Source organism: Gossypium arboreum, chromosome 8, assembly GCF_025698485.1.
Source record: "Gossypium arboreum isolate Shixiya-1 chromosome 8, ASM2569848v2, whole genome shotgun sequence".
NCBI classification, from domain to species: domain Eukaryota; kingdom Viridiplantae; phylum Streptophyta; class Magnoliopsida; order Malvales; family Malvaceae; genus Gossypium; species Gossypium arboreum.
In genome coordinates this window covers 23,805,867-23,877,955 of record NC_069077.1, presented here as the reverse complement: position 1 = coordinate 23,877,955, position 72,089 = coordinate 23,805,867, and the positions used below count along the sequence as shown (strand labels likewise).

At 32.4% G+C, this 72,089-nt stretch overlaps 4 protein-coding genes across 5 annotated transcripts; 1 reads left to right on the top strand and 3 right to left on the bottom strand.

Annotated features, from left to right (window-relative positions):
* Positions 1-16,717: 16,717 nt before the first annotated feature.
* LOC108476789 (AT-hook motif nuclear-localized protein 22-like) lies at positions 16,718-19,573 on the bottom strand. 2 transcript variants are annotated; one of them, XM_053018232.1, is made up of 2 exons: positions 17,692-19,573; positions 16,718-17,010 (listed from the first exon to the last, which is right to left on the bottom strand). In XM_053018232.1, exons 1-2 carry the CDS (start codon positions 18,593-18,595, stop codon positions 16,961-16,963), a joined length of 954 nt encoding a protein of 317 aa, XP_052874192.1. In that variant the 5' UTR covers positions 18,596-19,573; the 3' UTR covers positions 16,718-16,960. The 2 variants fall into 2 exon arrangements, with proteins under 2 accessions (XP_052874192.1, XP_017634611.1); XM_017779122.2 differs by lacking the exon at positions 16,718-17,010 and having other exon boundaries at positions 17,462-19,573.
* A 6,561-nt stretch (positions 19,574-26,134) lies between these two features.
* On the bottom strand, positions 26,135-28,025 carry LOC108477492 (probable calcium-binding protein CML23). Its single transcript, XM_017780037.2, has 2 exons — positions 26,709-28,025; positions 26,135-26,307 (listed from the first exon to the last, which is right to left on the bottom strand). Exon 1 carries the CDS (start codon positions 27,380-27,382, stop codon positions 26,768-26,770), a length of 615 nt encoding a protein of 204 aa, XP_017635526.1. The 5' UTR covers positions 27,383-28,025; the 3' UTR covers positions 26,135-26,307; positions 26,709-26,767.
* Positions 28,026-28,096: 71 nt separating this feature from the next.
* On the bottom strand, positions 28,097-37,491 carry LOC108479290 (brefeldin A-inhibited guanine nucleotide-exchange protein 2-like). Its single transcript, XM_017781794.2, has 11 exons — positions 35,697-37,491; positions 34,618-34,935; positions 34,181-34,526; positions 33,668-34,090; positions 33,285-33,577; positions 32,640-32,913; positions 31,592-32,097; positions 30,582-30,903; positions 30,116-30,494; positions 29,301-29,986; positions 28,097-28,952 (listed from the first exon to the last, which is right to left on the bottom strand). Exons 1-11 carry the CDS (start codon positions 36,875-36,877, stop codon positions 28,341-28,343), a joined length of 5,340 nt encoding a protein of 1,779 aa, XP_017637283.1. The 5' UTR covers positions 36,878-37,491; the 3' UTR covers positions 28,097-28,340.
* Positions 37,492-64,990: 27,499 nt separating this feature from the next.
* On the top strand, positions 64,991-65,649 carry LOC108477908 (uncharacterized). The gene is made up of 2 exons (XM_017780378.1): positions 64,991-65,042; positions 65,117-65,649. Exons 1-2 carry the CDS (start codon positions 64,991-64,993, stop codon positions 65,647-65,649), a joined length of 585 nt encoding a protein of 194 aa, XP_017635867.1.
* The last annotated feature ends 6,440 nt before the right edge of the window (positions 65,650-72,089 follow it).

Genomic DNA, 72,089 nt, shown 5'->3' with positions numbered 1-72,089 from the left:
GATAGAAAAATTTTACCGATTTAGTGGTTAGTTAGAAAAAGAAATTATTGAAGAAATGAGGTAAAATAAGGTATCAGGACTTATATCTCATAAAATCGAGTTGAAAATAATTTTATAAATATTTATGAAATGTTAGTAATGTGGTATTAAAATTTCGTTAGGAAATTTTAATGTTTGGGTAGTCAATTAAATGAAAAGGACTAAATTGTAATATGTGTAAAAGTTGCTAGAATGATTAAATAACTTAAGAGTCTAATGAGAAAGGATTTAAAAGACAATTAGACCCAAAATTTATTTGGTCTGGATGACAAGGGCATGAAATCAGGAAAATTGATAAATTAAGGGCAAAATTGGAATATTGCAAAATTAACTAAATAAAACTAGGACTAAATAGGAAATATCTAGATTTCTCTTTATTTCTCTTCAATTCCAGCAGCTAAAAACGCCATAGGAGGGTTCTCTAAGCTGGTATTTCATAATTTTTTCACCAAGTGAGTTAATCCTTACCTTTTCCTTGTAATTTTTGTGTATCTAAGACTTTTACAACTAGGTCCTACTATTAAATTCATTAGTTTTTGATTTCATGGATGAAATTGAAAGTCACCATGGTTGAGTGCTGTAAGTTTATGATGAAATAGAATGAAATTAAAGCTTTAATTTGTTTATGAGATGATTTTATTAGGTAATTTCAATAGAAATTGATTTTTAGGACCTAATTGTGAAAATGCTTGGAATTAAAGTCTATTGCTGAAATTCTGATCCCTAAAGGTTGTAAACTAGTTTAAGGTGATAGAATAAAATGTTAATTGAGAAAAATCAGCTCAATTGAGAGGCTAATTGAGTAGGGACGAAATTATCATTTATTAAAAGCTTAGGGGAAAAATGGTAAATAAACAGCTTGCACAAAAACAGTTTGGATAGCAGCAGTAGACTAACTTTGAAAAATCACCATAAATTGTAGAAATCGAATTAGAAGATGAAAAAAATATGGAATTAAAGGTTATTGAGTCTAGTTTCTCATAGAAGAAATAGTGTAAGAAATGGATTTGTAAATTTTGAGATATAATGAATTTTGTGAGACAAGGTCAGAATGAATTCGGGTTCCCCTGTTATGACTTTGAAAAATCATAAAAAATTGAATAAAAATAATTATGGGCTTAAATTTATATTTATAGAATTCTGAATGAGTCTATTTTCAATAGAAACAAACGGAAACATTATCCGAATTCTGTATGAAGAGATAATTGATTTTTAGTGAAGAAAGGTCAGAACTGTTGGACAGCAGAACAGGGTTGAATTTAAAGAATAAACTGTACTTATTGGCTAAACCAAAAATTCTGAAAATTTTATGGTAAGAATATATATGAGTCTAGTTTCAGGAAAAGTTAATGGATCTTAATTTGGAATTCTGTAGTTCGAGTTATAAATAATTTAGTGACTATGACTAAAATATACAACTTTGAATAAACTATAAATAATAATAGTTGAATTATAGAAAATGTTGCATATGAACATGAAATGTATTAAATTGATAATTAAATTTATTTATTTAGATCTAGAAGATTCAAATACGAAGCTAGATCGAGGAAAGAAAAAAGTTCAGGATTAGTAGATTTTTGTACACGAACAAGTATCAAGGTAAGTTCGTGTAACTTGAATTATATTCTTAAATGCTTGAGAATGCATATTTTTTATATGAATATGATTTGAATGTTCATTATATGAAAATTGATGAAACATTGATATATTTGATAAAATGGGAAGAAATCTCGGTTGAATGAAAGGAGAATTCGATGGATCTCTGAAAAGGAATTGACGGTAAAAGGATCTAGCAGGACGGGTGATCCTATCTGATATAGCCCTCCGAAGAATATGTGTAAAATGGATTTAGCTCGGAAGGGTAATCCGAATTAGGGTCGAATTTAGCTCGACTGGTAATTGGATCCAAGCTCATTAGAGTAATTGTCGTTCTGAGGATTTAGCTCGGTGGTAATCCCGACAATACTCTATGAGTTTATATTGTAGGATTTAGCTCGGATTGGTAATCCCATGACAAGGTTGAGGTTCGCGAGTGTGCTCTCGAAATGGAAATGTGCGCACATGAATATGAATTGACGGACCCGGAATTGTACACTAAAAGTGTACCTCTGAAAAATCCATCGAAATTCCGATAAATTCAACGGGATAAATATGGAAAAATAACAAGGAAATGGAAATCATGGTATTGATGAACACATCAATCATGGTATATATTATAGGTACATGGAAATTATTGTACTAACTTGAATGTTGAGTTTGTAAATGTTAAGGTAATAATGCAATGAATGGATATATGAATGTTTATTGTATTTTATTGAAAATATTAGGTAAGTATAATTCTTTTTACATGAGCTTACTGAGCACAAAGTGCTTACCCCGTTTCCTTTTTCCTTGTTTTGTAGTGTTAAGAGCTCGGAGGTCGGATTTGGTCGGAGACACATCACACTATCAACCTCAGGACTTCGGTATATAAAGAAACTTTATTTTGGAAATCAATGGCATGTATAAGCTAATAAAGTAAATGATTCGTGAAATGAATGTAGAGTTAGCCATTGGTATGGTTAACAAACACGGTTTTGGGTATGTGATGACGTTATTTTATAAATATGCATGAATTTATCTTGAAAATATGTTGAATTGGATTGGTTGATGTGGATTGTTTTTGGTTTAAAATTTCAGGGAAGGTTAGATATCTATAAAGGGTTATATTGAGTTAAAAAAATTAATTAAATAAACTCCGATAATACTTCGTACCCTATTCCGGCAATGAATACGGGTAGGGGTATTACAGAAATTCTAATAAGACCTTAATATAATCCCGAAGACATTAAAATAATAATAAAATAATAACTCACTCGTCGAAATTATGGTCCCGAAACCACTGTTTTCGACATCACTGAAAAATGGTTGTTACATGGTTTGTTTGGGACACATGTATATTAATATATTGGATAAACTTTGATATGAAACATACTTGAATTGGTCTAAGAAAGAAACAAATCATCAAAGTCCTATTATTTAAATTTCACACTATATTGAGTAAGTTATAGGAATACCATTTGAAATTAATACTCACCGAATGGTCTTGTTTTCATATGTAGGCTAGGTTTATTTTGAGACTTTGAACTCAAAGTCATTAGCATCGAACTGACAAATCCTAAACTCAACAAAGTTCGTATATTTTGTTTTGTTTCAAATTGGCATGTACTTGGTTTTTAGTAAAGTCACTTGGCTATAAATATGTATTTGTGACATAAAAAAATTTAACTTTTAGTTGTCATAATTATAATATTATTAGTTAATTAAATGGTTTTAATGTGATATGCTTAGTTTACGGTATCTTTCAGAATATCAAAGTGTTGGAATTTGATTTGAGAGATGATTTAAATATGGATAAATATTGTGAAATCTAAATTTTGCAGGTTTTTTTACGTAAAATAACAAGAAATGATGCCAATTTTTTTTTTAAATACTTTTATCACTACACTACAATTTCAATAAAATCAAATAGTAAAATAGGTTATTTTGACATTTGAATGTGACATTATATATTCAGATCCTATAATTGGATTGGATATAAGGTCTCACAAGTGGTCAAATTTCTCTATATGGTAGGACACAATGAACAAACTTGCCTAATTTATTTATGGTTTCATAGATCTCATGAGACCATAAGCCGACAATTTCATGTTGTGTTCAGAGCTATTGTTTGTGTAACAGCCCGTTTTAAGTGAAATTGAAACAGTGGTTTCGAGACCACAAATCTGAGTCCAGAAGGAAAATTTATTTTAATAATATTACATGGTATGTATTATGATAAGAATGTCGTATAAAAAATTCATTAAGAAAATTTTACCAATTTCATGTTTAATTGAGTAAATGACCAATTTGCATAAAATGAAAAATTTGAATTCTAGTAGTTAAAAAGATCAAATAGCTATGGAATTCAAAATTTGAGGTCTTTATATGGCAAATAGACCATTAAAAGGAGTTAGTAGATAAGTTTGATTATTCATCTATTAAAAAATAAATAAAGAAAAGGATGAAATTGGAAAGTAAAATAATAAAATATGATAAATGGTAAAATAATGAAAATATCATCATTTTATATCATCTTTCCCAAATAAAAAAATGGAAACCCTAGTTTAGAAGAGCTTGAAGATAGCAAGTTATTTTGGTTCAATTAGATCCGAATAGATCAAATACAGAGCTAGATCGAAGTAAAGAAAAAGTAACGGATTAGTAGCATACAAGTTCACTAACATTGTCGAGGTAAGTTTGTGTAACTAAATTGTGTATATTTATATACTTGAATTGAATATTGTATATTGTATATGTGAATGTATTGTTGCTATCAATATGAAATTAATATTATATCCATCAATACCTGACAAACATCAAGTCTCAATTGAATAAATGAAATTTGATAGATACAGGATTTCCTGAATTGGTAGTGATTTTGCATATGTTGCGGACACATCACAACACGAAAGAGCGTTCCGTTATTAACCCTCTCGAGTTTCCCATTATATGGTTCTTGCAACCTTCCTGTTAATAGCTCTTTGGAGCATCCCGATCGATCTTAATCCTGCATGTGTTGTGGGCACATTGCAACTCTTATGAGTGTCATGTTATATGGCTCTTCATGAGCTTCTCGATTAAAGGCTCTTTGTGAGCTTCCCGATATGGCTCACTTGAGCTTCTCGATATATGGCTATCTGGATTCCCAATTAATGGCTCTTTGGAGCTACCCGTTATTGGCTCGCATGAGCTTCTCGATTATGGCTCTTATAAGCTTCCTGTTATACAGCCCGAATAAGCTTCCCATTACATGGCTCACATGAGCTTCCTGTTATATGGCTCAAAAGAGGGCTTCCTGTTTATGTACTCGTATGAGCATTCCTGAATATGAATTTACGAAGTATAGACTTATACATTTTATGTGTATTACCCGTGTATCCATCGATATTTTAAATGATTCAACGGGTAAAACCCTAATACGAGAAAATAAATGAATTTAAAGTGAATTTTTACTTGTATATACATGAAATAAATGGAAATTTGGTATTGATGAGCTCATACACAATTCTTGAAATTTATGTGAAGTAAATGACTAACATGTTTGATGAAATTCATGTTTGATGAAATTGTGTGTTTTAGGCTATTAACCAAAATTCTTGGATGTATCTTATATGTTTATTTTAATGAAAATGAATGGTAAGTTAATTTCCTGTTATACAAACTTACTAAGCATTAAACGCTTACTCTGTTTTATTTCCTCTGTTTTATAGCACTTCAGAAGCTCGTTGGGTTGAAAGCTTGGTGAAGATATTTCACACTATCCATCAGCTCGTTTCGGTATAAATAGTAAATTAAATCGCAAGTTATAATGACATGTATAAGCTAAAAGTGGTCAAGAATGGCATGTATATGTTTGGTTGAATTTAGCCATTAGGATGGCTTGTGATGAATATGTTTTGATGTGTAAATATATATGGCTATATCATGTTTGGTGTCAGATTGATATGGTTGGTTTGTTAGTAATCTTATAAGTTTTGTTTATATGCAATTTTAGTCAAATAGGTAAGTTTGGATATATGGATTTATGAAATGATATATTATATATAAGACTTGATTTTTGGTTGGATTTGAATGTCTTGGATTGGCTTGTGAATGTGTTAAAGTGATAATGCAGGTGCAAGGCAAGTTTGGGTGAGAAACGTGGCCTTGCAAATTGCCTATTTTCATCCACACGGGCATGTGTCTCAGCCGTGTGTCCTAGCATATAGGCATGTGTTTTGGCCGTGTGTCCCTTGCATCTTTAAAATTCAAAACAAAATGCTCAGAATTTTTCACACGGCCTGGCACACGGGGCTGTATCTTGGCCGTGTGACCCCTGCACCTACACACGGGCATGTGACTTAGCCGTGTGACCCAAGTCAGAGAGTTACACGGGTAGGACACAGGCTGGGACATGGCCGTGTGCCCTATTTTGAATGTCCACACGGCTTGGGACACAGGCGTATCATATGGCCGTGTGAGCCACACGGCCTGACCACACGGATGTGTGTCCACTGCACCTTGGAAAAAATTTGAGATTTTGCGAAAAATTCTCTAAGTACCCGATTCAGTCCTGGACTATTTCTAATGTATGTTTTGGGCCTCGAGGGCTCATATATGGGACTTTATGAATATCTTCTGGCATTAATGTTAAATAATATAAAATGTCTATATTTGTTCTGTATATTTCGGTAATGCTCTGTAACCCTGTTTCGGCGACGGATATGGGTTAGGGGTGTTACATTTATTAGTATCAGAGTTGAGCTTAGCTGATTTTCAGACTAACGAGCATGTACGAGTCTAGCTATAAATGCCTTTATATATAATCTGTGATAGTGTGATATTTCTTGACCATTTTAAACATGTTTTTCATATAATAATGTCATCCAACTGAGCTAAATCCGAAGAAGCTGAGAGCAATGCTCAAGCTTCAGTTTAAAGAGTGGCTTCAAGTAGTAGAAGGCCCGTATCTGAAGGCCGAGGAGGAGAGGCTAAAGAAGCCTTCTTCCAAATGATGAATGAATTGTTTACCGAATATATAAGAACAAATCCGACTGTGCAACAATATCCACCCTCTCCTATTTCTCAATCGATTTTCGATATGCCACAAGGTACAAAACTTGTTAGAGTCGATAACATCCTATTGATAAAATTCGTAAATATGGGGCAGAAGAATTCAGAGCTACTGGTGAAGATGATCATGAAAAGGCCAAATTCTGGTTTGAAAAAATACTATCAGGGTTTTGGACGAATTATCTTGCACATCGGCCAAATGTTTGAAATGTGTTGTATCTCTGTTAAAAGATTCGGCTTATGAATGGTTGAATACATTGATTTCTGTTGTACCAAATGAGATGGTTACTTGGGAATTTTTCCAAACTGAATACAAAAATAAATATATCAGTCAAAGATTTCTAAATAAAAAACGGAAGGAATTTTTAGAGCTTAAACAGGGGAATATGACAGTATCTGAATACAAACGAGAATTTGTCAAACTGAGTAAATATGTCAGGGAGTGTATCATGACTGAAATCACCATGTGTAAGCGGTTTGAAGAGGGTTTAAATGAAGATATCAAATTGTTGGTTGGGATTCTAGAATTAAAAGAATTTGTGGTACTGGTTGATCGAGCTCATAAAGCTGAAGAATTGAGTAAAGAAAAAAGACAATCTGAGATAGAAGCCAAAACTTCAAGTAAAAAATTTACCAAAAAATTATACCTGTCAACCTCGAAGAAAACAAAGAAATATCATAACCATTCAACCACTTTTGTGGGGTATTCTAGGAGAGACAGAAGTATCCAACGCTCTAATCCCAAAATCTCAGGCTACATCTGTAGCGAGTGCAAGCAATTTCAGAAACACCAAACCTAGATGCAAACACTGTAATAAATTCTATTTTGGTGAGTGCCAAAGTCGAGAAAAGCCTGAGAAAGATATTGTACAGACTTCAAAGCTGAGCAACTCTGCTACAAGAGGTAGACCACCCTGTAACCCCAACAATGTCAGTGGTAGTTGAGGTACGATAAATGATTCAATTGTCAAATATGAAGCACGAGCATCGGCAATGACATATGATATTCGTGCACATGAGGATGCCTTTACACCCGATGTTATTACTAGTACTTTTTCTCTTCTTGATACTGATATAACTGCTTTAATTTATCTCGGTTCAACTCATTCATACATTTGCACAAATTTAGTGTCTATTAAAAATTTACCTACCGAGTCCACTGAATTTATGACTAAAGTATCAAACCCCCTAGGCCAGTATGTGCCGATGGATAAAATTTACAAGAATTGTCTATTAATGATACGGGGTTACTATTTTTCGGTTAGTTTGATGTTATTACTGTTTGATGAATTTGATGTAATTCTGGGTATAAACTGGTTAACTCAACATGATACCGTGGCAAATTGTAAATAGAAGCATATTATATTGAAATGTCAGAACGGTGAATTAATCTGTATTGAATCTGATAAATTGGATGGTTTGTTTAATATGATATCAGCCATTTCGATACAGAAATATGTCAGAAAAGGGTATGATGCTTACCTTGCTTATGTATTAGATACTAAAGTGTCTAAATCAAAAATTGAATTAATGACAATTATCTGTGAATATCCTGATGTGTTTCCAGAAGAATTACCTGGATTACTGTCGGTCAGAAAAGTTGAATTTTCTATAGATCTTATTCCAGGGACAACACCGATATCTATAGCACCATACAGAATGGCCCCTACAGAATTAAAAGAGTTGAAAACACAGTTCCAAGAACTGACTGACAGAAGTTTTGCTCAACCTAGTTCTTCAACTTGGGGTGCGTCGGTTCTGTTTGTTAAAAAGAAAGATGGATCTTTGAGATTGTGTATTGATTATTGGCAACTTAATAAAGTTACAATCAAGAACAAGTATCCACTACCTCGCATTGAAACTTGTTTGACTAGTTAAAAAGTGTTACAGTGTTTTCAAAGATTGATCTTCGTTCTAGTTACTATCAGTTACGAGTGAAAGACTCAGATGTACCAAAAACAGCCTTCAAAACTACGTACGGACATGAATTTCTGGTAATGCCATTTGGATTAACTAATGCACCTACAGTATTTATGGATTTAATGAATAGAATTTTTAGACCGTATCTAAATATATTTGTGGTGGTGTTTTTTGATGATATTCTTATTTATTTCTGAGATGAAATCGAGCATACTGATCATTTGAGAATTGTTCTGCAAACACTGCGTGAGAAGCAATTGTATGCTAAATTCAGTAAATGTAAATTCTTCCTTTGAGAAGTTGGTTTTCTTGGGCATATAGTATCTGCTGAAGGTTTCAGAGTTGATCCAAATAAAATTTCAGCAATTGTTAACTGGAAACCACCGAAAAATATGTTTAAAATTAGAAGTTTTCTGGGATTAGCTGGTTATTATCGGAGGTTTGTACAAGGGTTTTTGATGATAGCTTTGCCAATGACACGATTATTACAGAAATATTTGAAATTTGAATGGATTGACAAATATCAGTAAAGCTTTGATCGGTTGAAAGCCTTGTTGATTGAAGCACTAGTTTTGGTTCAGTCTGAATCGGGTAAGGAATTTGTGTTCTACAGTGATGCATCATTGAATGGTTTAGGCTGTGTCTTGATTCAATAAGGTAAAGTAATAACATGTGCTTCTAGACAGTTAAAACCACATGAAAAGAATTATCTGATACATGATCTAGAACTAGCAGCTATTGCCTTTGCATTGAAAATCTAGCGACATTATCTGTTTGGTGAAAAATGTCATATATTCACTGACCACAAAAGCTTAAAGTATTTAATGTAGCAAAAAGATTTAAATTTAAGACAACGGAGGTAGGTGGCTTAAATTGTTAAAATATTATGATTTGGTAATTGATTATTATCCGGAAAAAGTAAATGTAGTTGCAGATACTCTAAATAGAAAGTCTCTGTTTGCTTTGCAAGCAATGAACACTCGATTATCATTGTCTGATGACGGCTCAATCTCAGCTGAGTTAAAAGCTAAGTTGACATTTCTACAGCAGATCTGCGAAGCTTAGAAAAGTGATAATGTGTTACAAGCTAAACATGTACAGTGTGAATCAACTTCTAATTCAGAATTTCAGATTGGTTCTGATGATTATTTGTTATTTCGAAGTAGAGTCCGTGTACCGAAAAATTCAGAGCTTGTACAAAAAAGTTTATATGAAGCTCATAATGGTACTATAACTGTTCATCAGGGGAATAATAAAATGTATAATGATTTGAAAAAAATATATTGGTGGCCGGGAATGAAACGTGATATTTCTGAATTTGTATCTATATGTTTGATATGTCAGCAAGTTAAAGTTGAACATTAGATACCTTCGGGATTATTACAGCCAGTCACGATACCGGAATGAAAATGAGAAAGAGTTACTATGGACTTTGTGTCAGGGTTACCCTTATCTCCGAAAAAGAAAGATGACATTTGGGTAATCATCAATCGTTTGATGAAGTCTGCACACTTTATTCTGGTACGTATGGATTACTCTCTGGATAGATTGGCAAAATTATATGTTTCTAAGATTGTTAGACTATATGGTGTGCCAATTTTTATTATTCGAATTGAAATCCACGGTTCACTTCCCGATTTTGGAACAAGTTACAAGAGGCCCTGGTTACGCAATTACATTTCAGTACCACATTTCATCCTCAGACAGATGGTCAATCCAAACGTATGATTCAGATTCTTGAAGATATGCTTCGGTGTTGTATTTTGGAATTCGAAGGTAATTGGGAAAAATATCTACCATTAGTCAAATTTGCATATAATAACAATTATCAGTCAAGTATAAATATGGCACCATATAAAGCTCTATATGGTCGTAAATGTAGAACTCCATTGTATTGGATTGAGCTCAGTGAGAAAAAGATACACGGAGTTGATTTAATTCACAAAACCGAAGAAAAAGTAAAAAAGATCAGAGATAATTTAAAAGCAGCTTCTGATCGTCAGAAATCCTATGTGGATCTTAAACGAAAAGAAATAGAATTCCAAGTTGGCAACAAGGTATTCTTGAAAGTTTCGCCTTGGAAGAAAGTTTTTCGGTTTGGCTGCAAAGGAAAATTAAGTCCGCAATTTATCGGGTCATATGAAATTATTGAAAGAATCAGACCTATTGCATACCAATTGGCTTTACCACCGGAACTAGAAAAGATTCACAATGTCTTTCACGTGTCTCTGTTCCGATGATATCAGTCAAATCCTTTACATGTTATCTCCTCGATAGAGGTTGAGATTCAGCCTGACATGACTTATAGTAAGGAACCGATCAGAATTCTGGCACATGAGACAGAAGAACTGAGAAATAAAAATATAGCTTTAGTAAAGGTTCTATGGCAATGACATAGCATAGAAGAAACTACCTCGGAACCTGAGGAAACAATGAGACAGCAGTATTCGAACCTCTTTACTGGTAAAATTTTCGGGGACAAAAATTCTTTAAGGGGGAGAGTTGTAATAGCCAGTTTTTAGTGAAATTGAAATAGTGATTTCGGGACCACAAATCCGAGTCCGGAAGGAAAATTTATTTTAATAATATTGCATGGTCTGCATTATGATAGGAATGTCGTATAAAAATTTTGTTAAGAAAATTTTACCCATTTCATGTTTAATTGAGTAAAGGACCAATTTGCATAAAATGCAAAAGTTGAATTCTAGTAGCTAAAAAGATCAAATAGCTATGGAATTCAAAATTTGAGGTCCTTAGATGGAAAATAAACTATTAAGAGGAGTTCGTAAATAAGTTTGATGATTCATCCATGGAAAAATTAAATAAAGAAAAGGATAAAATTGGAAAGTAAAATAATAAAATATGATAAATGATAAAATAATAAAAATATCATCATTTTATATCACCTTTCCCAAATAAAAAAAAATAGAAACCTTAGTTTAGAAGAGCTTGAAGATAGCAAGTTATTTTGGTTCAATTAGATCCGAATAGATCAAATACAGAGCTAGATCGAAGTAAAGAAAAAGTAACAAATTAGTAGCATACAAGTTCACGAACATTGTCGAGGTAAGTTCGTATAACTAAATTGTGTTTATTTATATACTTGAATTGAATATTGTGTATGTGAATGTACTGTTGCTATGAATATGAAATTAATATTATATTTGACAATGCTTGACAAACATCAAGTCTCGATTGAATAAATGGAATTCAATGGATACAGGATTTCTCGAATTGGTAGTGATTTTGCATATGTTGCAGACACACCAACTCGAAAGAGTGTCCCATTATTAGCCCTCTCGAGCTTCCCGTTAATAAGTCTTCGGAGCATCTCGGTCGGTCGTGATTCTGCATTTGTTGTGGGCACACCGCAGCTCTTATGAGCGTCTTGTTATATGGCTCTTTGTGAGCTTCCCGATTAAAGGCTCTTTGTGAGCTTCTCGATATGGCTCACTTGAACTTCCCGATATATGGCTATCCGGAGCATCCCGATTAATGTATCTTGGGAGCAACCTGTTATTGGCTCGTATGAGCTTTCCGATTATGGCTTTTATGAGGTTTTCGTTATATAACCCGCATAAGCTTCCCGTTACATGGCTCACATGAGCTTCCTGTTATATGGCTCGAAAGAGGGCTTCCCATTTATGTGCTCGTGTGATCATTCCTGAATATGAATTTAAGAAGTACAGACTTGTACACTTTATGTGTACTACCCGAGTGTCCATCGATATTTTAAATGATTCAATGGGTAAAACCCTGATACGAGAAAATAAATGAATTCAAAGTGAATTGTTACTTGTATATACATGAAATACATGGAAATTTGGTATTGATGAGCTCATACACAATTCTTGAAATTTATGTAAAGTAAATGACTAACATGTTTGATGAAATTGTGTGTTTTAGGCTATTAGCCAAATTGCTTGGATGTATCTTATATGTTTATTTTAATGAAAATGAATCGTAAGTTAATTTCCTGTTATACAAACTTACTAAGCATTAAACGCTTACTCGGTTTTATTTCCTCTGTTTTATAGCACTTCGGAAGCTCATTGGGTTGGAAGCTTGGTGGAGATATTTCACACTATCCATCAGCTCATGTATAAAAATTAAATTAAATCTTAGGTTATAATGGCATGTATAGGCTAAAAGTGGTCAAGAATGGCATGTATGTGTTTGGTTGAATTTAGCCATTGGGATGGCTTGTGATGAATATGGTTTGATGTGTAAATATATATGGCTATATCATGTTTGGTGTCAGAATGATATGGTTGGTTTGTTAGTAATCTTATAAGTTTTGTTTATATGCAATTTTAGTCAAATAGGTAAGTTTGGATATACGGATTTATGAAGTGATATATTATATATAAGACTTGGTTTTTGGTTGGATTTGAATGTCTTGGATTGGCTTGTGAATGTGTTAAAGTGATAATATAGGTGCAAGGCAAGTTTGGTGAGAAATGTGGCCTTGGAAATGGCCTATTTTCGTCTACACGGTTAGAGACATGGGCATGCGTCTCAGACGTGTGTGAGATACGACCTAGCACATGGACATGGGTTAAAGGTGTTACAATTAGCTTAGAAAATAATTTCTTGAAACAACCAAATGGTTCTGAAATCGCACATGAAATACTCAATAGCAACAAATTTTACTCATATTTAAGGTAAATTATATTTCAAATTTTGTAATTTTTAAGTAAGCAATCACTATAAATAAAATTCATTGATGACTTTATAATTTCAGGATTGTGTTGGTACGATTGATGGTAAACATATTCGCGTTAAACCTCCTTCAAAAGATGCTCCAAGGTATTGAGGGAGAAAAGAATATCTAACACAAAATGTATTAACTGCATGTGGATTTGACATGAAATTCACATATGTTTTAGCTGGAAAGGATGGAACAACATCAAATTCAAGAGTCATTAAAGACGCTTTAATTAGGAAAGATAAAACTTATCATTCCTAAGGTAAAATTAATTTCAAATAAAGTATTTAAATTTATTATTTAAATTTTATAGTAAGCTAATTTTTTTTTTGGATAGGTAAATATTATGTTGTGGATGTAAGTTTTATGTTAAGAAGTGGACTTATTGCACCATTTAGAGGTACACGATACCATTTAAAGGAGTTTTTTGCTCACGGTCCTGAAAATGTTGAAGAACTATTCAACCATCTTCATTCTTCATTAAGAAATGTGGTTGAAAGAATATTTAAAGTATTAAAAGAAATATTTTATCATAATACAGGAATGATAGAACCATTTTATCTAATCGATACAATGAAAGACATAATTCTAGCATGTTATATATTGCATAATTATTTAGTGGGTGTTGATCCTGATTATGAGTTAATTGAAAGAGTTGATTATAGGAACTGAACAAATTTATGAGACTAGTGCTAGTAACAACAGTGGTGATAAAAGATGCTATAGGTTAGGAGTCACTATAAAAAACAATATTACTACCACAATGTGGCAAATTTATGTTTCAGAAAGAGGGTGACTTTATTATATGAATTTGACTTATTTATAGTACTGTTTCAATTATGTTTGCATGGTGAGAATTTGTATTGAACAATTTTTTATTGATAAAAATAATATTAAAAAGTTATTTGGATACATTTTCATATTTTATGAATCAAGCTTAATTTAATTAATTAATTTATTTATTTATATGCATAGACATGGAAAATATTGAGGGCATTTTAACTTGAAAATTTATATTGTTGTCATTAGTTTTTATGTGTTTTATTTAGGTAATTTTCTCAGCTAAAATGTTTCTTTTAAAAAAATAATTTTAATTTGATTTGTTAGATCGAATTGAATGAAAATATTATTTTATGTTTATATAATATTATAGTTATTTTTAAAATATTAAAATAAAATTTGTATAGAAACTATTATTAAAATGAATAAAAGGAAACACTCTTGTAAGAATAAGATAGTAAATTTAACTTAACTGAGGAAAAAGATTTTCCAATGGCTTCTAAATCGTATGTGGGTAATAAAACTCAACAAATTACCCAAAACGACCAAAATCCCTACCTAAAGGAGTCGAATTAAGCCTGACGTCAAGCTCTCATTTTTCCGAGTATTCTTTTAAAAGGAAAAAAATAAAAAAATATTATATTAGATGTGACAATATGTGATTCATTTTCAATTCTAATTTATTCTACCAAGGTGTTAAAATGAATAAGAAATTAGATGTTTTATAAATCCAATCTATTAACTTTTTTTTTTATTTAGATACATTGATTTAAATATACAAGATTACTTGATTAGATATAAAATGAAGTGGAGTATGCTGTTTCATTTTCATGAAAGGCAAAAACAATGGAATCTCATATGTAATGATTGAATTGTAGTTAATATGGATGTTAATGATGAAGAAGCAAGCAGAATGGCATTGTCTCAAATACATTAGACATAGATATGGTCCACCTCCAGCTTGTTCGAAAGCTTTAGGGTTGACATCTTCTTCATTTTTATATTACACCTTGTACCCACTCCAATTTTTCTAATAAAATTCTCACCCCGGATCCAAAATTCATGTTATATTCGATTTTGAGCAAACACTCTGAATGCGGATATATGACACTAACCAAAAATGTCCTATACTTATTAAAAACAAAAGATATTTTATGTTACGCACAACATTTGTTTATCTACGATACAATAATCTTGTCAATAAATTTTTTCTTAGAGTATTTAGTACATTTTTAGTGGAATTTTTAAATTTTACAAACATAAACAGAGTGTTGACAAATATTTTATAAAAATATAATAAAATATTAAAAGATAAATATTTAAAAAATAGTTACAGTAATTATTTTAAATTCCGCTTATCAAATTAAAAATAAAGTACTATTAAATAAAACCATAAAATAATGTTAGTAATTGGTCCCTATAATCATACTAGAGATAATATTTAAACAGATTTTGGATTCAATGTCTTCCCTATTTCTAAGTTGTGATTTTATTTTCATTAAAAATAGAACTAAAAAATTTACATTGAGAGAGAGGTATATTAAAACACAAATCGAAAAAATTTAAAATGTAAAATTGACTTTCAAATTATATCATTTTTTTCACTTAGTTACTTAAAGTATTTTCAGGTCAAAAGTAGTATCTAAACTATCAGTTTTGTCTCAAATTATCACAAACATGATATCAATCACATTCTTATTGGACATCGTACATTTTTTGAGTTAAATGAGATAAAATTGATAGTTTAAATATCACTTTAATGTAAAAAATATTTATTTAAATGGAAAAAGTATAATTTAAAGACTAATTTTATAGTTAAGCAAAAAAGTACAAAATATGCACATACAAGGACTGTTAAGGAAGAGGAAAGGAATTAAAATCTTTAAAAAAAGGAAAGGAAATAAAATTAGGAAAAGCTAATGATATAAATCAAATATACATGTAACTGTAGATGGCCTAGAAGAAAAACTGTGATCATTAATTAGAAGAAATGGGAACTAAAATATATGCATATGTATTACAAATAGGGATTTGGGATCACAAAATTCTAACTATTTGATAAATTCTAAATTAATCCACTTTGAATTAAGAGATTTTTGTTTTTTGAAAAAGTAAATGTAGATGTAAGCGGATTGAATGAATTTCTTCTTTTGAATAGTGGTTATAGAGAAGTTATAACAATTGCTTACCTTACTTAGTCCTACTTCATATATGAAATTATTATTTTATCTTTGTCTATATAAATTATTAAAAAAGTAAAATGTAATAACAAAATATCATATATTGTATGTTAAATATTTTATTTGAAAATTTTATTTAAATATTTAGTTAAGATAATTAGAAAAATTTAAATTGAAGTGGGACATGCTGAGATGAGAATGTATGTATCCATATAATAATGATTTTTAAAATTATCCTTCATAATAAAGTGGATTAGCGCCAAGAGTAGACTATGCCACTTTTACAGTGAAGATAAATTTAATAATATTTAACACAAACACCTTAATAAATATTATTTATGTATAATATTGGTTGATAACTTTAACTTATCTTCCGTTCTCACTGGTTCACATCACACACAAAACTCTTTTTACTTGTATACGGAGGGCAGTGAATGACAGTTATTTTTCAGAAAAGAAGAGAGAGAAATAGATAAGGCAAAAAATCAAAATAAAAAACTTTAACGCTTGAGATCAGTTTGTCTATGGTAATGGTTGCCTCGAAAATGAGTTTTTTTTTGTATTAGTAAGAGCTGTGCACTTATAGCACAGTATCCGATGTTCATCTTAGATTCTATAGTGAACCCTAGCAGGTTAGGGAGAAATAAATAAATCATAGTGGAATGGCATGGCAGCAAACCCTAAGCCCATAACCTCCCAATCACCTTGCTTTCTTCGTATCATGATTTGACATCTTTTCCCTGGACCAACCTTCAAACAGTCACTAGATTAGATGAACCATACATATATTCATAAAATATACTAATTTATGTTCATATTTAAAGACCCTTAATAAAAATATAGTGGTAGTAGTAGTTTAGTTTGTGTTTAGGGTGGAAGAAGGTAAACAAGAAAAAAAAAAAAAACCCTACTGTTTTATTATGTCTGTGAACTACAAACTAATAAAACTAGAAAAATTTGATGCTTTTAAATTTGAAGGATTGGATCATTAACAGAATCTGAGACTTCAAAAAGTATTATGCAGAAATAAAGGAACCCTAACAAAAAGGTGGCATTTTTTTTCTTTTTATTTTGGTGTCCTTCTTCATGGTTAAGCTACTATAATGAGTAACACTGACAATTCAAAAAAGGCTATCCTATTGAGAAGAAAAATAAAAATAAAAATAAAAAAAGAGAAGAGAAAAAGCCCATCAAAGAGAAATCCATGAAATTTGTACATCCTTCTTCAAATTAAACCCAGATGAATCCCATGATGATGAACATTCTTGGGATTTATAGTAAAACACCAACTATCTTATAAAAAGAAGAAGAATGAAGGTGATTATCAAAAGGTCAAACAAACAAGAGAGGTGAAATGAGGATAATTAAGGAGGAAAAAAAGAAGAAAGAAAAACACTGAAACTTTGTCTTTTGGTTAATAAGAGGGACGACCTGTGCCCCAGTAGGCTTCAGCTGGCAATTGGACTGAGTTTAGAAGATTTGGTGGCAATCCTTGAGCAAAAGATCCGTTTGGATCTTCTAATAGCTGTTGCTGCTGCTGCGGCGGAGGCGGCTGTTGTTGACCAACCATGCTTCCAGGGGAGCCTAAGGGTCCACTTCCTGGAACCGGTCCGGCGGCTGGTTGTTCCTCTTCCTCCAATGGAAGCCTTTCATATGCCGCATTACCAAAAGAAGCTGCCATCATCACCACTGGACCTGAAGCAACAAGTGGACCCACCACCGCTCCTCCAACTACCTGACCTTGGCCGCCGGCTAAATATATGGTCAACCCCGATGCAGCCGGCGGTGCTGGAGGAGGTAAAAACGAGCCAGAAAGTGATAAAATTTCGAATCTTCCATGTAAAGTCACGACAGCACCGGGTGCTCCTGGTTGCCTTAAGGTCACATTCGTTACGGTTCCGCTCCCACTCAAAATGCTAACCCCTCTTTGTCTTCGCCTGGCGAAAGTCGAAACGCTCTCCATAATATCACAGCCGTCTGCGATTTCCATGACATGGGATCGGAGGGCATTGGCACTATCACGGGTTATGATGATGGGTGGCTTAGGCTTGTTCTTGGAACCAGCGGGCCTCCCTCGTGGTCTTCTCGTGATTTCACCTTCGGCCCCAGGGACTACAGCCAGTTCTTTGCCTTCACTCGTGTCGGTGGCACCGCCGCCCATAGTGGTGGCTGTTTCTTCTCGATCTCGTTTCTGGCCACGGCTTTGTTCGTCCTCGGAGCTTTGCTGTTGTTGTTGGTTGTGGTGATGTTGAAATTGATGTTGCGGGTTTAGATGAAGATCTCTTGTGAGGAAAGGAGGAGGAAGCGGGCGGCCATGAGCTGTTACTGGGTCCATTTGTTCTCTTTTGTTTCTTCCCTTCAAAGCTCAAACCTAATCAAACAATCAGCTAACACACATGCAAGAAAGAAACCCACTGAAATTCTAATAAGGTTGATATCTTCGTTTCCTCTTTTTCTGGGTAATTTTGACTGATTGAGTAACTGCAGGTTTTACCAAAAAAGGGTTTGAAGAAGCATCACCTGGCAGCAACTTTTCAGCTGTTTCATCAACCTCATCTTCCCTTTCCGGTATGAAGATCTAAGTTGAATTGGTTAAGGTTTTGGGAGGAAACGAAGATGAACAGTGATTGGGGGTTAAGAAAATAGTCAAAAAATGGAAGAGAAAGGTGGTTTATGGGTTTGGGTCTCGATTGTGCTTTGTAGCTATGATGTGTGGGTTTGTTGGGTTAGGGTTAGGTCAAGGCAGGCATTGCATCGATGATGATGATGATGGGTTTAGTTTTGGTAAGACAACATGCGCATGGGCGGTGTGTGGGCCCTCCCTTTTTCTCTCTCTCTCTCTTTTGTCTCTCTCCCCCATCAGTCCCCACCATAGGGACCCCAACACCCCACGTTCTCTTCTCACACCCTTTATTTTTTTTACTAAATGTTCTCGAGATTTAAAAGCCTGCAACACACACAATTCCTTCATTTACTCTCTCTATCTTCTTTCCCTTTGTTTTAACTGCTACCAATTCTGAAAAATTCTATCTTCAGGGGTCGCCCAAAAAGTTCTGTACTTTTCTACTACATGAAACAAGTTCGATGATGACGACAAGACCATCATCCTCAATCCTTGCCTTTTATACTAGGTTTCAAGTACTGAAAACGGAAGTAGAAAAAAAGAAAAGAAAAGTAGGGAATGTTGTTGTTTTCCATCATTAAGGGTCTCTTTCATGGGACACTCTTTGTTTCATCGTCCAAAGCTCAAACCTAACTGTTTAAAAACATCAGCATGCAGTTCTCAAAAGGATGGTGTAAATAGAACCGGTTTTAGGACAAGTTTCAAAGCTGTTTCATAAATAGTTTATATAGGATTGAGAGCTAGTGTATGGTTTAAATAATACAGTAAAACTCTTGAGAAAAGAGAGAATATGGGGTTGAAAACTGGTATTATTTATTGTTGGAAACTGAAAGAAGTTGAGCAAGCTAGCGTTACAAAATGTTGTTTTGCTTTGCATGATGTTTAAGAGGAGTGACTTGAAGTTACTGCATTTTTGTAGTTCCTTCTAATCCATTTTAATCTCTTTTTCCTGAGAAATAATTTAATGATAGAATACGCCTCTTTTTTAATTATTTTATATCGCATCAATATTTTTAACTTAAATTTTAATATTTTATAATCTCAATTTTATACTAATATTTTTGGGTTGGTAATTATCCTCTCAATAATATAGTTTTAAATAAAAATTACGATCCTTTCCATCCAAGATTTATTAATTAATTTATATATATGGAACAATTCTGGTAGTATTTATTCTTTTTGACACAATGTATATATTTATCTATAATATTTTTTAACTCATAAATAAGAAAATAATGTATTTTAGTACACTTAAACTTATGCCTTCATGTATTAAGAACAAGACTTAATCGACTAATTTATATATATTTAAAAAAGTATACATTAAAAAGAGTAAATAAAATGTTGATTATGGTAATAGTTTGAAAGAAATTATTAATTTAAAAGATGGTTTAATTAAATAATGTGGCATGAATTAAGATATTCGACATATCTTTCATTTTCATTTAACTCTATTCAATGTCATATTTATTCTCTGTAATTGAATAGGTAGAGTAACAATGTGATATTATATTTTAAAATTAAATTAATAAATAGTTTTCAATTGCTAAAAATATATTTTTATTCATCTTTTTAATGTTCAAACTTTAAATTACAGGATATCAAGTTACTTTGAATAATGGAATTATTGTAACATAAGATTATCAAAACACCCATTTTATTAAATTGTGATTGTTATAAAAAAATTATTTATTTAATACAAATTAATCATGGGTGCATATTACATTACTGTGTATGAAGTGCATTGAATTAAATAAATTTAATTTTGTAAAAATTAAAGAGATGAAAAGATATTTTAAGAATAATATGAACTCAAGATTCATGTGATACATTATTTTGATATTTAAACCTTAGAAAATTAAAATGTTTAAAGCATAAAAATATTATATCTAAATCTCACTTTATTCTAGAAAATCTCACGTTAAGAATGAGAAAAAAGAGAACTGAGGGGAATGGAGGGTAATTTTGGTGGAAGGAAAATAATAAGCAAAAAGGGGAAGGTGCATGTGGGACATGGGAAATTGGAGTTGAGCAAAAAATGGGTCAGAAGAGTCTGTCAGGGCGTGTCGTAAGGGGGACTCGCCTTTCTAGGAATCAAATCCATCCATCCATTATCTATTTTGCCTCTGTCTACTTATTATACAAATGCCATTTCATGTCCCATGTCTTTAGCCTTCACCCCCTAAATCTAACCTATGTATACACCACCAGATTGTTCAATTTTAATTTAAATGTATGTATTTTAAAGTAAAAAATAGTCCATCATAAGTGGAGTTGAAGTGCACAGTATATAGAAAGAATTGTGAAATAATGAGAGGGAACGAGGAACCCTTGGCTTTTCTCGACCAAGTTGCGAGGCTTTCACGTTAGATGGATAGCTAGTTGCCACCTCTATAACGATAACCCAGCCTTCACTAGAGAGCGAGCAGCATTCTGAAAGCGGACACTGCATCGTCCCTAGTGCAACGTTTGTTGTATGATATATAAAAGATGAATGAGAAAGCAGCGCGTGTGGGCGTGAATGAGAAGAAAGGGAAGAGATGGAAACAAAATTAAGCAAGCGTGGGTGGCAATGACATGGGCGGTACCAGAAATGGCAGTGGCAGTGCCACCAACACCAACAAAAACTGACTCCCGCAACACTCACCCAGCTTTGGAAATTAATTAGAAACACCCCCTAGGCCTAGCATGTTGATGAGGTCCTATGAGAATTTTAACATGAGTCTATTTATTCAATGGGAACAAACTTAATATATATATATACACCATTGATAGGTGGGTACGAGTAATTTTGGTATTTGCTCCCAGATACTCACATTTTGAAATCATTATTTTCCCTTTATTTGTTCAAAGATAAAAAAATGTAATAATATATTATACAATAAATCTTAAAATATGACATTTATAAATCATTATAGGTCAAACACACATTGAAGTATGAAATAGAATGAAGGTGAAACATGAGAAAAGAACATATATAAATAATACAAGTGATAAGCGTAAGGAAACAAAAACAAAATTAAACATATTAACAATTATGAATTTAATAATATCGGTCCTATTGTGCATCCTAAATGAATCTCATAATCTCATGCTCTTTGTCGGAGTTTCGGTTTCTCCCTTATCATAGAAAATGACCTAATGGTCTCGGTTATGAACATACACGTATAAAAATAAAAGTTCCAAGCTCCCCACGATCTTAACTCTTAAGTAAAGCTTCTCTATATCCTTTGTCTTTATAATAATTTTGGAAATCAATTAATGTTTTTAACTTTTAAGGTTAACACTTTTGTATATTATCAGTAATCAAATAATGTTATTATCATATAAATAAAATGATTTTAATTTTTTATGATGTTTCATTATATTATTCACTGATAATTCATAAAATTATAGATAGTAAGTGAATAAATACAAATCCATAATTTTATCTTTACATTTAATATAGTTAATATATTTAATAAGTTTTTTTCTAATAAAATGTCATCCATTTGACTTTTTATGAATTTTTTTAATTTTGGCTTATTATTTAGCAAAATCTCACTGCAGTCGTTTACTCTATTGAAACCCATTTTTTTTAATTGTTGTAGTCAATTCAATTAAATACAAACTTTCAATTCAATTTGATTTTTTTAAACAAATTTCACAATCAATTTTAGGTTTGTTTAGTTTTAAAATTTATCAAATTGGTCCCGAAGCTAATTTCCCTTTGAGTTCACAAGACCCATTTACCAAGTCCAACAAAACGAGGAGTTGTTTTAAAAATAATAATAATAAGCCGTGAGTTGAATCTTGTGAAGAAAAGAGGGTTATGTTTTCAAGAAATTAAAGACATAGTCTTCCCTTTAGAAACAAGAAATGGGAAAAAAAAAAAAAAAAACAAAACAAAACAAAACACTTTAATCTCCCTTTTAAACAATAATTTAATCAAAACCCATTTATCTTTTGTACAAATTAACAATTAATCCATCAAGAGAGTGGACCACCTCAAAATGAAAATGTGCTTTCATCATGTGAAGAGCTGCTTATTGGTTCGAATCTAGCATTGTGTTCGCATGTTCTCACAGAAAACTGCTTATTCCTCTTCTTCTTCTTCTTCTTCTTCTAAATAAAATATTAGGGTTAGCCTAAGTGGCTTGAGATGGTTGCACCCATTTTTCTTTGTCTTCTCCATGGGAAAGTCCAATTAAAAGCTTTCATTTTATAGTTAATTAAATTAATGGAAGCTACATCGAGCACTGGGAATATTATTATTTCATTTATAAATTAAGGGACTGATTTAAACAGCCGACCAAACTGAGGGGTTTCCATGTGAATTGATAGTGATTGTTTTGGATTCATTTAATTCAATCACTACCATTGCAAATGGTATAGCATAATGTCAACGGTTTCTTCCCAACTTGCCTTCTCAAATCTTAATCCACGCTTTCTATTTTTAATTTTATCAATATTATATGCATCAATTAGGCCATCTCGAACTGAATTTTCATTTTTTTTTGGAAATTTACCAAAATTTATCTCCACCTCCATAAAAGATCGCAATGGTGGACTTACCTATATACCATAAAAATATTATGCAATCAGTTATATGTATGATATAGCATAGCCTAGAATGCAATGAAAACATGATCCATCTACAAACCAACCTTTTGTAAGGCAATTTAATACGAAAAAAAACATTGCCCTAGTAGCCATATATAAATATATAGGAAAAAATTTTAAAAAGGGGTGTGGGTGCTTATAAAATTTTGCTCCCACATATATGGGAGTGCTGATTATATTGTTGGGAAGGTTCTGTAATGATAATTTTTTTTTTTTTTTTTTTTTTGGTTTGGTAGATGGGAACTTGGAAAAATGTAATAATAATATAAGAAAAATAAGGTTAACGAAATGCATTGATGTGCGATATGTGGGTGCTTTAAGATATTAAAGGAAAAAATAAATTATAACTTTGACAACTTACTTTTTCGGCTGTCTTCTTGAGTATTTTTTGAAAAGCTATGTAAATTAATAATTGAAGTTGCTAAATCAACAAATAAATATATTTATCTCCAAACGTTGCCGTTTGGGCTGAAGTTGTGATTTAGACTTTTAAGGGCCAGATCTAGTTAGTTTTGGGCTAGAAACTTGGAATAATAATATAAGCCCTGTTGTGTGACTGTTAGAGGCCTTTGTGGCCTAAGAGTTAACGACCATTTGGGCTAATAACACTTTGCACGAAGAGCAAGAAACTGCATGTCCTGTTTACATGTAAAAACCCCAATTTGCTTGTTAGACAATAGACACCTTTGGGTGTTCTTTTTTTTTTTTAATATTGTACTTGTATTATTTTTGGTTCAATGAGGTATTTATTTCTGAAAAAAATTATGTATTTTGGTACATGAAGATAACAATTTTAACTTTTTAGTGTTTAATTCAATTTTAGAGCTGATTTGATGAAAATCATAATTAACTAATAATATTACCAATTAACTTTAATCAAATCAACCTTAAAATATTAAATAAATGTAAAATTAAAAATTTCACAATTAACTCTAAATTTATTCTATTAAAAAATCATAAAAATTTCAAACCTACTAATATTAGCAATAAACTTTCGACAAATAAACTCTAAAGCGTGAACGAAACACTAAAAAGATTAACACCGCTATCTTTAGTTCCAAAATATACTTCATCAAATATAAGTGTTAAATTGAACAAAAAATAACACATGTACCATATAAAAAAAGTGTTAAACTTAAATAAAAATATTAAGCTCTTTTTTAACTTTATAATTACAGTCAACCATATATGTAAAAGATCCTTTTGTCAGTCAAATTTTTTTAACTCCTAATGACATCTAAATCACTTATAATAATATTTAAGATTCAAATCATATTTGATTATTTTGTTAATTTTAAATTAAAAAAACTATAATATACTATATTATTATATACACTATATGAGTGAAAATAATTATACAATAAATTTATTAAAAGTTAAATATAACTTTGGTTGAAATAGTAATATTGAGAGCAAACATTAAAAGTTTTTTGGTTCAAACCAAACCTGTTCATGGGTTGGGTTAAGCCCGAGTTTTTCTTTCTTAAATTGGGCTAGACTTGGAAAAAATGTAAGCTCATTTTTCAAACTGGATCAGGCCCAAACTTAAAAAATTGGTCTAAATACCTTGCATTGACTCAATCCGGCTTTGTTTGGCTCATAAGCACCTCTAGTTCAAACCTCCATCACATGCATATACTTTTCTAGATCTATTAAAAATATAAAAAGACATGAATATCCTCAAAATAATAGTTGTTGCTATGTAAAATAAATAGACTTTTAGTAAATTCACAATTGAGTTGGGACTCGATTGAAAGTGACACCGACTCAATTAAAAGCTTCATTATATATATATAGTATAGATTAATAATATTATTAATTAATGAATAAAAACATATTTAAACAAATTTAAAAATGCAAAACCAATTCTTAAAGATTATTTTTATTTAATAAGATATTTTTATTGTATTTTTATATAAAATTTAAATATTTTATTGAAATAGTATTTTAATTAAAATTTATTATTTTATTTCACTCGAATAAAACTAATTTTACTAAATGTTTGATACAAGAAAATTTATAGAGAACTAATTTAGTAAAGAGTATACTGCATACTTTATTATTGTTGTTAAAGATAAAAAGCTGTTATAAAAAGTAAAAACAAAACATAAAAATCGATTTTACAACAAATTTGACCGTTATAATAAAATGTTGTTATAGAAATAATTTGACTATATATCAACAATTTCAATATAAGCACGTAATTAATAATCAATTGGAATAAATTTAAAGGAAAACTCACGTATGAATTATATACAGCAAGACTCAAACTTGTACACTTAAATCCTAGAGAAAGTTTAGGGTGTTAACTAATAGGTTAAATTCTGCTATTAGTCCCTATATTTTACGAAAAATGTGAATTTAGTCTCTATACTTTAATTTGATTTAGTTCCTTTACTTTTTGACTTGATAAATTTCAGTCCTTGTACTTTTTGAAATTTGAAATTTTACTCTTGACCCAAACAATAGCAGCTAAATTCAGCTGGTTAAATTTAATTATTAGTCCTATACTAAGCATACAGTTGTAGATTTAGTCCATATATTCAATTTTCTTATTTTAAATCTCTATACTTTTCAAATTTTGAAATTTTAATATTGACACAAATTATAGTCGTTAATCAATTAACTGTATTTTTACTAAGTAATATGTAAAAATAACAAACTGATATAATATTATACATATGATAAAATGTTTGTAACATCAAATTTTAACTTAATAAATTTGATAGAAGAATAAAATTTGAAAATTTGAAAAAGTAATATGGCATGGGAGAAATGATGGTAGGACCCATTGCCGCAAATACTTGTGTTGATTAAGCTTCCTGGAATAGAAGAAAAGGAAGGGAAACAAGGAGCACCGTTGATTAAGCTTACAACTGAATGAGTTATGGGCATCTATATTCAGTAAAATTTGCGGCATTTGTGAGAAACATCTGACCATCACCTTTCTACAGCTTTCCCATAATTGTACTAGGCGTTCTAAAATATAAAACTTGGTGGGAAACAAGTGTAACTTAAAAATTGGAGTGAATAGTGATACGATTACGAATTTAGGCATGGTATGAAATAATATTTGATAGAAAATAATATTAAGGTTACGAGGAAACAATTGGATTAGGTCAAAGGGATATGATTTAATTAGAGATTTAGACTGAGTTTCAAATGATAAAAGGTTCTAGACAGACAGAATATGGGAAAAATAAAAAAGAATTATTATGAGTACCTGAGAAATGAGAATATTCAACGATTACGCGTTTTATTTGACTTTTTCTGCAACATGTTTCAGCTGCTGCGTTCTGCGGCGCTCATCATTAATCGAAATTCTTTGAAGTCCACAAACCCATCTCCATCCTTATCGACGCCTCTAATCATGCGCTTACACTGTTTAAGACTGCACTTGTTGAACCCTAGGCTAATCAAAACATTGCGCAATTCTTTGGCCGAGATGAATCCGTTTTTATCTTTATCGAAGATGAGAAAAGCGTCCATTAAATGATCGTCGTCGCCGCTGCTGCAGCTAGAAATTGCTCCGTCGCTGGTGGTGTTGACAACCGCGTGCATGAACTCATCCAAATCGATGAAACCGTCGCCGTTGAAATCCATTTCTCTAATCATACCTTCCGCTGCTTTGGAGGCCGTGGATTTTTCATGTCCGAGGCATAAAAGCACCTGTCTGAGCTCCAATGAAGATATCTTCCCATCGCCATTTGCGTCCATCACTTTGAAGACTTGTTTAAACTGATTTGACAGTTCCATGGTAGCAAAAGACGATGTTATCACATCGCAACTCGATGGTAACCGGTGGTGCTTTGATCTTCTCTTGCAACGGTCGACGTGAAGGAACTGTTGAACTCTCTTAAACAGAGAGATCCAACAGGTTTTCCAAGAACTTAGCATAATCCAATGAAAGGAAAGCTCGTAAAAAAGAATGGTACTTGTCTTGCTAGGAATGGTGGCTGTTTGCAATCTTCGATGGTAGAAAGCTGAAAACGGAAAGTTATGGCTCTTTTCAAGAAACTTAGTAATTTGTCAACTAGCAATAATTTTTATGGGGACAATACCTTTGGGAAAAGACCTAATAACCCCTATTGAGAAGGGATATTCTCCGTCATTTTCAACCTTGTGAAACGGATAGGGAGAAGGGTAGTAATGGAGAATCAAAATTTTGACGAAGTCTTTTTAACGTAGTGATATTGTTGATTAAGTCTCTTTTGTCTGGTGGATGCCAGCTGAATTGATAAAAAACAAGCAGCTACCGAATGGGGACCGGCATAACTATGCTCGTGTTTGGCTTTTAGATGTCGCGGCCGCCGCAGCTTTGCCTTCAGCTTTTTGGAAGGAAGCCAAGCAACTAGTTTCAACATTTTCGAGTTCTTATCCCAAACTCTTTACACTTTATACAACGACAAATCATGGTAGTTGATGCTTTCCTCCATTACTTAACCCCTCAAGCCCAAGCTTGCCTTTCTTTTACCAATCTCAAGCTCTCAACATAGTCTAGAAATTTTAAGTTCCCAAGTAATGGACAATAATAGGACTCTAAACCGGAATTTCAATCACTTGTCTATCAAGAAATTGAGAAGTGTCAAACTCACGTATTTAATAAGAAAATTTCTTACAGAAAAAAAAAAGTAATGTTCTGAAAATCATTTCAAGGGAAAATAATAATAACTATCATACAACAGAAAATTCCCCAGATGATATCTATGAATAGAGCTCTGCATACACTGAAACTATATTACCGGTGACAATTATTATAAAACTAAAAGAGAGGGTGAAAACTTTTAGAGTAAGATGAGAGGTAAACGAAAGCAAATATATCACACATCCAAACGACGGTCCAATTTTACCAAGGTCAACAGGATCGCAGTAAAACAGGGCCCACAGAGGAGCTAAGCATATCGCTAAGAGCTACCTGGACCTCATTTGAACCATGCTCACAACTTATCAAGCTCGCAAGAAGTGGGAAGAATTGAACCAAGTTCTTCTCGAACAAGGTGTCTCCCAAACTACAAATGGCCTGGAGAGTCGCCACAATCAGTGGTGCACGGGAAGCCAATTCTCTCCGTTTCCCAGAAACTGAAGGAATCAACCACTGGCTTTGCTCCTCCGGAGATGTTTCAGAAGTCTGCCCAGACCGTGCAGTTTCTATATAAAACAGTAATACCTCCTGGCAAAGATCAACAAGATGGGACTCTACTTCAACCTCCTCGTACCTTGGAGGCCTATCTAGTATCAGATTCTGCAAGAGTGTAAGGCAAAACTGATACGCCTCATTCTCAAGACGCAATAGGGGAGGATCTTGCGTTTGGATCATGGGGCCAAACTCTTGAAGCTTGGATTGTAACAGAGAATCGATGTTGATCCTGTGAGCATGGGAAGCCACATCATGTATTGCTTCATAGAGGACTAAGGTGTTCTTAGCTGAAAGATGAGTTCGATACATGTTGTAGATTTCCATCATCGCCTGTCAGTAGAATAAGAACAGCAAAATCAGACCAAAAGTAAAAGTTAGCACACTTAAAACTTTAAAAAAAAATTAAAACCAATTATCTAGTTAGATATTTGTGCAAATATAAATATAAATGAAAAAGGAAATGAAAAAAAAATGAACAGTTAGCACTAGTTTTTTTTTTAGAAATTTGCAATTTAAAAAATGGTCTTAATAATCAAGTCTGTGTTCCATAATTCTGACAATGTGATTAGATTAAAAAGTATAGTTCTCAACCTGTATAAAAATTCAAATATCTTTACATGTTCTATGATACAAGGAAAGGTTTCTAATGATTTTTAAATATTAAGACGAGAAGTCTACCTGAATCAATAAAAGCTGAACAGCAGCTCGGCATTTTGCTTCTGATAAAGAAGCATAAATATGCTGTGTTCTCAGGCTCTCTGAACCGCCCTGAGATGTGTCAGAACCAGCAGAAGCCTCATTACCTTGGCTATTCAAAGCATGCTCATTGGTTCCAGCCATATTATCCCCACTAACAACGCATGAAAAATCAGGAAGTGTTGCATTAGCTGCTTCTTTTAATGAATAACCTACTTCCAGCCACTTCTCCTCAGAAAAAAGATCTCCTGCATTGCTCATCAAACGTACAAATGCAGCAGTTCCAATACCGGCTAGGCTTTGGTGGGGACGCTTGATAAAACTTATGAGCAAAGAGAGAACCTTCCTCAAAAGTGGATGGACGGTATTATAAAAGTTCACAAAAAGATCTACAACTAATTGGAGTGCCAATGTACATGTCTCATAGAGCCATGCATCTTGATCAAGTTCATCCATGTCATTAACAATTCCCTCCTCATTTGAGTCACCACCTGCTGGATCAATACCATGACGCACATAGTCAAATATCGGAAAAAGGACAGATTCAAACACCCTTTCCCACAAAGGCAATGAGAAGAGGTGACCATGGTTGCGCAAAGTTTCAAACAACAGTTCTAAAGCATTCTTCCTAATTTCTGGCCTAGGGTCAAAACTGAGTTCTGATAAACCTGCAAAGAAAAATGTGAGGCAAGTTAAGGTCAGAACATAGTGCATTTCTAAAGTTTGAAGATAAGAGTAACTATGAAATCTCAAGCAATTCAAATGTGTAAAATCAAAACAAGCACATTATTCCTTACCAGCCAACAATGGGAACCAGAAGTAGAGATGATCATCCTTATCTATGAGCTCTCCATTTTCTTGTCTTCCATCTTTTCCCTTGTGAGGTGAAGATGGAGAAACCTTCCCATTTTCCTTTTCCTTTTTCTTTGATGAGGAGCCAAGATCCCCTTCTGCAAGTTTCGCAGCACAGAAACGTAGAAAAGCGATTGCATTGAGACTGATATCTTTGTTGTATCTACTATTGGTGAAAGCAACTAGGCAATTCACACAATCTGTGAAGGTTGTTGTTTCAGTTTCGGTTATGTATGGGAAATAGTCTCGAATGATCTTTTCCATTATTTCAAAGGCCAACAGTACAATGTTTTTGTGGTTGTCATAAGCTGCAGTAGCGAAAACCTGGAAAGAATTTATCCATTTAGTAATAAATTGTTTACAGACTATGATATTCTAGGATTTATATGATAGATATTAAGAATTCATTACCATGAACATGCTCTTCCACCCTGATTTGACATTATTGACACGAGATAATACCATCTGTGAAACACATCTGATGATTAATTCTCGGATTTCAACAGCACTGCTCTTGCGCATAACAATAACAAAAGGCTTCATAAATTCATTCTGAAAATTGTAATTAGCCAACTCTTCTCGCTCCAAAAATTTCATTGATAGTTGCCGTAAAGAATCCATTGCAAAAATTGCAATTGACAGGTTTTCATAACATCCAATGGTCACAAAGAAATTGGAGAGCACATGCCAGATGCTTGACCATACAAGCCTGATCCGGTTCATGTTATAGTGCCTGTCAGTAGATCAGAAAGTTTTCAGATAAGGAAAATAAACAAATTAAGTAAAACCCCCGTAAAGAAATATTGTTGGGGCTAAGGAAAAAATTATTTTAATGAGGTTACTTTATTATCAATAAATGAATAAATTATTTATTTATCAGTAAATTAACATTTATTAAATTATAAAAATTATATTTTCAATCTTTATACATGTATATTATCATAATATACATTAATGTACATACATAATAACCAAGGAAAACGAAAAGAGGCATTTCAAGCAATAGTGACCTCTATTAACTGTTTGCTACAACAAAAAAAATGTATTGAATGCGGTTGCACATTGTGGAACATTAAAGGTAAGATTAGATTGGTTTAGGTATAGAGAAAAAACAAGCTTTAGATAAGTATTTTGAGAAATAGCGAATGAAAAGATAAAAGTTATTATGTGAAAATTTTCTTATAGTATGATATCAAAAGATAAAGTTATAAAAGTTCCCTGCTAGGACCTAAAGAACATATAATAAATTCATTATCTTATGCATTCGGATAGGTTTTTATTTTAATACACGGGCTTGAGTTTGCGCTACTAGATTTTGTTAATTAACTGAGACCATTAATTTATCAAACATTCATTTATCAATGTTTTACCATATATGGAACAACGATAAGCCAAATTAAGAGAAGAGGAAAGAATCTTACGCAATCTCAACAATCTTTGTAAGGCTAAAAACCCGAGGATCAGAAGTAGATCGCAATTCCTCCATGGACACCTTGCACAGAGCCTTAACAAAGTCTATGATAGCCTCACTGTTCAACTTTTGACTACGTGTGAATATACGATTCATTTCAGAGCTTCCAACTTGTTCCAACATGTTGAGATTAGAGACTAAATTGTCCACCTGCTCAGATGTCACTGCCCCAGCTGAATTACCTCCAATACCAGCACCATCATATGAACCCCTCATCACAGAAGCAGCAGCGTACTGAATTTTTCCTGGTCCCTTTTTATTTAAAACAGGAAGGTTAGTTGACTTAGCTTGCTTCGATTTTTCTGACTCATCCTGTGGAAAGGCAAAAAAAGTAGCATCTGGAGGAGCACCCTCTCCCAAGAGATGCAAATGCTCAAACCGGGATACACAAGTCAAAATATGCTCCCAGGCTTCTCGTAAATAATTTCCATCTTCATCTGCAATTGTAACTATTTCCTGTTGACAATGTAAATGGAAAATTCAGTGTTAGATCCACAAGAAAATGGAATTTTTATTTGAGATCAAATAAATGGATCTCACTAGTGTGTTCCCAAAGGCCACTTATTGAAAAGTCTATATTAAAAGACAGTACACTGGAGGTGATCAAATTCAGTTAAAAACTGGCAAATTTGCACTAATGACATTCCTCTGGAGTGAGGTTGAGCAAGTCAACTTCAAAGACTCAGAGGTGATAAATTCAGTTAAAAAATAGCAAATTTGCACTAATGACATTCCTCTTGGAGTGAGGTTGAGCAAGTCAACCATTCATTACCATCCCTGTACCAAAGTTAAAATGGATATCTGCAATGGCTAAAAATGAAATAAAACCTTCTCACTGATGTAAAAAAACTGCATTACATAGTTTGCCAGATTACAGGCATTTGGAAGGGGTTAGATGCAGGGGGAAATCACAAAATTGAGCACAAAATGAAAAATCTCAGAAGACTAAAAGAAGGTTACTAACAACATATTCGGTACATACTAAACAAAATACGGACCTTGATTGCATATATATTTTTTTGTTTGATATCTGCAGGAGAATGCAGTGAAGTAAACTTGGCTAATGAAGTCACAAATGCATCTCTATGAGTCTTCATGGACATCACAGCAGTAACATGGATTGCATAGCGGAAGCCTTCAAGGCACAATGCAATCACTACTTCATCGTCACTTTGGTCAAGAGGCACACTGAAGGCAGCCAACATTGGAGCCCAGCATACCTCAATCATGAATCTCAGGATCACTACATCTGTGGCTGCATAATAAACTGACCTACAAATTGCCAGTAGAATGGAAATCAAGGGATAATCAAAAGAAATATATATCTTCTTCAAAAGGAAAATGCCACTTTTCAGGAAACATGTATTGCTAAGTGAGGCAAGAAATCCTGTTCAAAATACAACAAGGTAAAAGTGAAAGGGTTTAAAATAGAAAATAATAATTACTAAATCTCAACACAAGAATAAAGCTTAAACCCTGTAAATTTTGAATGAAAATACCTATTGCAATTTCACTCATTCCAATGAAAAATGAAAGGGGAAAAAATAGAGAAGACATTAAGACTGAGTTCAGCGTAACAAAGTAAACAGAAATCTGTCAACACTAGAGCATCAATATGAAAGCTTAAAGCCAGTTGTTCTTACTTGGATTTGCGAGCTTTCTCTTTAAATTGTTCTTGCATGTGCCTGATAAGATCATCACTGGTCTCCATATGCTGGTCTTCGTCACGCTTGCGTATCACAATATTCAAGATATTGTCCAAACCTAATATTCTATTAGAGTTTACAGACTGCTTCTGGTGCAGAGACAAATCATCTTCCTTCATTTTTATCTCATTTCTTGATATCCTTTCAAATAATGATCTTAAGTACTCCTCAGGCAAATCTTTTCCATCATCTATGCCACGATTGTTTCTTATGAAATCATCAGCTGACATCTGTACAATTCAATTTAGGAAATGGGGGATCAATTTTATTGCACTAAATGTCAACAGTATCATATAGAGAAATAGAGAACGTATATGCACCTTGTTCTTCACCATAGGGTTATGAGAATCAGTATTGAGCATTATGACAGAGTAAGCAAGGACATATGCTGTATCAGCACTGGTGAAAGCCTTTGGGTTACACTTGCAGTACCACTCAGCGAACTTTTCCATGATTCGGTCAATCTTTTGTGCCTCACCAGGCAATCTAAAACCTTGTAGAAAAGCTCGGATTGCCTCATCAAACTCCATGCCTTGAAAGTCAAAAGAGTCAACATAGGCATGCATCACTTTCAGTGACAAATCTTCCCTTTCTCCAAGATAATCACCAATTAATGTTTTGTTCAGATCAGATGCATTCTTAAGAAAAGCAGCTATCTCCTCCGGGGAATCACCAACCTTATTTGCTTTAATTAGAAATTCAATTCCTTTCTTAGGTTTCCGATTAAAAAGAGATATACCTTCCTGCCAGAAATTTTAAATTAGGTTTCATGAATGATGATCAGCTAAAAAGGTGAGGTCAGACCAGTTTACCAGATATTATTAAATTCATACCTGAAGTTCAAGCTTGTAAGCTCGACGTTGCTCAATAGTTAAAACATCAGAAGCTTCATTAGAGGCTTCAGAATGAGAATCTGATCCTTCAGCAGGCTCATCCCCATTCACAATTGCCATGGAAACATTTCCAGGTTCAGGACTGTTCTCAACATCTTCAAATCTCTTTGTAGAATAAGGATCTGGAATGCGTAACTGTTTGTTCATCCAGTCTCCCATTGATCTTAAAATAGCCACTAAGCACCTCATAGCTTCAAGTTTCATGGTTGCTTCCTGGGGTGGCAATAGTGTTGTAGCTACGCCAGGAGGAACACCTTGAGCTGTTTTCAGAAGTCCATTGACCATTCTGGAAAGAACCATATAAAAATATGTACAATCTATTAACTACAAACAAAAACTTGTTAATTTTGATTCCACTATAAGAGTGTGGATCATACCTTTCAAATATGTTTGACGAATTGACATCACAATCATAGTTGATAAAGATATCTACCAAGGTCTGTGAATCAAGACAAAGCTTGTCCAGAAAACGAAGAACTATCATCTTTTGCTGAAAATTTGGTTGAGCAACATTTTCCAAGACCCTGAGAACAATCATAGGAAAAAAGACTCCAATCTCGGCTTTCAGGCCAGCTCGAAACCTTGAGACCAGACTAATGAAAATGGAGCAAGAAAGCTGGAAAACAATCATAAGAGTTGAAGCACTGTTCTTTAATAGGGATAGACACAAGTATTGCTTTATGGCACCTAAAAACCTGTACCAATACAAGCATATACACTGAGAAACCAATTACAATTTCAGGATAATTATCAAACAGTTACTGAAACCAAACAAAAACTGAAATGTGTACAAGCATTAACAGGTTATGTCAATTTTAATAAAGGAAACTGAAAATATCATATTTTATATAATGCCTCCAGGTTAAGGCACAAAATTTCTTTTAAAAAAAAAAAGCGATCTCAATACAAATATAAAATCTCAGATAAATCAAGAAAAGGTGGTTCTTCAATATGAATGCCAAAAAAATTGTTAATGAAATCAACAAGCAAATGCAGCATAGCTTTACAAAGTGAACAGAGGTAATGGAACTAAATTACTTAATGAAGGGCACCTCAGTAAAACACCAAGAGCAATTTGCTAAATGTTCAAGGGTCCATGACCACAACATTACTACACAAGGATTTATACTATCCAGAGAAATTCTATACCACCAAGACTCAGTTTAATGTCACCTCATCGGGAGAAGTCACCTCGGATGTTTCCAGATCTAATAAAAAGCTATAATGTTTGTGTCCAAACCTCCAAGAATCAATACCTAAATGCCTAGACCTTACTGTTATTTCTGTCTATAACCTATACTAATATTAAGAGGGCATATCGAGAATAAAAAATCACGTATTCCATGAGCATAACAGTAAACTAAATGAGAAATAAAAGCCCTAATCATAAGAAACGCAAATAAGAACAATCAAATAAATCAGAGAAACATGTGCAAAGAGGGAACAACAAAGATACCTTTCACTTGTTCTAAAAACAGTTCCAGCATTCTCTAACAAAATCTTCAACAACTCAAGCGCCACAATCTTCCCTCTCATCAGCAGCGGATCTGCCAAGGCCTCTTTAGGAGGTGTCTTCATTGACAACTTGCAAAGTGCTCTAAACACCAAAAATGCATCCCTCTTAAACTTATTCCCAATCTGAACCTCCAAATCTTCATCTCTGTCCGCTTCGCCATCTGCCAGCTCCCCTTTCCTCCCTTCTAATGCTGTCTTATACATACTAATCTCCCAATATTTTGCATCCAACATATCCTTATCAGTAGAATCCAGCAAATCAGCAGGATTTGTGGTTTCAACAGCTGTAGTTTCAAAAGCACCATCGTGGCCACCTAAAGAAACCCTACTAGGTGTCACTGGATTCAACACTCCATCAATGTCCTGCATAATTTTAGTTATAAACCCTTGAACAAACTGAGTCATTGATCCATCAGCATCGGATTTCTCAATTGGTTCCATCAACTCAGCCACTACTATCGGCTGCACTGGGACCGCTGATGAATCAGCCTCCATTCTCCTAAAAACAATCACCAACATTTGAACCAAAGAAGCTTTGGCCGTTGTCTGATTTACCACATTCTTACTCCCTAAGTAAATATCATAACAAGTTCTCACAATTTGCAACAAACAGTCACCGTGGATTCGCAGTGAGACGGAAGTTACCGCAGATAAAAGCGTTTTCAAAACCAGTAATTCAATAGCATCGTCGCTTAAATCGTGACATTTACAGACGGATTCAATCAATTTGGATAAGAGCTGGGCCTCAGGGCCTCCGCTGGGGTCCGCTTCGCCACGCAGGTAGCCATAGGCGATTAACTTCTGAATGCAATCGACGGCTGGGTCGACGATCTTGTTGAAAGCGGTGGCGCAAGCGTTTATCAGAGGGCTCAGAATGAACTCCGATTCAACGAGCGAATACTCCACTGCGCCGCCGTCGTGGAGAGGGCCAGGGATCGAGCTTTCGGGCTCCGAATCCGGCGAAGCTAGAGGCGAATCCGAAGGAGAAGTGAGTCTTTCGAGAAGAGCTTTGCATTGGTGAGCGAGTTTGGAGTGCTTCCGCCATGAAGCGTTCTTGATGATCTTCTCGAGGGCCGGGGCTACCACTTGGCTCAAGCGGGAATCAGCCTCCGAAGAAGCCATTCCCGAGTCGGATATAACGTGTTTCTCAGTCTCACGGTCTCGGATCTACGGAAATGGGTAACGAAATACTATGCTGCGTTTCACCTCTCTTCACTAGGAGTAGGGATGGATTATCCTACTAAAAATGGAGTCGAGTTGACTCAATAAGTCTACACGGCGGTTTTGGCTCTAATTGCATAAGATTTGGAAGGAACCATAAAAAGCAAAAACAATTAAAGAAGGATGGAGAAGCAAAAGGAAAAGAGCGGGCTGCTTTGATACACACAGATTGAAGAGGCAGAGTTGTTAACCGCTAAGGGCTCAGATCGCGTTTTGGCTTGACTTTGTTGTCTAATTCTAATTTCAGTCCCTCTATTGTGCTGAGATTTAAATTTTAATCTTTTCTATTGACATGATAAGCACTCAATCGACACATAACTTTATTACTAGTTGAAAATAAACTAAAACAAAACTAGACCCTTTTCCATGGAAGTCCAAGCCTGAAAGCTGAAATGAAATGCCCTTGCTTAGCAGTTAGCAACGAAATGAGTAGCAATAAAGGTCTATTTAGATGGGGTGATTTTAATTATTGTATTAGTCGGACTGATATTAGCGATGAGATATGATATTTTCTATTTTTGTCAACAAAGGAACTTCATTAGACAGCAAAATTAAAATAGCCTCAAGCGGGAAAGCGCATCCGCATAAGCACTCCCTTCTTGATAACTATGCATAAGTCTCATCAATTAAGGGAGATAAAATAGAATTAAAAGAGTTATTGTGGATTTAGATAGATAACATGTTTATTTGTGGTTAGTATAAGAATAACGGTTGCAATGAGGTTAGATATTATAGTAACATTATAGCATGAGATAAAAAATAAACTAAACACACCGCATCGTTCCCTATTGCCCATTCAAACCTACCTTTAGTATTAGACAATAAATGAAAATAAAAAATGGCATCAACTTCAGTTTCCAACTGCCTAATATTCAAACTCTTAGCTAACATAAGATCATTCCTAAGGCTTTGCTTAGTATGAAGGAAAAAAATGGAAAATATGGAAAGTTGAAAAGGTGAAAACTAGAATGATGAAAAAAAAAACTTTTCTTTTCATAGGTAGGTTTGGTAGAAGTGATGGAAAAATAGAAAGAAAATAAAGTTGTAAGATGGAATGAAAGAAAATAAAATATTTAAAAAATGTATAATTTTGAACTAACATACACATCTCTTATTTCCTCTCTCTCATATTTCCAATTTGAAAGAATTAATTTTTATGCATTAGAATACAAAATGATCATCTCTCCTATTTACTTTTCATTCACATTTCTTCTTAACCTAGTATACTCAAAATTTATTTTCCTTCTATTTTTTCACTCCCTCTACTTTTTCTAACTAACCAAACACACATTAAGTACCCAAAGTTTTGCTTCGACGTTGCTCGAAAGTAAAATGTGACAATAAGAGCCTATAATCCAAATACTCTCATGATTACGTATTGAAGCTCTTATTCCCGCTACTCTAGGATTCCCTAAGAAGGAACCATCGATATTTAGCTTAAAAAGGCCAAATGCTAGTTATTTTTTCTCCTAATGTTCTATTTTTTTAAGTTGAAAGCAATAAAAATAGGATCTATTTTAATTGAATTCGAGTGGTAGGGCAACGTAAAAGGTTAGTTTAAAGGAGAAAATTCCACCAAAAGATTGTGAATATGTTCATTAGCTCATAAGGGGGTATGAGGATATCTTTTAAAAAGAAGTTATCGAGTATGATATTAAGGTACAAGATGCAGATGTTACAGTTGAAGTTGTAGATGGAGTCTCTCATCTATAAAGTTTTCTAAATGAGTTGACATTTTGATGGAACATAATATATAGAAAACAAACGTAATAGAACTTCCCAAGGATGAGTATTAGTTTTAATGCATCTGTTAACAAATCGTATGCTCTCTGAAAATTGGGTTAAGTATTTTATTTATTTATTTTTTTGGAAAGAAAAGAAATAATTTAATTACATAAAATTAATCATTTCCCTCCAAAGGGGAATCCTCAAACAAAATGCAGACCGTCCCTCTTATTTTGGACCGTTTTGACCAGCCTATTTATAATTATCTTCTTTAAAAATATGACATATGCTCTAATATTCCATCTGTACCAAAAGTTTGATGAATTTTATTGATCAAAGTGGAATTGAAGTCGTCTGAGAAACTATCTTAAATGATTTCATTGCCAAATTTGTAATCTAGAGAATACTATAGGAGAGTACTTTCATATCACCCTTTATAGTGGTACAACCTTTATAAAAATAGTGAAACTTGTTATTTTTTTATAAGATGATTGTTGAAAATAATATTTCAAACTAATCATCAGTCAACAAAAATATTCTAAAGTTATTTTCTTCAAAACTCAAATCATTGAAAATCATTATTTTTAAGGATTTATCTTTTCACCTGTTTCATTTATTTTGAAAGGAAATATATATATATATATATATATATATATTCTAAAAACAATTAACTTTATCTTTATTTGTTGATTTTCAAATAGCACATCAATGATCAATATCTCGAATAGAGCTTATAAAAAATCTAATTTTAATATATATATATATATATTAAGATCGTCAAAATCATTTTTATAAATTAATTATTATTTTTAGAGTAAACTATATAAATAATCACTCGATTATTAGAAATTTTTTATTATATTACTTAAATTTAAAAAGTTATAAAATAATCATCCAATTTATTTTTTTAAGTCCAAAATCCTTAAATTGTTAACAATTGATTGACTGGTTGTTAACTTAATAACTTGTTTTCTAACATTAATTTTATTCCACATCATTTCCACGTTATATAATAATTAAAAAATTAACCCAAAACTAAATTACATTGTTTACCTTTGCTTTACCATTTTTTTAAAAATCAAATTTAAGAACCCAAAAATATTTTTAAACCCTAAAATTAAAACCAAAAATACTTAATTATTATATAACATGGAAATGATGGATATAAAAATAAAAGTTAAAAAACAAGTCTCTAAAAGTCACATGAGCCAACTATTAAATATTTAACGGTTTTAGAAAAATGTAAGTAAAGTGATTATTTTGTAACTTTTAAAATCAAGTAATCTTACAAGATAATTTCTAATAGTCAAATGACCATTTATATAATTTATCCTACTTTTTAAAGATTTATATTTTCAATTATCTCATTTATTTTGAAAAGATTAAATCATGACCATATATTTTTTGCTAAAAACAATTAACCTTATCTTTATTTGTTCATTTTCAAATAGCATATCAAAGGTCTTTTCTATCATTCATATTCATTTTATGGTCTATATTTAAAATTTGTGATCGTTCATTTTAATAATATTGTCTCTAAAATTCAAATTTACATTCTACCATTAGAAGTGCAAATTGTCTCGTCACAAAAGTAACACTTAATGATTTTATCAAATATTTTATCATACATGTTAACATTAAAATAAAGATATAATCCTATTTGGCCCAAAAATTTTAATATTATAAAATTTAATGATAATTTTGATCTATTGGTTTATTATTATTTTTATTTTCATTTTATAATTTATTTTGGAATTAAGTAAATATTATTTTTAATAATATTGTTTTAAAGTTTAAACTCGTATTTTTTTTTTGGATGAAAGATAACATATTTATAACGAGTTTCGATTGTAATTTATATAAGTTAAAATATGACATAACTCTCTATACTTTTCAGAAATTTAGAAATTAGTTCATATATTTTTAATTTCAAGAATTTAGTCCTACTTTTCAGATTTCAAAATTTAGGTCTAACTATTAACATTATTAAATCCTTTTGTTAAAATTATTGGTGTGATATTTTAAAATAAAATAAAAATTCACTTAGCAGCTATGTAATTAAAAATAACTTGTAAAAACTTGAATTTAAAAAGAAAATATTGTTAATATATTAGACTTAAATTTTAAATTTTAAAATTTAAAAATATAGAAATTAAAATCCTAAAAATGAAACAAGAGGGAGTAAATGTTATTAATGGGTACATCTATGTACTGGAAAAAAAATCGGCACATGTAACAGCATTTATAAATATTATTTTTCTGCAAGCAAATTTTTGCTGTATTAACAGATCCACAATGTGCTTCGCTGTTTATGCATGTATTAAGTAATGTAATGCAAACATATAACTACAAAAATCATTTGGCTTTTCTGAAAAGAAAAACAAAAACTATTGTGCTAATATTTTATTTGTTATCTAAATTTAATTTTAATATTTAATTTGGTATTTGAGTTTTTTTGTCTTAATTTAGTACTTGAGTTTAGCTTCAATATTCAATTTGGTACCTAAACCATGTGATCCAATAAATATTTAACATGTGTGATCTATTAAAAAAATATAGGTACTTAATTGAGACAAGGGAAGAAACTAAAGTACCAGAATGGAAATTGAAACCAAACTCGGGTACTTAAATGGGATAAAGGAAAAATTAAGTATCAAACTGAAAAAATTTAAGTACCAAACTAAACATTAAAGTCAAATTTAGATACCAAACTAAAATGTAAAAAGAATTTAGGTACCAAATTAAACTTTAAAACCCAACACAACTACCAAATATATATTAACCCAAAATTGTTTATTCATCATTTCATCCCACTTAGTTGATCTCCTGAAGTAAACGGACATTAATTTATTAAAAGAAATTAAAAATAATTCAACATATGATTCAAATTCGATTAAGAATAATTACACCATTTACTATAAAAAACTATCAACTAAATTATTATTTTTCTTTTACCTATACTCATAGATAATTATCCAAATAATAACATTCATTTAAAAGAAACTATTTCCTATTTTTAAATTTTTATTTGTTTTCCTTTTAGAATATGATTATTTTTAATTAATATTATTAATTAAAAATTAATTTATATTTATATTTATATTTAAATCTCTCACTGAATTAATATTAAAAATTAAATACAAAAAATCAAATTAAATATATAATATCAAACGCAATTAAAGGATAACTATGTCTTTTATTATATAAAATATGCATCAAATTATTCTTTTCTTCTTTTGTCTAAACTAATAAATAACTATCACAAACAATAATTATTCATTTAAAAACTATTTTATTTTAAAATTTCAATTTATCTTTTAAAATATGAATATTTTAATAATTATTATTTAAAAGTTTATTATTTTAATAAACACAACTAGATGTATTCGTATAGATGTATCAATAATTTTTTTTAAAATGATAAACTACCTAATTGGTCACCCAACTTTTAGAATATTTTTATTTTAGTTACTCAAGCAAAACGACAACTAAAATACACAAATTATATTTACACTTTTATTTTGGTCATCTAACTTCTAGGTCACTTTCATTTTATTCATCGAGAAAAATATTATTTTAGTATTAATGATTCAAGTAAAGAAAATAATGATTAAATAAAAAGTGATAGAAACTAAAATAATGCATTAAAATTTGTTAACATATATTTGTTTATCCCATTGCTGAAAATTCTGATTTTTTTATATTGTAATCTTAAAATTTAAAATACCAAAACCAATTAAATAAATTGTTTGTATTATGAAATAAAGAGAGATGGAGAGAATAAAGAATAAAGAAAATATAAAAGCAATAGAGAATGTACTTTATTAATCAAAATGGATGATTGTAATGCTTCATCGAGTTTCTATTTATAGGCATAAGAAGTATAAAAAAGTAGAGATCTTATTCTAATAACTATTAGAATTTAAAGTATATTAAAACTTTATGTTGATCATGATGGACATTCACTTAATAAGATATTCATAACGATTTGATTTTTTTATCCACTAATAATGCTAACGATTTATTACTATAATGTTGAAATTAATTAAATATTACTTTAATCTCCTTTTAAATTTTAAAATTTTATTTTATATTTCCATATTATCCATAATGAAATCAACTCAAATAACTCATATTTAATAATTGTCTACAAAACTTAAATTTCTTTTGATTATATGATCTTGAATCTTCCATACCAAGCTAAAAGCAAAGAAAATCATTATAATCAATTAAATTAATTTGCTTTGATTTTAATTTGGAAACATAAAATAAAATTTTAAATTTTAGAAGGATATTTAATTAATTTCAATATTATAGTAACTAACCGAAAGTTACACTATCAAGGAATAAAAATTTTTCAACAATTTATTTAATTTATTTTGATGTTTTAAAATTTAAATTTTTAATATTGAAGCAAAAAATTAAAACTTTCAGCATTGGGTAAACAAGTATAATATGACAAATTTTTAATGCATTATTTTAGTTTCTACCGCTTTTTTACTTTAACTCTTAGTAACCGTCGTTAGAGATTTAACACTTGGCATAGTCCACCATCGTTAGAGATTTAATGTTTGAGCAACTAAAATGAAAGCGCCTTAAAAGTTGAGTGATGAAATTGCAAGGATTTATGTTTAGGTGACCAAAATGAAAGCGCCCTAAAAAAACTACATCCTTTGTCAATTTTTTTTTTAGTCAAAGCCAAGGTATTCGTATCCCCTCACTGGGTGTACTTTTTGAATAGGTACACGACTGATCATGAAATGTGCTTCATTCCCATAATGGGGTTGAACCCCTGACCGCATGGTTAAGGGATGAGATGAGCAACTACCAGACCACACAACACCTTTATCAAATCAATTCTCCTATTCTAACTCTATTAAAAAGGTTAAATTACTCTATTAGTCCTTTTACTTTATAAAAGTTTTTTATTTAGTCTATATAATTTAATTTGATAAATTTTAATCCATATACTTTTCGAATTGGTAAAATTTAGTCTCTGTGTAACATCCCAAAATAGGGCCTTGTCAGAACAGTGGTTTCGGGACCACAAATCTGACGTTGAAATATTTTTTTTTATGATTATTATGAGGTTTGAAATATGAAAATATGCATGTGCTAAAGTTTCATGAAGAAATTCTATGAGTAAGGTGTCCAATTGGAAAATAAGGACCAAATTGAATAAATTGCAAAACTTGGATTCTAGAATAAATTTGTATGAAATTGCTTTAGATTATTAAGTAGAAGCTCTTAAAGAGCAATTTTCCCAATTTCTAAGTTTTTGGATAAAAATGGGCATGTATGGATAAAATTTTAAAGAAATGACTTAAAGGCATTTTGGTCATTTAGCTAATTAATGAAATAAAATGGGAAAATAAGCCAAAAATCAGCCCATTCTCTCCATGTTGCTGCCGAAAATTTGGGGTTCTCCATAGCTAGGGTTTTCAAGCTTTCCAAGCTCAATAGTAAGTGCTCTCTAGCCCCGTTTTTAATGTTCTTCGTATTTTTGAAATCCTGGTAACTTACTCTCTCCATTTCTGCCCATATTTTGAGTTAGGGTTCATGTATGTAAAGTGACCCATGTGTGCATTTTTATTCTTTGATGATTTATGGAGGAATATGAAAGTTGGATGTGTGTTAAACATCTTTTTTTAGGTGATTTTCATGAAAAACCCCTAAAAGGACCTTTTACAAAAGGTGTAAAATATGTGGTAGAAATGTGAAATAATGGAAAATTTTGGGCTACCATAAGAGTAAATAACATTCGGCTAGGCTTGGTAATGTAAAAAATTCATGCATTTCATTATACAAGCCTAGGGACTAAATCGTAAATAATGTAAAAGGTTAAGGGCAAAACGGTCATTTTTTCTGGGAGTGAAATTTAGACTCGAAAAGAATAATGTGAGGTATTAATGATTCATTTTTATTGTTATAGACCCCGATGAACAAATTCCGGAGGTCGATCGAGGAAAACGAAAAGTTTCAGAATAACCGAAACGCGAAACCGAAATGAGTACCAGGTAAGTTCGAATAATTTTAAGTAAACTATTAATATGCCTAATTACATGTGTTATGAATGCATGATATTTGGTTATAATGATGGCATGAAAATCCATGAAATGTGTTAATAATAACGACATGATAATAAATGTTCCGGTTGAAGTAAAAAGGGAAATTCGATGGACAAACCATGGCTTACTCTTGAGATCCTGCATGTGTTGCAGAAAAGGATTTAGCTCGGATGGGTAATTCGTTGATCTCAAATATAGAAAGGATCTAGCCCAGACGGGTGTTCCTTGAGTGATCAAGCCTCTCAAAGAATATGTGTGCATTGTGGATTTAACCTGACGGTAATCGACTAGGTCCAATTTAGCTTGGACGGTAATTGGATCCGAGCTCATTAAGGGTGTTTGTCACTATAAGGGATTTAGCCTGGACAGGTAATCCCGACATCACCTTATGAGTTGATATTACAGGGGATTTAGCCTGGACTGGTAATCCCGCTGTAAGATGTGAGGTTCGCGAAAGTGCATACTTGAGATGATCGCTCTTATGACTTGACAGTAAATGGAAAATCCATCGAGATTTCTGAGAAACTCAATGGGATTAACATGAGATATAAAAATGAAAATGTTGAATGAAGAGCTCATCTAAGACAAATTTATATGATATATTGTTATGAGACTAACTTGTTGATTGAGTGTATGTGATGGGGAAACTATTTCATACTTGTTGGTTTTATTGCCTAATATGGATGTATGCTAATTAATCGGTAAGTTTACTTTCCTGTTATTCGGGCTTACTAAGCATGTAAATGCTTACCCCTCTCTTTTCCCTATCTTACAGAGCTCGTGGACTTGCGAAGATTGGGAGACGGTTGGAGAATCAACACACCATCATCTTATCTGGCTTTGGTATATAGATACTTTTGTTTTGTTCAATGGCATGTATAGAGCTTTTGTTATTTTGTTATATGTGTCATTTGATTAGCCAATACGAAGGCTTGTAAAGATATACATATTCACTTGTATGTGGCCATGGAATTGGCTCATATTGATGTAGGTTATGGCCTACAAATTTTATGCATGCTTGTGTTCAGTTGTGCTAGTGAGGATGAAATATTGTATATCACATTTAAACATATGTAATGTGACCAAATCACATGGGATGGCTAGACCATAATTGGCAATGAGTTATAATAATGAGCCAACCTTAAAAGTGTTATAAGGTATAGAAATCCTTAGTACAAAGGGAATAACCTAGCATGTGTAAAATCGATGAGATGAGGTTTACATGTAATGAGGTTTATTAATGTCATTTAAGAGTATAATTAGGCCATGTTAAATGTCATTGGAGTCTATAAGTGAGATTTAATGTTAGAGGGTGACCAAAGGCTTAGAAAATAGCCTAACAAGGTCCACACGGATCGCCCCATGGGCGTGTGGTATGGCCGTATGTCCCCTGCACCTAAAAATTATAAGTCAGAATGCATGGTAGTAAACACACGGGCAAAGACACGACCGTATGTCTCAACAGTGTGGAGGGCACGGCCTAGCACACGGGCGTGTGTCTTGGCCATATGCCCCTAAATGCATGCTGACTTCATAAACAGAATGCTCGAGTTTTTTGACACGGGCGACCACATGGGCGTGTCTAGGCCGTGTGAAGGACACGGGCTAGGGACACAAGCGTGTGATTGGCAGTGTGAAAACCCTTGTAGGTTCGAAATGAGGAATATATTCAATAAATTCCACACGGGTAGAGGACAGGGGCGTGTCCCAAAGCACATGGGCGTGTGCATTGCCTCCACACGGGCGTGTGAGGCTTAACCTAGAAAATTTTCCAAGAACTTTCTTAAATTCTTAGTTTAATCCCAGACCATTCTCAATGTATATATAGGGTCTCGTAGGCCCATAATAGGGACACCAAGTTGTTATTGGACTGGTTTCAATTTGGAACGAAATTTTATAACCCGTATTTCCCAAAAATATTTGTGTACATGCCTGATAACGCCTCGTACCTGGTCCCGGTCCCGGGTCTCGGGTAATGGGTGTTACACTCTGTACTTTCCAGGTTTTGAAATTCCAGACCTAACCCAAATAATAACAATTAAATTCGTTTGGTTGAATTCAACCACTAGTCCTATTCTATGCATACAGTTGTAGATTTTGTCAATATTCTTCAATTGAATCATTCTAAGTTCATATATTTTTCGAATTTTGAAATTTCAGTCTTGATGCGAATGATATTTGTTAATCCGTTAACTGGATTTTTAATAAGTAATATATGGAAATAACAAGTTGACATGGTGTTATACATATGATAATATGTTTACCTCATCATATTTTGGAAATAAGATAATTTAATTTAATAAATTTAACAAGTATCATTTGATGAGGATTGAAATTTTAAACTTGAAAAATATAATGACTAAAAATTATCAAATTAAAATATAAGGATTAAATCCACAACTTTACAAAATGCAAGGACTAATAGCAAAATTTAACCATTAGAAAATATAATATGTAAAGTTAATTTAGTCTTTTCTCCTTGCTCAAACTTCTTTCTATCCTAATTATCTCATTTTATTCTTTTTGTAAATATAATATATATATATATATATATATATATATTATATTAGCTAATCATCTTTTCTTTTCTTTATAACAAACTAACCCATTCATGTTTAGTGGAATGGATATCTTTTAACGTGTGCATTTATTTTTCAAGTAAAAAGAAATTAAGAAAATTATGAACCGACAAAAGTTAACAACTTCCAGAGATCGTTTAATGAATTTTACAAAATGACGTTTAAGTAACGTCGAAATCATTTTTTTTTTTGAAAAATGGGGTTGACTTTAAAACGAAATATGGAGTCACCACCAATCTTTTTTGCTTAGGTGTGATCGGATCATCTTGTAAAATATTTTGTTTTATTAAAATATCGATTTTAGCCTACGAAATTCAATAAAACGGGTTCGGGAGTCGGTTACATACGAAGAAGGATGAGCATCCTCGTAACGCCCAAAATTGGTACCTAATTGATTAATTAATGTCCTCATGTCTAAAATTTGAAAAGATTTTGAAATGCAATTTTTTTAAAAATATTTGAATAACTCGAATTGGATGTTGAGACCCTCTTGCTCCGAAGGAATAAAATATCATATCCAGTACGTTAGGACATGACATTTTTAACCTTCGAAACCAAGATTGCCTTTTGATTTTCAAAAACCCATACATTGAAAATTTTAAAAAGAATGTTCGGTTATTTAGTCAAACGAAAAAAATTGAAACCCAGCAGTTAGGGCACGATTTCTCGGATTTCTAAACATGAAACATTGCCTTGTTTTGAAAGCTTTTAACTAAGCGATTATAAAACTGACTCAAAAAATTCGTCTGTTTAGTTTGTTTGGGGATAAAAGACAATCGATATGGGGTGAAAGTAAGAATTAGAAACATAATGCAATAACAAAAAAAAAAGCATAATTATAAGCATGAAATAATCATATGCGAATACAACTATGTACAAATAGATGACAAGGATAATAATATGAACATATAATTCAAATACACAATAACAATATCCTATTTTAAAAATTAACATTAATAATAAAAATTAATGAAAACTAAAAATATAGCTAATTAAAACAAATTAGAATAAATAAAATATAACAATTTTTCAAACGTGTATGAATAAAATTAAAATAATGATGTGATAGAAGAAAATTTGAAATCAACACGATATAAGAACGATTTAAAAGATGAAATGTATAAAAATTTTAAATAAGCCATATATGAGAGAGTTTGAAATAGGTTATATAAAGAAATAAAAATAAACATAATAATGCATAAATGATTTTGTTTAAAATAAATATTATGTAAGAAGAAATTTGAAATAAATACTATACAAAATAATTTAAAACGAAACATATCGATTTAAAACTGGTAACATACATGAAATGAAAAACTTAATATAAATAATGTATATAAAAACAAATATATGAAAGTGTTTAAAATAAATGAAATATATAATTTAAAATAGGGCTCCTAAAAGAAGCAAATTATATACATAGATAGATTTAAAAGAAAATATTTACATAAAATAATATGAAATCAATAATATATACTTAGAATAGAAATAATTTATTATAAATTATATATATGTATGTATAATTGTATTAAATTAAATATCATATAAATCTTTAAAGTGTAGGAATATATAAAAGAAGATTTTAAAATAAATAAATTGTAAAATAAAACAAATAAAAAATATAAATGAAAGTATAAAATAACAAACTAGAACAATGCCAAAATCAGTAAAATAATTCAAGATAATATGTTGAAACAATCTCTAAAAGATGAATAATAAATAAATTTGAAAAATAAAATAATTACAAAGAATAAAAACATAAATTGAAATAAAAATACTCAATTGAAATAAAAAATAAAATCAAGAGGATAATTTATAAATAAATCAAATTATTTAAATAGAGTCAAGGACCAAAATAAAATGCGCACAAACGAACGAGGATTAAACAAGGAAATGTCCCAAATTCCCAAAACGCGGCTTTTAGGCGCGAACCAAGTTGAAATGACGCACAAATTCCAGCGAAAAATTAAAAAACAAAGGAAATATAAATAAGGCCTAATTGAGTGACAACGCGAAAGGGGGACTATCACGCAAATATCCCTCAAAGACCATAACACGCGGATCTTGATTGCGTCTGGGTCGGGTCATCGGGTATGGCCTATGCGGCACCGTTTTGGAGCCACTGAAATAGGCCCTAAACGGTGCCGTTTCATGCTCTTTACAAAAACAAGACTAAAAACCCTAAAACTAAATACCTAGCCACCTTAAAAAATCAAAATGGAGAAACATGAAATTTCTCCCTCTACTTATTCAGCCAAACCACAAAGGCATTCCACTCAATCACCATTTCGCCTCCGTAATCGGCGGATGGGATCAAGCAAAGGCCTATTCTGACCCTATTTGGCAACAAATCAGAAAGTTTTGCTGCTCCTAAACCTCATAATCCTCATCTGTGCTTCGATTACGACGAAGCAAACAAGGATTCAAAGGCGCCATTATAAAGATAAGTCTCTCCCCTTTATTTTTTTTACATGCAAAAAACAAAGATCAAAGAAATAGAAGCAAAATCGAAAGAAAGGCTAGATCTAAAATCACCTTTTCAAAACTGACTTTTTAATGGCCCTTGTATTTTTTTTATGCAGTCCCCTTTACAATGTTTATAATCGGCCTTATATAGTCGAAACAAAAGCAAAGAGAGAAAAAAAATGAAATTACAATATCATTTTTTACATTCTTTGTTATTCCTTTGCCGTTGGATTTGTTGCTATATATTTGCTATCATTTTGTTTCTTTTTTGCAGGTGAAACCACTATACGGAGGAAGAGGCGTGGGCGCCGCAGCATGGGGAACCATGAGTTTCCAGAAACATCACTTGCCCGGGCCACTTGGGTCTGTCTGCTCTTAGGCCCCTGGAATTGGATCCGTTTTAGGCTCTTTAGTAACTGGGTCGGGTTTTGGATTTATTCAATTTGTACTTGGGCTGCTATAAATTTGGGTTTTTTAGGTCTAGGGCTATTATTTGTATGTGGGGCTAGGACCAGGCCTTGGTCTTATTTGTGACTTGGGCTTCAATTAACGTTTGGGGTTTTTTTTTACATTTATGGACTGTAAACAATTTTAATTTTTACTTCAGGTTTATACTTTATATTTTGGTTTTCATATTTGGTTTTATTCTTTTATTGTAAATAGATCTAAAGGCCCGGGTGAAATGGGCTTTCTACAATTAATTTAAAACTAACATTCTCCATCCATGCTTAGTTACCGCTTTGGTTATTCGTTTGTGTTAAATTATAAGGTAAAATTTTAAAAATTAAAGTATATTTTAAGTAAAATTTTTAAAATTGAATTAGTAGTTGAATTGTTCAAATCATTGGTTCGTACTGTTCAATTAAATAAGTCATTAAAAAAAATATATTTAAAAATAAAAAAATCAGTTCAATAAGTTTTTTAGCTTGGTTCAACTAGACTATACTAGTTCACTGGTCAACCAATCTAATGCCTTTCTCTAGACCGATACCCCAGTCGGTTTGGTATATAAGTCTCTACACTTCATACATTTGGAATTTAACCCTCTTATTTTTATTTTCAAGAATTTAATCCAACTACTTTTTATTTAAAAATATGCTTTTGAATTATATATTACCATATAACATTTTAATTGAAGAGTTAACGATATTGACTATTTGAACTAATTAATAATGTATAAAAATATAGAGAACAAATTATGTTAGAAATTAAATTATAAAGATTAAATTTTATTTGAACATATCAAAAGAGCCAAAATTGAAAATTAATCATTTTATAAAAAAAAATCATGGTCGGTGTATCACTTGTCTGCATGAGAAAGATCCTTTTAGACGTTCCTTTTATATATAAGTATATAGATGTTAATTTTAACCTTTATAATCTATATTTATATTATTATTTAAGTTGCTAATTGAGTTAATATCATGAATGCACCAACTAAGCTAGTTAAAACCGCACCATTAGACGCACCATTTTTCTATTGGAATCGGTACATATCGGTATCAGTCTATTTCAGTATATCATTTTGGATTTATTGATATATTTTTTAAAATATTTAATATATGTATATAAAAATGTTTACAAATGTCAAATACTAAATAAATTTCAAATATAAAATATCCATCAACTATACAAAAATACTCATTAATGAACTCCATGAATAATAATTCATTGTTCAATAAATTCAAAATTAACAAGAAAAAAGAAACAAAGGGTAAGGGAATTTTTTTCGATAAAAGAAATCGAAGGATGAGTGAGGATTTTTTTTCTTCGATATTTTTTTATTTCATTTTGTTTTTTATATTTTAACTATGAAAGTATGTCCTAGAAAAAAATTGGCATAATGCCAAAAAGAGCCTCTAACGTTTGATTGTTTGGTTACGTTGACCCTTTATTTTTTTTGGAGCACTTTAACCCCCAACATTTATTTATTTTTTTGTCAAATTGCTCTATTTTTAACAAACATGATGGCGTGCCTGTTAGTTGACTAACGATCAACATTAATTGTTGACGTGACAGCCCGAATGTAATTAAATGTTGACGTGACATTATTTTGTTTTATATTTTATGTCATAAAATGGTTTTAAAATTATTAAAAAAAGCAATAAAAAACCCTTAAACACACACAGACAGGCACATATAAAACAATTTAAGAGCCCCTAAACGAAGAACTCTAAATCTCGAATCCTCTTTCACTCCACTAAAATTCTATAAATGTAGCACCCTTAACCTGTATCCGTCACCGAAATAGAGTTTCGAAGTATTACCGAGTAACCGTAATCTAAATCATTCATTTTCAAACATTTAAAAAAAATCATAATATAATTCATCATTAACATGCATATATCAAGCATTGCTTCAATTCACCATACCATACTATAGCTTCAAACACAAACACATGTTTACAGAAATACTAAACCAACATTACACTTATAACCTTATTTACAATCCATGGAAAAAATAAAACCATACGCTGAGTAAAACTCAGTGATATTTCTATATTCCGAACATTTAAATACAAGAGAATTCAAAATGCACAATTTAATTATGAACACATATTAATGACTAATATCACAACTATCATATACCAACCTTTTGAATTCATACATATTAGCATATCATTTCATACTACATTCAATTTACACATGCTATCATATTTCATTTGATTAACAATGTTCCAATTCACACAATTACCATATAAATAACTATTCACATATCCAACCACAGTTCATTTAAACAAGAGCATTATCCATTCCATATTCAATTCATGAGTATATAAGTTATATATTCCATGTGTTTAAAACATATTTCACATTCCATTTTCAATTCACTATATCACTTCCATTTCTTATATCATGTCATTTCAATATCAATTATAGAACTTTATTATTTATTTACCCCTATTAACACGACTCGAACTCAGACAGATACACGGATCCAACCAACACACCAGTTTGGCACCCAATGCCTCATCGACTTGAAGTTGAAGAAATCCCTGAACTCTTCCTATCCTATGGCATGCCATCTATATCTGACTTAGCCCAATACAGTTAATAGGGTTTCAATTCACTTTCCAAATACAACCAATATCCAATTATCATATTTGCACATTATCACATTTACACATGTATATTCATTTCAATTCAAATAATCAATACATTCATAATATATATACCAATTCAATCCATTTAAATCAATTTTAATTCAATTCGATATCAAAGTGCCAAATACTCACCTCAGCCACTTATCATATACATTAAATCAAAATACAACAATTAGTAACTAGGTTCGAATTATAAAAATACAAACTGTGGATTTCAAGTTATTCGACGTCGATTTTATCCTTCCCCTTTTTAGTCGAGGATTCCGATACGATGTTAGCTATGGAATTAAAACAAATAAAATTCATCAATACAACACAATTCATATTGAATATTTCAATTTTTACTCAATATTTGCCTAAATTTCAATTTAGTCCCTAAACGAAGACTAATTTTATTCATTACATTTAATTCTATATTTTCATACAAATTTCACTTTAAAATAAATTTAACTCCTCTTTTCACTTAAACCCATAAATTTTAAATTTTTCACAATTTAGTCCTTATTACTCAAAATTTACAATTTATTCTACAATTTAATCATTTTTCATTTCGGCTTAAAATCTATCAATTTAATCCCTAATACTAAAACTATCCAATATTAACAAAATTTAAAATCTTAACAATTGCTAAAATTTCAACATGGTTCAGGTAGTCCTAGGTTTCGGGATTTCAAAAATATAAAAATTACAATAAAATGACTAAATTGACCAACCAATTGAACTTTGAACCTTAGAAACCCTAAGGCTGTGCGTTCTCATTCTTTTCTTCTTTCTTTTTCTTTTTTCTTTTGACTATACTAATTATTATTATTATTATATAATACATATATACATTTAACTTAATAATTAAGATTTCTTAATATTATAATATACTTTTATAACATATCCGTCCTTGTATATATATATAGGTATAATTACTACATTGGCCCTTTAATTAAATTTTAATCTATAATTCAACTTTTAACACAAATACGATTTAATCCTTATACCTAATTACTTTTAATTTAAGTAAATTCGCTTAACCGAAACCTAATTAACTACACAAATAACTTTGTAAATATTTATTAAAAATATTTACCGTCTGATTTATAGAAGTGGAGTCCTGGGAATATGCTTTCTGACATCCCTGACTATCGGGTCATTACAATTTTCCCGTAATTAAATTTTGTCCCCGAAATTTACTTCAAAAAAGGTGGGGGAATTGAGATCTCGTTGTCTCTTCCGGTTCCCAAGTCGCTTCCTCGATACTATGACTACGCCATAGTACTTTCACTAACGGAACTCGTTTATTACGTAACTCTTTCACCTCACGAGCCAAAATCTCAATCGATTCTTCTTTGTACGATAAGTCGGGTTGAATCTCAATATCTTCCGTCGAAATAATGTGAGATGGATCCGATCGATATCTTCTAAGCATTGAAATGTAAAAAAAGTCATGCATTTTCTATAGTTTCACAGGCAAAGCTAAACGATACGCAATTGGTCTAGTCTTTCCATGATCCCATACGGTTCAATAAAATGAGGACTCAGTTTCCTTTTTTAACCAAATCTCAAAATTTTCTTCCAAGGCGAAAATTTAAGAAATACTTTATCGCCAATAGAATATTCAATATCTCAACGTTTCAAATCTGCATATGATTTCTGTCTACTGAAACCTGTCTTCAATCTATCTCGAATTTTGTTAATAATGTCTTTCGTTTCTTGAATTAATTTCAGCTCGATCATTCTTCTTTCACCCAATTCCATCCAGCAAACAGGTGTTCGACACCTTCGACCTTATAAGGCTTCATATGGAGCCATTTGAATACTCGATTGGAAGTTATTGTTGTATACAAATTCGGCCAAAGGTAAGTAACGCTCCCATCCCAATTCAAAATCAATAACACAAGTACGAAGCATGTCTTCCAAAATTTGAATAACACGCTCAGATTGTCCGTCAATCTACTGGTGAAAAGTTGTGCTAAAATTAAGTCGCGTACCAAGAGATTCGTGCAACTCTTTCCAAAATCTCGAAGTGAACTGCGGATCTTGATAAAAAATTATCGACATAAAGACACCGTGCAATCTCGCGATTTCTTGAATATAAACTTCAGCAAGCTTTTGAAGTGATCAATTAGTCCTGACCGCAATGAAATGAGCCGATTTTGTAAGTTGATCAACAATCACCCATACAACATTTTTCTTACTTGCCGATAAATATAACCTCTTTACAAAATCCATCGTGATATGATCCCATTTCCATTCAGGAATAGAAATTGGTTGAAGTAATCCAGTGAGAACCTGATGTTCTGCCTTAGCTCACTGACAAGTTAAGTATTTAGCCGTATACTCGACCAAGTCTTTTTTCATTCCTGGCGATCAATAAGATTCTCGGAGATCACGATACATTTTCATTCCTCTAGGATGCAAAGAAAAATGACTATCACGAGCTTTGTGAAGTATCAACTCTTTCGATTCTTAAACATTCGAAACGCAAATTCGATTATGAAATCTCAAGCAACCACAATCATCAATGCTAAAATTTTCTAATATACCATTCTAAACCATTTCTCTTTTCTTCGCCAACTTGTCATCATCTAACTACGCTGACTTGATCCAATCAAACATCACCAGTTTGACTTTTAATTCAGCCAATAGGCTCCCATCGTTATTGATACTGAGTTGAGCAAACATTGCTCGCAATTCAACCGTTGCTTTTCTACTCAACGCATCAACTACAATATTAGCTTTACCAAGGTGGTAATCAATAACGTAATCAAAATATTTTAGAAGCTCTACCCAACGACACTGTCTCAAATACCAAGGAGGTATTTGAGACTCTTATGATTGATATAGATATAACAGTTTTTGCTGTACAGGTAGTGTCTCTAGATCTTTAGAGCAAAAGCTACAACAGCTAGCTTTAAATTGTGCGTCAGATATTTATGTTCATGCATCTTTAGCTGACGAGACGTATAAGCGATCACTTTCCAGTCTTACATCAAAACACAACCAAAACCGCTCAAGGAAACATCACTAAAAACTACAAAATCCTTTCCCGATTCTGGTAGAGTCAAAACTGGCACTTCAGTCAACATCTAATTCAATTTCTCAAAACTTTCTTGACACTAATCGTCCTAGATGAATTGAACATTCTTATGCAACAACTTTGTCATCGGCAAAGCTATTTTCAAAAATCCATTTACGAATCTTCGATAATAACCAGCTAGTCCAAGAAAACTATGAACCTCTGATGCATTCCTAGGTGTTTTCCAATGAACAATTTCCTCTGTCTTTTTCGAATCAACTCTAATTCCATCTGCCAAGATAACATGACCCAAAAATACAACCTCTGATAACCAGAATTTACACTTACAAAGCTTTTCGTATAGCCGTTTCTCTTGTAACACTTGCAAAACAATTCTGAGGTGTTGCTCATGCTCGGATTCGAATTTCGAATAAATCAAAATATCATCAATAAAAACTACCACAAATTGATCCAAATACGGTTGGAAAATACAATTCATGAGACCTATAGATGCTGTAAGAGCGTTCATTAATCCAAAAGGCATCACTATGAATTCATATTGGCCATAACACATACAAAATGTCGTCTTTGGTACATCATTATCTTTCACTTTCAAATGATAGTAACCCGATCTCAAATTGATCTTTGAAAAGATAGAAGCTCCTTTTAATTGATTGAATAGGTCATCAATACGGGGTAAAGGGTATCGATTCTTAATTGTCAACTTATCCAATTGCCGATAGTCAATACAAAGCTGCATCAAACCATCTTTCTTTTTGACAAAAAGCACTGGAGCTCCCCAAGGCGATATACTAGGGCGTATAAAGCCGCGATCCAACAAGTCTTGCAATTGTACTTTTAATTCTTTCAACTCCGTGGGTGCTATACGATAGGGGGACATTGACACCAAAGTCGTACTAGAAAACAATTCAATTGTGAACTCAACCTCCCAATCTAGTGGTAATCCTGATAATTCCTCGAAAAACATGTCAAGGAATTTGAAAATAGTTCAAATTTTACTCTATTGACTATCACCAAAATTCGAATTGATAACATAGGCTACAAAAGCTTCACAGCCTTGATTGAGAAGTTTATCATCTCGAATTGCTGAAATGATACGAGTTGAACCATTCGTTCAAACACCATTCACCTTAATCATACTATAGCCTTCACTCTGAACAACAAACTTACTTTTATAGCAATTCAGAATCACCCTGTGCTCTGTAAGCCAATCCATACCCAAAATCATATCAAAATAGTCAAACAGAATTATCAACAAATCAACAGGGAAGGTTATATTCTGTATCACTAACGGACATCTCCTACACACCTGATCCACTAACATAGATTGTCATAATGGACTAGACACCAATATCGATACTCTAGACATCTTAGATTTTAAAATTCCCTACTCAAAAAATTAAGTATTAACATACGAATGCAAAGATCCCGAATCTATTAAAGTATAAACAGGTTCTGAATGTAATATAAAGATATCTGCCACAATATCATTAACATCGCCATCCTCACGAGTCTGTACAACATAAGCTCAGGCTGGCACTTTGACCTCTGAATGATGAGTAACAACATCATTTCCTTTTCTAGTACCTCCTCTCGAAAATGAACCATCTCGACTTGACCTGCGACCCCTAGGAGTAGGCATAGATCTCTGAGAAGTAACATGTGTAGCTTTCTCATTATTCAGACACTCTTTAGCAAAATGTTCCGTAGATCCACAACAAAAATAGCCTCAAGTTAACTTCCGCATTCACCACGGTGTTTTTTCTCGTAGTGCTCACAATTTGGAATATCAGTATCCCTGGATAGACCTCGCACACTACTTGTAGACACAGTCAGTTGTCTGTCACGATTTCTATCAGCTCTATTTGACTTAAAAATTGACCTCCAGCTACCACGAAATTCTTTTGATCTCGTTGGTTGTGGATTTGAACTAGCAGCTCCAGAACGCTTTCCAACAGTATGGGTAGTTTTAGTCTTTTTATCAAAACTCAGAACTTGTTCTACCATTCTCACCCGTTCAACTAAATCTGCAAACTTAGTAATTCTGTGTGGTACTAACTAAACTCGTAACTCATCACGTAAACAATGCAGAAATTGCTTGAAACTATCAATTTCAATTGGTACAAACTCAACAGCGTACCTACTAAGTCGTAAAAACTCATGTTCATAACCAACCATAAACATTCCACCTTGCTTTAGCATCAAGAACTCTTGTTTTCTATCTTCGATATACAGTTCGCCCAAATATTTCTTTTGGAATTCCTTTTGGAAGAATTCCAAATTCGCTTTATCTGCGGATACATGGCGTATCACTGACTGCTACCAAGTATATGCTTCTCATTGCAGTAGAGAAACAACACATATTATGTTTCCACGCGTGTTGCATTCAAGTTGTTACAAAATTCACTTAGTGGATTCAATCCAAACTTCAGCTACGGAAGGATCAATTCCTTTCAATCCTAAGAATTTAGTCGTACCATATCTACATAACTCTTTAATTAGAGCTCGACGAATAGTAGATGTAAATTCCATAGTGGATGTGGTTCCCGCCACACGCTAAAGAGCATCAGCGGTAGCTCTAAGTAATTGTGAATCACCTCTTTCCTCAATATTACCTCGCTCAACGTTAGGTTGTTAAGTACTAACTGGATTAATACTTGGTGTTACTGATTCGGTTCCATCTAACTCATTGGAGACATTATCTCTGGTATACATCTTTTGATCAACATCGTTATTATAATCATCTGACATTTTCAACTATAAAACAAAAAAAAAATCAATATCAAAATTCTGACTCAATTCGACTCAATTCTGAGCTCGATTTAGTCCGAGAATTGGCTAAACCTGCAAGCTCTAATACCATTAAGTGTAACACGCTTAGCCCTTATCCGTCGTCAGAATAGGGTTTCGAAGTATTACTGAAGAACCGTAATCTAAATCATTTATTTTCAAACATTTAAAAAAATCATAATCTAATTCATCATTAACATGCATATATCAGGCATTGCTTCAATTCACCATACCATACTATAGCTTCAAACACAAACACATGTTTACATAAATGCTAAACCAGCATTACACTTATAACCTTATTTACAATCCATCCACAAAATAACTATCATCTAGACATCCTAGGTACACGCTGATACAAAAGATAAACATCACCACATTTGAGTTCGAGATCGTTGTTGGATGTTGAATCGACCATCAAAAGTGAAGTACCTAACCTGCGTAAGGAAAATACAAAACCGTACGCTAAGTAAAACTCAGTGATATTTCTATATTCCGAACATTTAAAGACAAGATAATTCAAAATGCACAATTTAATTATAAACACATATTAATGACTAATATCACAACTATCATACGCCAACCTTTTGAATTCATACATACATCACATCATTTCATACTACATTCAATTTACACATGTTATCGTATTTCATTTGATTAACAATGTCCCAATTCACACAATTACTATATAAATAGCTATTCACATATCCAACTACAATTCATTTAAATAAAAGCATTATCCATTCCATATTCAATTTATGAGTATATAAATTATATATTCCATGTGTTTACAACATATTTCACATTCCATTTTCAATTCATTATATCACTTCCATTTCTTATATCATGCCATTTCAATATCAATTATAGAACTTTATTATTTATTTACCCCTATTAACACGAATTGAACTCGAACGAATACACGGATCCAACCAACACACCAATTTGGCACCTAGTGCTTCATCGGCTCGAAGTCGAAGAAATCCCTGAACTCTTCCTATCCTATGGTATACCATCTATATCTGACTCAACCCGATACAGTTAATAGGGTTCCATTTAACTTTCCAAATACAACCATATTCAATTATCATATTTGCACATTATCACATTTACACATATATTAATTTCAATTCAAATTATCAATACATTCATAATATATATACAAATTCAATCCATTTAAATCAACTTTAATTCAATTCAATATCAAAGTGCCAAATACTCACTTCAACCACTTACCATATGCATTAAATCAAAATACAACAATTTGTAACTAGGTTCGGATTATAGAAATACAAACCGTGGATTCCGAGCTATTCGACGTTGATTTTATCCTTCTCTTTTTAGTCGAGGATTCTGGTACAACGTTAGTTATGGAATTAAAACAATTAAAATTCATCAATACAACATAATACAAAACAATGAAACAGTTTTAATCTATAACAGATGCTGTAGTTAACAGGTAAATCATCATCAGCAAAAATAGTAATGTTAATCTCATGATCTACATACATATCTATTTCCTTATGCTTAACCCAGTAGTACAACATGTCAATAGTGCTATTATCATTCCATACAACCCTAAGGTTATCCTGCAAAGTTCCACTACCAGGTACATAGAAATAAATTAGTTGTTGTATTGAACCCAAACCATTTTTTAACTATTTTAAACAACTCAAAATATGATATCATATCTAGATCCTCTTTAATCCTCAACATCTCACCATCTGAATACCTAACATGGGGATCACGTACAAATTTACCCTCAACATACAAGTTTATGTAGTATTCCTCCTCTACAGGCATCTGTTGGTTAAACAATAAAAAAAAAACATATTACAAAAGTTAGAAAATAGTAAGATTCTACACTAATGACAAACAAAGTGCAACAAAAAAAGGTGTAGACAAACAAAATATTAAATAATAAAACAATACAAAGTGCACATAAAGTTAGATGATTTAATAATTATATAATCAAATATTATAAAGTTTAAATATATAATAACAGAACAACAACAACAGATGGAATGACCACTTCAGTAAGTTCACTTACTGAACTCTGCCTAGAACTATTGCCCCCACCATCTAACATTATAACCCCTAGATAAAAATCATGCACTAAACCAAAAAGTATAATAAAAACTGTAACACCCTATACTTGACCTGATCGTCAGGCTCGAGATATAGTGTCACAAACATTGTCGAAACAAGTACGAATAATTTGCCACTAAATTATACAATTAATGTAATTAAATCAAACAAATATATATTATTTGTATATATATACTTGAGTAATTATAAGTTCCATTTATAAGCCTCTTATAATATACAACCGATCAATCATATGTATATATATATTAATACTAGGTTATGAAGATCATAGTTTGATTGTAATATTATTTAATACTGCAGAACCTATCCTACTAGGTACATGCCAATAATTAAGAGTAGAAGGACCCAATATTGCTAAAACCAAAATTGTGGATGGGATGCTAAGGTTGAGGCTCAAAAAAGCTCGAATTAAATCTAACCTGTACATGAAGAAAACAAACCATACGCAGAGTAAAGTATTTCGTAAAAATTCCATAACTTAAGTATATTAAGTATATAATATATGTATAACCAAATCTTCTTACATCAATTTCAATTATATAAACATATAATTATACTTATAATTGTAAACATTTCACTTATATCCAAAACATATTTACCCTATATCCAAACATTTCTTTATCAGCTCATGACATTTTTAGCATGTTATTAATATATTCTTTTTGTAACACCCTAAAATTTTAATTTTTGATTTCGTGTATGTGTGACACACAAATATGTATCTACTTCAATATGTGTGACACACAAGAGTGTATCTGCTTCAGTGGTTAAGTGTTCTGGGTGTGTGTGTGAGGTCCCAAGTTTAAGCCTTACTTGGGCAACTTTTGGTATTTTTATAAATAAAGCCTTAACCTTGTGCAAAATGGCTTAAGTTTAATTGTTGGTAAGTTTATATTAGAATGGGCTTGCTGGTCTGGTGGTTAAATGGAGTGTTGGAGTGTTGGAGGTCCTGTGTTCAATTCTCTGTGATGGTGTGGAGACAGTATTTTTTCTCTAATTTCGGATAAGAGTTGTGTTGGGGCAAAATTCTGAGTAGTTGTGTTTTAGTAGGTTAATAGGGAGTGATTTTAGGAGATAATTGGGGAGAGGTTATTAGAAAATAATCCGATTGTCTCCAATTCCCTAAACTTTTTCTGACGTTTTCTTTTTCTTCTTTTTTTTCTCTTCTGCCGATTCTTTCCCCTAGTTGCTGCCGAAATTTCCATTATTTTTTCCCTTTCTATTTTTTTTCCAATTGATTCAGTTGTTTATCGTTGGTTGCGCTTGTTCAGTAAGTAACCGTTTTGTCTATTGTTAATTGTTCTTGGTTAATCTTTAAAAGGCGGTCTATTTTTTGGTGTTTAGGAGTTAATCAAGGGGCTGGTGGTTTTGAATCAACGCTGTGATTATGTGAAGTCGTCGTTAATCAAGAGAGGTAAGGGTTTTGCTAGGTTTTTAGTCTAGTTCCTTCCGAAATTCGTTGATTAAAAACGAATTAAGTGATTAATCTAGAGATATATTAGTCGATTTTTAGGTTCTGGAAGCTTAGGAGTGCTTACGCATCAGAAATGATACCAAGTGTGTAGCTGAAACGTAGAAAATAGGATTCGACGAAAAGCCAAAATTGCTTTCTGTCGAGAAATAAGAGAAATAAGAGAAAATAATACAAAAAAAAATTGTAGAGAAAGGAAATAAGGGTGTTATAACCTTGGAAATCAACCTTTTGCACTAAAATAGTTCTGGACAGCAGCAATAGTCTAACTTTGAAAAATCATCAAAAATATTGGAAATTGAGTTAGAGGTTGAAAAAAATACGAAATTAAAGTTTATTGAGTCTAGTTTTTCATGGAAGAAACAATGTAAGCAATGGAATTTTAAATTATTAGATATAATAAAGTTTGTGAGACAAGGTTAGAATGATTTTGGGCTCCCCTGTTCTGACTTTGGAAAATCATAAAAAATTGTAAAATAATTAATTAGGGGCTTAAGTTTATATTTTTAAATCTTTGATGAGTCTATTTTCAAAAGAAACAAATGAAAACATAATCCAAATTCTGTACTAAGAGATAAATATTTTTTAGTAAGGAAAGGTTGACGTTATCAAACAATAGAATAGGGATGAATTTGAAGATTTTAATGTACTTATTTGATAAACTATAAATTTTAAAAATTTTATGGTAGAAAGGTATTTGAGTCTAGTTTCAAAAAAATCAAACAGATTTTAATTTGGAATTCTGTAACTCAAGATATAAATAATTTAGTGACAATGACTCAAGTAGACAGCTTTGAATCAACATACATGTAAATAGTGAAAACATATATGAATATTTAACTAGCATGAGTTACATTAAAAATGGATCACACGGCCAAGGCCAATTTGGACCGAGTGGGTCACACGGGCGTGTGGGCCCACACGGGCAGATTAGGTGGGCGTGTGAGCCTATTTTTACCGAAATGTTTCTAAGGTTGCATAGGTCGCCCAAGCCGACCGTGAACCTACTGTAAGGTCGGTAAGCGCTACTTAGACCCCTAAAGGTGTGAAATTGACTGAATTATATATGTACTGAGCATGTTAATATCTGAACTGAATATATGTACTAAAATTTCATTATAGCTTATCATCTATTATATGTTACATTGCATTGAGTTAAGGGTTGTTATTCGGAGGAAGTGTACTGAAAGGCTTTAAACCTAATTTACTAGAAGCTCAACTACAAACTACCATTTTGTGTCGCATCCGGTACTACTTGGAGTGTAGGGATGGGTGGGTTGATTATATCCCTACATGGAGTGTAGGGTTGGACAGAGATGGTGTGTAGAGGTTAGTTGGGTAGGATTTTGTTACTGCATAACTGTTACTACTACTGATACTGTGATGGGCTAAGGCCCTACTGTATTTTTGAGACTAAAATGTGATAGGCTAAGGCCCAAACTATCACTGATACTGAAAAGGGCTTACGCCCAAGACTGTCCATCGTGAATACTGATTTTTTGTTTATTTCTGCGGGATTACACATTGAGTTTACATAGACTCACACTTTTTTTTAATGTGCACAGGTAATCCCCAGACTTAGTGGATCGGTGTGACAAAGGACTCAGCGGTGATCAAAGTAATTTTTGAACTTCATGGTTTTCAATTTACAATTTATAATTTGATTATTATTGATTATTTGGATTGTAATTTAAGGATCGTCTGAGACTTTGATTTTAAATTTGGTTATTTATTTATTTATTTTACTTTATGGATTTATACCTACTGGTCCTAAGAAATTTGGTTTTCAAAAAGTTAAAGTATTTTCTAAACGCATGATCACTTAGATTATTTTATTAAAGCTTCCGCAACAAGGGATGCTTCCAAACAAATGTTTTAAATGAATAAAAATGACTTCCTAAGTTCTAGCAAAGGTTTACTAAAGATAATTACATGAAATGTTTTCATCGTAACAACGAGGTTTTAAAAACACTATCGTATGGCATTGCCAGATACGGCTATAATGTCTATGCCGAGTTTGGGGTGTTACATTAAGTGGTATCAGAGCCAGGTAGCAAAACTCGGCTGTGGATTATGGGTTTTATAAAAAATGGGCTTTCGAAAAATTGATTGATTTCCCAATGATTTGAAATGTTTTTATTGTGTAAGTGGTACACGAGTCTCCGGCGCCGATCCTATAAGTATTTTGAACTGTGATTTGTTTTAAACTAAAACTGTTATAGATAGTATATTTTGAAACTACTATAGGTAGTAAACTGTACTAAAAACACTCTAGTTAGTGTATGCTAAAAATTGTAGCGAAACTGAAAACAGTAGTGAGACTGCGATTTATGAAAACGAACTCTGAATAACCGATACTGTTTTACATAAAATATTTGTTAATAAACATTGAAACTATAATTGATTCATAAAAATGTTAATACAGATAAACGTGATTAGACAATGAGCGCACGGAGTATCCGGTGACGGGGTACTAGAGGCCGAGGTAGAGGCCACAGAGGAGCTCGAGTTGAGTCCTTTTCACTGGGTAGCAAACTGAATTTGGATACGAGTGAGACGATAATGTCACTTACTACTGAGACTAGGTCTTAAGATCGCATGACTAGGGATGACTCCTTGTCCTAGGCTATGCTAAGGATTTTGGAAAGGGTCGGTTACAGAACAACTCCAGTCCAATGGAGCTGAGCTCTTCAGAAGTGTCATTGGAGTTTCTTCTAATGTGGCCGAGTACTGGATTAAGACTGCGGAAAGGGTCATGGATGACTTAGACTGCACCACGGAGTAGAAATTAAAAGGTGCAGTCTCACTGTTGAGGGATAAGGCTTATCAGTGGTGGCTCACTATTAAAGAGGGCACTCAGCTTGAATATCTGACCTGGGAGTTCTTTAAGACCGCCTTCCAGGGGAAATATGTGGGGGCAAGCTACGTAGATGCCCGTAGAAGGGAATTCCTAAATCTGACTCAGGGAGATCGATTAGTGGCTGAGTGTAAGGCCGAGTTCTTGCGACTGAGCTACTATGCACGAGGTATGGTGGCCTCTGAGTATGAACGATGTATTCATTTTGAGGATGGGCTCAGAGACAATTTGAGAGTCCTGATAGCTCCGCAGAGAGAGCGTGATTTTTTTGCACTGGTAGAGAATGCGAAGATTGCCGAGAAGGTTAAGCGCGCTGAGCGCCAAAATCCTGACCACGAGAGAGGTAAGAACAAGAGGGATTCAGAGCCTTCGAGTTCTGTACAAAGGCCTAAGAAAAAGGCCAGAGTTGATGGGCAAGTTAGAGTTGGGCCCCCTATTACTGTTACTGGACTGCAGCCATGTACTGATTGTGGTTGACGCCATTAGGGCAAGTGTTGGAAAAGGACTGGACTTGCTTGTGGTGTGGGTCATTAGAGCACCGTATTAGGAAGTGTTCGCTGAGGGCCGATGTAACACCCCTTACCCGTATCCAAGGCCAGGACAGGTTTCGAGACGTTACCAGACTTTAACACAAGCACACATATCAAATCAATTTCATTCATACATATAGAAATTGTCCCTTATATAGGCTTACGAGGCCCCAAACATACATCGAAGGTGGTTCAGGAATAAACCGAGAACTTTAGAAAATAATAGAAAGACTTAGAAAATTTTAATACTTTGGAAAGTTACATGCCCGTGTGGGTAGGCCGTGTGGTCACACACGCCCGTGTGGCTTGGGACACACCCGTGTCCTTAGCTCGTGTAACTCTCTGACTATGAAATCATCAACCAAATAAGGTCACACGGCCAAGTCACACGCTCGTGTGCCTGGTCCATGTGGCGAATTAAATTCCAAAAATTAAATACAGACTTCACACGGCCTGAGCACACGCCCATGTCCTAAAGCCGTGTCCTTCACACGGCTGAGACACACTGCCTTGTCTCTGCTCGTGTGTTTACTACTAGGTTTGCATAATTAGGGTGTAGGGGACACGCGGTTAGATTACACGCCCATGGGGTGGGCCGTATGTCACACACGGCCTAGACACAAGACCATATGTCTAACTGTATGGACAATATCTAGGCTATTTTCCAAGCCATTTGCCATCCTTAAAGACTCACATACTTACACTCCCTTCATAGTATGCAACATGGCACATTTGATTACTCAAGCATTCACATTCATGGTTAAATTATGACTTAGTGATGCCAACATATCACCTATTCAAATTATCATACTTTCTTATGGCATTCCACACCAATTTCATATTTGTCTACCATCTTTCCTAACCTACTTTCAAGTTACACATTTGCACCACATTTATTGTCTTACACATTAATCATATTTCATACACCAAACATACATGTCATCCATCTCACTCATTAACCATAAGCGACCATAACCACATTAAAGCATAAACGCATTTACATGCATGCACCAATAATTAGGTTTACAACCCAAATAATCAATATGAGCTACCTCTCATGGTCATATTGTTACCTCCCAAACTCGGCCTAGACATTATGATCGAATTGAGAAGGCCACATTGGACACCTTAGTGTCGAACTTACCTTAATGATAGTTAAAAACCCTCAAGTACTTCTTTTTATAAAATCGCGGTTTCTATTGTTATCTTTGGAAAACGTCCATCTACTTAGTCCAACACTGCTTAGGTCAAATTAACGAATTAGGTGAGTTTTTGTAAAACCTTACTGATGGTGTTGCCTTTGAAAAATCATTTTGTTATCTTCTTAGCAGTAGAAATGTACCATTACTAGTCAAATTATTAATTCAGTCATATATTATGCATTGTCCATTTCAACATATTATAAAAACCATGTATCTATACCAAAGATGCGTGTCATGCATGCATGAAAAACCCCAAAATCTCGAACAATCCCTAACCACAGTTTCAAGAAACATTACAATCCAAAATAGAATAATAATAAAATAACCTAAAAATATAATTAAATTAAAATAATATGATGAAGTAAAGTCTGAAGTCTGCTGTAGGTCTACATGCCAATTCTGATCCTAAGTTCGATCATTACCTGAAAAGTTGAGGTGGGGTGAGCTTAACTAGCTCAGTGTGAGACTAAACGAGTATTAAGCATTCATACATGCAATTTCATAGAGGTTCTAAAAGCACGATCAAACATTAACAATAATAATTTTCAAATGTACATGATCGTGAAAAATGCACATGTGAGATCCTACCCATACCATCCGCTACACACCACAAGTTCCCCAGAACTCGTCTGCCAAACTCCAACGTATATGAGCAATGCTAAACCAATCAACAAGCTAATTATAAAATATAACATAACATTAATCATTATCAAACAAATTTTACAAGTTTAGGACCCACACCTTATTTTTTTGCTTTATCGCAGCACCCTAGTGAATCTTCCAATTTTCCTTAATAACCCTTTATACGATCCTAAACCAAAATTCAGTACAAAATAAATCAATTTACCACTTAGTCAAATCCGAATTACCCACTTATGGGTTTAAACAAATTTTCAGATTAATAACTATTTTAAGAATTCAACTATTTCGATTCCTTACGTTGTATCGATACGAACTGTACGTACGACCGTTCTTTGGCTTTACGATTGACTCGAAGCGTTTGGATCAGCACCTAATTCCATAATATACTGGAAAATAAGTAGCTAATAATTATTCAATTCTTTCATTTAATCAATCCATAAAATTTACCCTGCAACTATGTCGAAGCAACAATTAATTTTACACTTAACCGCACTTACGCTTCCCGATTTGTGAGATTCGAATGCCCAAACGACCAAGAACGTTTTTTTCCCTAATTGACATGGGTTTAATAGATGATTAGGAGGGTTCAAGAACTAAAATTAAGGCTGGAATTAATTGGCCAAGATTCAAGAAACAAAATAGCCCCTTATTCTACACATATGCGCACGTACCACCGCCCATGGTGGCCGAAATTGGGGCTGAATTTTAAAATAATTTGAAACCTCATTAAAATCTAGAAAAATAAATTTAAAAAAATTTAAAATCCAATAAATTCTAGATTTGGAAATTTAGGTTTTTAATGGACAAGATCAATTAAGAAATTGAAGAGAGCAGAGACCTTACACAAGCTAGTCGAGAGAAACAAAAATGGCACTTTCTAGGCGATGTTTGGGATCGATCTTGGAGTTAAAAATTCTAGATTTGGGGCTTATTTAATTGAGGAAAAATTACAGCAATATAGTAAAAGAGATGGTGCCGAATCTTGATGCAAAAAGAAGAAGAAGATGATGATAAAAGGGGAGGTGTAGGTAACGACAATAATGGAGGAAAAAGGGGAAAGAAAAAAAAGTAAAGGTGAAGAGAGGGAGAGGGGGTTGGAGACGGCTAAGGTAGAAGAAAATAGTTTAAAAGGTTGATTATTTTGATAAAAACATGTATTTATACCTAGGTTTACTAAGTTTGGATGCCAACACATAAAAAAAAAGAAAGGAATTTGCAAAAAAAATAATAATTTATTTTGTAAGAGTTGAGACTTGAACTTGGGACCTCCAACCAACTTCCAAGCTTTCACATTTAATGACTACCCATTAGGTCAATTCCCTATTTTTGATATGTTTCTAAATTTTATGGAGCTAAATTTAGGATGTCACACATATACAAAATAATCATAATACTGTCATGAGCTAACTCATTTGGCTAATCAATATGACACATTACAAAAAGACCAAGTCCCTATACATGCCATACTCAAAATGATGAGACTAGCTATACCAAATATTCAATTGATAGTGTGATCGAGTCTCTAACGTCCTTCGATTCTCGAGCTAGCTTGGCGACACTATAAGAAAAGGAAAGGAAGGGGGGTAAGCATTAAAGCTGTGACAGCCCTAATTTGACCTCAGTCGGAAAGTGGTTTCGGGACCACAAAACCGAGTCATAAAAATAATTAGATGTTATATTCTGTGCTTACTATATGTGAAGGTGCATGTGTGAAAATTTCATGCTTTAATATTGTTAATTGTGAGTGAAATTATTAAATAGGACTTATGTAAAAAATTGTGAAAATATGATAGGTTATTTTTGTAATGGCCAAATAATTAATGGTGTAAAAAAATGGATTTGCATGTCAAATTCCCCATTTTAGTTGTAGTGGCCGACCATGATAATGATGATAAGAAAAATATGTATTATATAATAATATTATATAATGGTAATGGCTTAATTTATGAAATAAAAAAAATTAAAATAAGAAAAGATATTAGAAAACAAAAGAAAAACAAAATGTTTGTTTCATCTTTTTCCTTAGTAGCCGATTGTAAAGAAAGAAAAGGGGAGCAAAAACCATTCGGTCATCTTAAGCATTAATTAATGTAAGAAATTCATGTTAGTCTTTGAAATTTTATCTTGTTTTAAGTTAGTTACCAAGTTCCTTACCTAGCCCATGTCAAAATTTTGAATTTGGGTGGTGAATGGAGCATTCGGTCATGGTTGTTAATAAAGAGATTTGATTATTTTCTTTATGTTTTGATGAATAAATGTTGATGAGAGAAGTTTGAACTAGTTAAAATTTTTTTGATAGTATTTATATGTGTAATAGCCGAACTTGGACTTGTTTAGTTACTTGAATAAATGTTTTGTAGTTAAATGCTAAAATGTGAGTATTGCCGTTTTAGATGATTTGAAAAGAATAGGGTAGATGTTTGAATGTCTAAAGGTTCGGTATTGTACATGAATTCTAATGGTATGATTTTGTAAATGCCGAATGAGCTATAGGAGTTCGAAAATGGCTTAATTTTCATGTTTAAATTCGGTTATATCCGATCATGGTTGGAGTTATTTGGATATGCATAGTATAATGTATGTATGATTTGTGTTTTGGTTGCATAACTATATTTGGTTAATGATATGAATAGATTATAAATAGCTTTAAGTAAGCTTGATATATGGACAATGGATATGTTTGGATTGAGATTATGCTTAAGTGAAATTATATATATGTGATGAAATTGATTGGTGATATACATGTTTAAATAATATGAATGCAAAGAGTTGTGAAATAGTAAATTGTAGTAAATCTGCTTGGGACAGCAGCTGTAGTGTGATTTTGGAAAATCACCATAAATTGTGAGAGTGGAGTTAGAAGCTGAAAAAACTATGTAATTAAAGCTTAATGAGTCCAGTTTCAAATGAAATCTACGAGAACATATTTTGACTTCTTTACAATTAGAAATTTGATTCGTAGTAAAGGGTGGTCAGATTATTCAAACAGTGAAATAAGGGAAACTTTAAGAAAAATATGGTATTGATTGGCCAAACTAAAAATTCTGAAAATTTTATGGATAAAAGATATATGAGTCTATTTTTAGGGAAATTTTACGGCAATTGATTTGGAATTTCGTAGCTTTAGTTATAAATAATTTGGTGACTGTTGCTCAGGAAGACAGCTTATTGTGAATTTGTGATTATGTGGTAAACATTGATAAAAAAATTTGTTAATGAGTTGCTTAATGTTTTCTTATAAAATTACTATGACCTATATGTGTGAAAGTCGAATATATATATTAAATTCCTGAAGTAATGCTTGAATAGTCGAATAATGATTAGTTTAAAATTTTTGAATTTAAGCTCAAGAGCAAAGAGGGTCGAAGTTGGATAGGGGAAAAGAGAAAGTAATTGAGTAGCCTTTCCGCAACCGTTCAAGTATATCCGAGGTAAGTTTTGAATAGTCACATTTAGTACGTAATTGATAATGTCTTGATATGTGTATGATAACTGTACTACGATATATTGATTCTATTTGAATATAGTTGAGTGACAAATAATTTATGTTTAAGGCTTAAAGCCGAATAGACATTAGAAGTTAAGCTTGGAAAGTAAAATGGACATATATTCTTATGTATGTTATTGAGTAAAGGTTATATGAATGGTGCCCATGTTATGCTATTATTCGAAGGGAATAAATAAACTATGATTGTGAGATGTTATGTGAATTGAATTTTCTTGCGAATAAGTATGCATGACATTCAGTGATGTTTATCCGGACTTAGGGTCTGCAGGCAATGTGCTGGAATTATATCTGGACTTAGGGTCCGCAGGCTATGTGCTGGAATTATATCCGGACTTAAGGTCCATGAGCTACGTGTTGGAAATATGTCGGGCTAAAGTCTCATGAGCTTCGAGCTGGTATTATCTTGGGTTTAAATTCCCGCAGCTTGTCTTGCCGTAATTGGTTTCAAGTCCTAAGACCAGCGGACTTAATGCCGAGAAGTTAAGTAAGATTACGATATTGAATGTTCGTAGTAAACCATCGTCGAGTAAGTACTATACATTTAAGATGTTCAAGTACGTATTACTTACTCATCAGTGAATTGATTTCAAAGTGAATCATTAGCATCAAAGAAGAATATATATAAATATGATTGATGGTTATATTTGCGAATATGAGAATGATTTAATCGGTCATGGTATATTTGTATATGAATTATATGTTAAAATTTCTTTATGTACTCATGTACATTCAATCAATTATTTTGTGAATTATTAGTATTAAAGAATGATACTTAAGTGTGAATGATTGTTATATCTACGAGTAAAACAATGACCTATTCGGTCAAATGTTGTTAATATATGAGATTAATTTATTTAAATGCATCGTATGAACTTTAAGTAGAAAAAAAATATGTGCTGAGAAATCTATGTATATGTTTATGTGTATTCGGCCATGAAGTAATTTGAATTGAGAATAAGTCTGTTTAAATGAATGTTTCGATTTTCGATAAGTCTTTAATTGTTTGTGATGCTTAAAACTTACAAAGCTTTGAAA

Excerpts from the sequence above, each read along its gene's own strand:
- LOC108477908 (XM_017780378.1), top strand. The coding sequence starts at position 64,991 with ATGGAGCTGAGCTCTTCAGAAGTGTCATTGGAGTTTCTTCTAATGTGG. Across the intron at positions 65,043-65,116 it reads GTTTCTTCTAATGTGGCCGA|TCTCACTGTTGAGGGATAAG; the intron begins GTACTGGATTAA and ends TAAAAGGTGCAG.
- LOC108476789 (XM_053018232.1), bottom strand. The coding sequence starts at position 18,595 with ATGGACCCAGTAACAGCTCATGGCCGCCCGCTTCCTCCTCCTTTCCTC. Across the intron at positions 17,011-17,691 it reads TGAAGCCTACTGGGGCACAG|GTTGGTCCAGGGAAAAGATG; the intron begins GTCGTCCCTCTT and ends GACTGTTTGAAG.
- LOC108477492 (XM_017780037.2), bottom strand. The coding sequence starts at position 27,382 with ATGCTAAGTTCTTGGAAAACCTGTTGGATCTCTCTGTTTAAGAGAGTT.
- LOC108479290 (XM_017781794.2), bottom strand. The coding sequence starts at position 36,877 with ATGGCTTCTTCGGAGGCTGATTCCCGCTTGAGCCAAGTGGTAGCCCCG. Across the intron at positions 34,527-34,617 it reads TCGTCAAACATATTTGAAAG|AATGGTCAATGGACTTCTGA; the intron begins GTATGATCCACA and ends GGTTCTTTCCAG. Across the intron at positions 33,578-33,667 it reads ACCCTATGGTGAAGAACAAG|ATGTCAGCTGATGATTTCAT; the intron begins GTGCATATACGT and ends TGAATTGTACAG.